Below are 72,089 nucleotides of genomic sequence, written 5' to 3' on the forward strand. Positions count from 1 at the left end.
GGACGAACAGACGGACAGTGATATTTCAGACACGCAGGCAGGCGGGATACATACACAAGGTGAGACTTTAATCAAAACATACGGGCCTACATGATTTTGCACCTGCCAGCGCGGGCGGTCCCCCTCTCCCACTCACCCCAGCCATTTTCCTGTCCTGGAACCTACATGACAGGCGTGCGCTACAACAGCTTGCTCTGAATGTGCACGTAAAACCCTATGACCTGACCTGACCTACACAATTATATCAATGCCAAACCGGCCTCGGTGGTGTCGTGGTTAAGCCATTTTTTAACATAAGCCTGGTAGGTACAGGGTTCGCAGCCCGGTACCGGCTCCCACCCAGAGCGCGTTTTAACGATTTTTTAAGGCCACTACACCCTGTTCTCACTCACTAACAATTAATAACTAACCCAGATAGCTGAGGTGTGTGCCCAGGACAGCGTGCTTGAACCTTAACTGGATATGGAAGGAAATGGTTTATTTAACGACGCACTCAATACATTTTATTTACGGTTATATGGCGTCGGACATATGGTTACGGTCCACACAGATATTGAGGGAGGAATTTATTATACTACAGGCTTTCACGGTAAGGTTCATCTTTTAAATGAAAATGGCAGACTTAAAAAGCATTGGTCATGCTCTTTGCGGGTGCCACTAGTAGAACCGTATGTGCTATGACCTTTCAGGAACACATGCAATCATTTGGACAATGATTCATGAGTGCATACTATCACAAGTGTTTAAATCCCCAATGATCTTTTCTTGTTCAGGTTTAGATTTGTGGAACCAATCTTGGGGTGGAAGTCCTCTTACATGTTTAAGTAGGCAACATATAATATTAGTCTCGGGAAGTGGCAAAACATCTGACAGAGGCCGTACGATCTTGTCAAAACTTCTTATTGACTCTGCCTTGCGCAGATATACGATTTTAAAAGTTGATAATGGTTTTGTCGTTCGTGGAAGTGGCCAAACATCTGACAGAGACCAGTCTGAGTAACGGCCTTGTCAAAACATTGTGCACGTATACGATTTGTAAAACTTGCTGATGGTTTGGTCGTTCATATCTGACACCCCAGTCGTGGATCAATGGTCCGTTATCTCCCGCTCTCTATTTGGCACCGCCGTATGTTTTCATCACTGGCATGTTTCCACAGTGAAACAGCACGTATGGATAAACGCGATTGAGACGTTTATTGAGCTATGTAATAAAAACAATGTCTGTATGGCTGTCTAAGTATCATATCCATCAGCGTGCCAGCTTCTTTCTCCATCGCTATCAGCTGTCGCGCTGAGAATCGCCGTCTATTTATGTCCGATGACTGGGGTGCTCTCGGGAACTGTTAAAACGGAAGAAACGCTTTCCGTTTCTATATAGATAAGACCACAGAAAGCGTCTTGTTTTCGTGTTTATGTTTTGGAGGGAATTTGAGTACTGACGTAAACATGCTTGTAGTGATCACGGTTCCTTTCACTGGCAGAATGAAAAATAATCTTCTTTATCAGTTATTTGTGGTGAGAGTCCATGATAATGGCAGTTCAGAATGTTTTTTAAGCTGTAAAACTATTAAAGACACCACTGCCACCATCCTGTCTTTTGAGGACTCGATCAGAATGCTACTTTAATAAACTCGGGTATTCAGGGCCGTACCCTCCGGGGGGCGGGGGGGGGGGGCAGTTGCTCCTCTGACAATCTCACTTTTTTTTCTTTCTTTGTTTACTCCCAGAAAATAGCCTATGCATCTCGGGGTTTAATTTGTATAGTGTTTCATTTGTTTATAAAAAGTAGTGCCCCCACCCCCACCCCCGGGATTTTGATCAGGGTACGGCCCCCCTGGTATTGCCAATATCAGCAATTCGAAACGGTCATAGAAGACATTTGAAATAACTATCGCCATTTTTTTTTTTTTTTTTTTTTAAATTACATTATCATAATGTCCTTGCGCATCAAAAATTAGGAAAAGGGAATAGTATAACTTACACATACAAAACAAAATTTACATAATCTAGAAAGTGGTTTAAATTAGTTTTGTCGATAAACTAAACCTGTAGTTGTGTTTGCACTGTGCATTAACAATCGATGTTATGCGAGATTGTAGCTTTAATGGAATGCCAAGTCTTATCGCCAAACGTTCACGGACTCTTCCATCTTGGACTGGAACCATACGATTCTGAGATTACAGAGAGGTGAAGATTCGTCAAATTACATTTTAATTTGGATAAAGTGCATAGGCGTAAGGGCTCCGATTTTTGTAGGGAGCAGACTGGCTTTTGCCCGAATTAAACGCAAATACCCGAATTTGGATAACATTTATTCATATTAGCAGCGTCGTTAAATAAAACATTTCTTTCTTTCATATTAGCATTACTGCCAAACAACTAATTTTGAGGATATAATGTTGGAAATACATGGTAAAAAGGTTTCAGGTTAGCACATTTTGCCCGAATATCTCTATAATTTTTGCCCGAATATGTGGTTTTAACACCCACTACCCACCCTCGCCCCCTGTCTCGCACGCTTATTATAAAGTGGTTCCTAAACCGGGGTGTCATGATCCTCTTAGAACCACACCACATCAACCCTGCTTTCCGATCACATATTTCACATCGAATTTACTTCCAAAATGTCAAAAACTAACGCAATTCACCTTGGACTAGTGTTTATACTCTGAGATATCTTAAAGGCATACTGTCACAGATTTAAGGACCTTATTTCTCTAAAAATTAATAATAAATCAAAATTACATTAATTTTTACAGACCAAATCTAGTTATTGCATCACTTTAACTAGACTATGATGAAGTGAAATCCATGTTAAACCTCTCAGCAATGTTAGTTTTTGAATTATGGACCATTGCCATAATTCAGTTATTTTTACAAAATATCATTAATAAGTGGAGTATGGTGGTTACATAGATGGATGAATAAAGTACATTTAGGGACAAATCAAATATATATATATATATATATATATATATATATATATATATATATATATATATATATATATATATATATTTAAGTAATACTTTGTTAGGTCATGTAATAGGTCAGTGGTCTGTGACAATATGCCTTTAAAGACTTATTCAATCATATTCATATATACTTATCTGTGTTTGACACTCGACAGCCGATACATACTTTTGTGCTGATGTGTGAGGCGCATGTGCAGGAATGTTAGGGTTAGGTTTAGTGGCTAGATTCAGACTAGCGATGTTTATAGGGGAGTCCACACTTGCTCCCCCGAAAAATAAATATATTGAGAAAAAATGCTTGAATAGGGGGAGGTTTCAACCCTCACACACACACACACACACACACACACACACACCTCCACCCTTCTGCACTCACGCCTGGTTGTCGTTAAACGTTCACTCTTTCATTCACTCAATCATTTATTCATTCACTCGATCATTTATTCATTCATTCATTTCTTTCTATCCTATTTACACATGAGTGTATGTATAAACAGTCTAGCGCTAGAGGATAATCCTGTCATGGGCAGGACTCTCTGGCGAAGTCAGAGGTAGTGCCCACGACAGGCGTGCTTGATCAGCTCTTTGATGGAAGCATGCCAAAAAATACCCACTCACCCTAGAGAATACTCGAGCGACATAGAATTTTGTCAGTTATAAATTGTTTTATTATTATTTATTTTAAATGTACAGCTAAGCATAGATAGTTTAGCTGTTGACATCAGTAACTGAAAGACGTTATGATCGTTACGTATGGTTGGCAGACGAACTGATAAACCCGCGATAACATAGCGGGGTTAAGAAGGAAGAACATTGTGGAAGAGTTTTCTTTGCAACAAATATTGGGTGTTGATGATGAGAAGTGCAGATATTTCATCTCCCTGACACTTAATGGTGTAACGCTTATTATCACAGAATCTCTATTTTAACTTTCTTTTCTTTTTTCTTTTCTTTTTTCTTTTTCTTTTTCATTTTTCTTTTTCTTTTTCCCCTTTCTTTTTTTTTTCTTTTTTTTATTCCTTTTCACTATCTTTTTCTATCTCCTCGTATGTTTTTATATTTCTTCGTCTCCTAATTAACATATTCTAGGTGCTCGTTCTCTCTCTCTCTCTCTCTCTCTCTCTCTCTCTCTCTCTCTCTCTCTCTCTCTCTCTCTCTCTCTCTCTCTCTCACCAGTTCCCTTTCTCCGTCTCTCTCCGTCTCTCTCTCTCTCTCTCTCTCTCTCTCTCTCTCTCTCTCTCTCTTTCTCTCTCTCTCTCTCTCCCAGAAATCATAACCATGCTAAGCGTCTTAGTTTAAAAATATCCCTCTCGTTAATTTCTTTTGCGTCCTCAGGGTACATATTTTCGTTAGTACCTTGTTAGTAACGGTTACCTGCATTGGTGGTGTAGTGGTTAAGCCAATAGACTGGTAGGTACTGGGTTCGCATTCGGGTACCGGCTCCCAGCCAGAGCGACTTTAACAACTCAAAGGGTAGATGTAAGGCCACTACACCGACCTCTCTCTAACTAACAAATAACAACTAACCATTAACCCACTGGTTTGGAAATATGCCCTAGATAGCCAATGTGTGTACTCACGGAAGCGTACTTGAACCATAATCGCATATAAGCACGTAACTAAATATACCTGGCTAAAATGGAAGACCTAATCGTTACGGCCTGGCGTTCATTTGTTTTTAGTTAATTGATAGTTATCATATTGGCAAGATAAATTCGAGGGAGTAAATAGATTTTTATAAGTCTTATTCTTATATCTTAACATAGCACACAGAGAGTATTTTAAAATTCATTTACCCCTTGTGATACTTTTTTTTTTCTTTTTCTTTTTTTATGGTTGTTTTTTGGGGGGGGGGGGGGTTAGCGGGGTGGGTTGGTTTTTTGGGGTAGGGTTTTGTTGTGTTAATTTGAGCCATTTAAAAAATATACGAGTGCACTGAATATATATTGTGAGCATATTTCGGTGTTTACAGGAGGAATGCATACAGTACACTGGTATGGCGTTTTATGATAAAATAAATAACTGAAACAGGCGTGGATCCAGGAGAGGGTGTTGGGTGCGCACCCCATCTCGTGGAAAAATCTAAAGTGCCCCGAAAAATGTAATATATAAGGAATATATAATCGTTTCGTGGGAGAAATACGGTAATATGTTGGTCGGAATTGTGTTTCAACGGAAGACTGCCATAATAATTAATTTTGGTGTACTTTTGAATGCTATAGGTGCCCTTTCAGTAGCACAGGAAGGTGCTAAAAAGTGTGGGGGGGGGGGCACACTTCTATATTTACACACTTTTACATTATTATAAAGCAAAATATCTAAAAATAGGGGGCACATGCCGCCGCCGCCCCCCCCCCCCCCCCCCCCCCCCGCTTTCTACGCCAGTGCCTTTTAAAGGGACATTCCTGAGTTTGCTACACTTTTTAAGATGTTATCGACTAACAGAGACTTTTTAACGATTGTAATTACATATCAAACATATTTTTCTGCATAAAATATTAGTGTCCCTATATTAAACGTGTTCCTGATCGTTCTAATATTTGTACTAGGTTAAATTTCATTTTATTTCCTAAAATATTGTTTTTCTCGTACGTACGGAATTATTTGAAGACAAAATCCAGTTTGGGCGTCTTACAAATATTAAGACGACCAGAAATACATACAAATAATTTCGAACGTACGAAAAAAAAACTTAATTTAGGAAATAAAATAAAATTTAACCTAGTACAAATATTAGAACGATCAGAAACACGTTTAATATACAGCCACTAGTATGTTATACAGAAAATTATATTTGATATGTAATTACAATCGTTAACAAGTCTCTGCTAGTCGATAACATCTTTAAAATTGCAGCAAACTCGGGAATGTCCCTTTAACACTTTGCACTCACTCCCTGCCCTCCCTAAAAAAATCCTGAAACCGTCCATGACATGTTATTTTCACTAGTAACTCATAACATAAGTATGTCTCACTAATTTTAAAGACATTTTACTAAGATATATAATTATAAATGTACACTCACGTGTCTTGATATTCAAACTTCAAAGTACATCCATTATTGAAATAGTGCTCAGCTAACCGTTGTGACCTCCTCACCATCTTTAATATGTTATTAAATGTATACTAAGTAATTTAATATTTTCTTCTACACGATAAATATGCTCATGAGCGCCAAATAGCGATATCGTTCACATACTTGTGAATTTAAGCTAAATTCACAAGAATGTACGTAGAGCATCTTTGATGTCCATAATCATATTGACGTCATCGTATTGTTGACGTAATCGTTAAATTTCCGACAACGTCCGTAATATACGGAAACTATAGAGTTGCCATTGAAAGTTTTGTTTTTGTTTTATAGTTTCAACAACAAACGAAATTCAGGGCCGTACCCTGACCAAAATCCATGGGGGGGCACTAAATTTTATAAATAATTTTTAACATACTATAAAGATTAAACATTTCTATGCTATTACTGGAGATATATAAAAAAAAAAAAAAAAGGACAAGATTCTCGGGGGGGGGGGGGCAGCTGCCCCCTGCCCCCCCCCCCCGGAGGGTACGGCCCTGAAATTCAAAGGTAAACTGAGGTGCAGACTCGCACGCATTTGCCTACATCTCTTGTTTTACATATTAATTAAGACAGGAATAACCATACGCCTATATTGGCTATAGATTTAGCAACATTTGGTCGATAAGCTATTAAAAATGTAAACAAAATTTCAGGGTAACGATTTTCGATTTTCTCGTTTAAAAGAAATGGTATCTTGCTGCAGCTGTCTTTTTTCTTCTTCTTTTTTTTTTTCTTCTTTTTTTTAAAGTTTTTTTTGAGGGGTGGGGTATTGCATAATATGTTTGTTTTAATTATTTATTTATTTATTATTTACAGGAAAATAAAATTTAAGATGCTTTAATTGGTCCTTATCGGAAAGTTTCTCGCGTATGAACAAATAATAATAGGAAACTATTATAATATCAGAAACGTTTATATTAAACTTGCGTTAAATAAAATAAAGGTAATAATCAAACTTTCAGGCGCGTATACAGGAAATTATGCTAGTGGGGGGTAAACTGGCGATCGATATAGGATCGATCCCCTTCGGTTGGCCAATAGGGCTATTTCTCGCTCCAGCCAGTGTTCCACAACTGATGTAACAAAGGCCATGATATGTACTATCCTGTCTGTGGTATTGTGCATATAAAGCAGGGCCGTAGCTAGCATGGGGGCAAGGGGGGCACTTGCCCCCCCCTCCCCGAAAAAAATTCGGAAAGCATTATAGAAACTTAAAGAAAAGGAGTTTTAAAGGTAATAATCAAACTTTCAGGCGCGTGTACAGGAAATTATGCTAGTGGGGGGTAAACTGGCGATCGATATAGGATCGATCCCCGTCGGTGGGCCAATAGGGCTATTTCTCGCTCCAGCCAGTGTTCCACAACTGATGTAACAAAGGCCATGGTATGTACTATCCTGTCTGTGGGATGGTGCATATCAAGCAGGGCTGTAGCTGGCAAGGGGGGCATTATAGAAACTTAAAGAAAAGGAGTTTTAAAATCAGTTGCCCCCACCACCACACACACCCAAACAAAATCCTAGCTACGGCTCTGTAAAAGATCCCTTGCTGCTAATAAAAAAAAGAGTAGCCCATGAAGTGGCGATAACAGGTTTCCTCTCTCAATATCAGTGTGGTCCTTAACCATATTATGTCCGACGCCATATAATACAATGTGTTGAGTGCGTCGTTGAATAAAACATTTCCTTCCTTCTTTTCCACTGCCGTTGAATTTATGGAATTTATCACAATATGTTTTTTTAGCACGATGTGTTTATTTTAATATGGTAGTCCACAAAACTAAGACCACAAAATATTCTTGCGAAGTGTGGCATCCGATAAGTTCAAAGAAGGCTGACGGCAGTACAAATCAAGAGAGGAGAAGCGGTATTCATACAGTAACAAAAAGAGGGAGAGAGAGAGTATTTTTGTACATGCCTCTGTACCACTAGGGTTTTGGAAATGTTTTATTCAACGACGCACTCAACACATTTTATTTACGGTTATATGGCGTCAGACATTATGGTTAAGGACCACACAGATATTGAGAGAGGAAACCCGCTATCGCCACTTCATGGGCTACTCTGTTCGATTAGCAGCAAGGGATCTTTTATATGCACCATCCCACAGACAGGATAGTACATACCACGGCCTTTGTTACACCAGTTGTGGAGCACTAGCTGTAATGAGAAATAGTCCAATGGGGACTAGGGTTTTAGGCATATCCATGCCGGGTTCGGTCTCTGGATAGTCACTGCTCTGATCCGGGACAGAAATAACGGGTCAATTTTTATTATTAACGCCAAAAAAAGGGAGGGGACTTTTAATTAATGAAATTAATTAATTTTAGAAAGCGCTAATAAAATAGATAAAATTAATATTTTATTTTATTTTAAAATCCTAAAATTATTTTATTTATAATAATTTTTGAGCGGGCAATTTCAAAAAATAAATAAGTTAATTATAATTAAAACTACATTTAAACCCTAAGGACCGGCCTCGGTGGCGTCGTGGTAGGCCATCGGTCTACAGGCTGGTAGGTACTGGGTTCGGATCCCAGTCGAGGCATGGGATTTTTAATCCAGATACCGACTCCAAACCCTGAGTGGGAGTGGGAACTATTTTCTCGTGCCCCTATCCACAGAGGTTCAGGCACGCCCACTACGGATTTAGCCTCTGACTTCGCCAGTGACTAACTCCGGAGCAGGAGGGGGGGGGGGGGGGGGGGGGGGGGTAAAGTTGAAGTGGGCGGAATTTGGAAGAAAGCCATTTAGTACGGTCAGCGCGAGCGCGGACCAAATAGCAGACACTTCATAAAGCTTGAAGTACACCGAGTGGGAGCCGTGCTCTGATTGGCTGAATTTCGATTCCTCGGTGAAGCCTGTTTTTTACCTAAGTCTATGAAGAGTAACTGCATACCAAAACATGTCTGGACTCTAAAATTTAACCCAAAGTAGGTAAGACTGCTCAGCCAAAAGGTTTTAAGGTGATTTTGAGCAATTGAACGGGCGCCAAAGTAAAATGCGTTAGACTGCTTATAAAAAAATAAACATAAGAATTTTGAACTGCTTCCAAAACGTTTAAAGTCTAACTAGCCCCAAAAAAAGTTGGTACTCACGGAGGTGAAGGAGGTTGGCAAAGGGGAGCACGTCACGGTGTTCCGATGAAGTTAACAGCGTCGAAATGCGGGATGACCGACCGATATGGGGATGCTGCTAGCGCCTTGGCTGTTGAGCGGTACTCTTCCCCGGCTGTGATCTTGATCATTCGATGTATGGTCGGGTTGTCCATTTCTGGGAGTAGCAAGTCCTTGGTTGTAGATTCCTTTTCGGCGTACTGTAAAACAGAGACCTCGGCCATCCCGCATTGTGACGTGGTGGAAACAGTAGTCTCCCTCTGTCGGGCTCGTTGGTAACGGTTGAAATGCCTCGTGCTTAGGTTGCGTGAAGAGGAAGTTGACGTCCTCGATGTTGGTTTTGGAGAGCTGAGCGTGGCGTGCTGTTAGTTTGCCGGCCTTCAATGACCAAGGCTCGTCCCCATCCATGTCCGGCTTCGGTGGTTGACTCGGAGGGCCTGGCTTGTCTGGTTGGCCACTCGGGGGAGTGGTTGCCTTCCGCTTCACCATGGCAATCTTTCGGGCCGGCGCCTCAACGGGTGCTGCCTGTATAATCGGCGGCACAACCGGAGGCGCTGAAGTCCTGGCCTGTGGAGTGGGTCTAGTCAGACCTTTGGTTGAAGTCGGGACGTCCGGGGCTGGTGCCTCTTCCGATCCTGTCTTCTTCCGGGGTACGGCGGTTGGCGGCGCAACAGAAGGAGTCGCTGCCGGCGGTTTAGCCGCCGGTTTTGGCTCCCCCTGTGCCTTCCCTGTCGCACGTCTCCTCCTCCTCCATCTGGCCTCAGACCACAATTAATTTCGCTATATGTTTCTATATAGCCTTAGTGGCTATAACATTTTTATTAATATCAGCAGGCCCGTGAAGTTTTGTATGTACCTTTGCCTGCATGGGGGACACATACCCTGAAAAGGACAACCCCTGTTGTCCAGCTCCTTCTCCCAGCATATTGGTTTAAACAGACACACCCTCTAAACCAGGCCGGAGTACACCCATTTTACACAAAAAGCACTACTTTTGCATGGGCCGGAATTACCACAAACAAGTCTTCAATGTCAACAAGTTACACATGTTTACAAACTACATGCTATCCCCTGTCACTTCAGTCAAACAGTTGCCACTTCATAGCTGTCTGCCATGAAATAATCACAGTCAAACAGCAGACTACTTGCGCGGTGAAACTTCCGGATTTTGGACAACCAAATGGGAAGATAACTGTAATCTGAGGCCATCTTCCAGTCTTCGGTGGTACCGGGTCCCCGTACACCAAGGTCACGGAAGCCCGTGACCCGGTATACGTGACCCGGTACTCCAGTAACGCTCCATAGCTGGCTATCAATCCCCCCAGGTGGGGGGGGTAACTCGAGAGAGCAGGCGCACACGTCTTGTCTCATCGTAAGCCGTAGTAGAAGTGCAAGAATCGAATGACTGAAAATGCAAACCCTGAGTGAGTGCTCCGCAAGGCTCAATGGGTAGGTGTAAACCACTTGCACCGACCAGTGATCCATAACTGGTTCAACAAAGGCCATGATTTGTGCTGTCCTGCCTGTGGGAAGCGCAAATAAAAGATCCCTTGCTGCTAATCGGAAGAGTAGCCCATGTAGTGGCGGCAGCGGGTTTCCTCTCAAAATCTGTGTGTTCCTTAACCATATGTCTGACGCCATATAACCGTAAATAAAATGTGTTGAGTGCGTCGTTAAATAAAACATTTCTTTCTTGTGTGCGTGTGCGTCCGTGTGTGTGTGTGTGTGTGTGTGTGGTTGTGTGTGTGTGTGGTTGTGTGTGTTATTTCTTAAGTATCTAATTACGTGCCCTAGTTTAGTTGTGAGGGGGAAAAAGTGCTGCCGGCCCCAGAATATAAGTAATCGGGTATGAAAATGAAAATGAGTGTGAAATGGCTATTAGTTCTGACAGCCGTGGTGCCAACCGTATCTGAAGAAATAGCGACTAATTTAACGGTCTGATACTTGCAGTTGGCATTTAATGGCAGCTAGACGAACTTCAAAGCCGATTGCTCTCGACAATACACAAAACATATAAAATTTGAGAGCAGATGCCGGATGGAAAGAAAGGAATGTTGGTTTCACAACACCTTAGCAAATTGTTTTTATCAGTGGCTGTTAGGTTTCAAACATATGATAATATCGTAATCCTTGTTCTAGAGAACAAACCAGCCAGACTACTCTTACTGATTAGCAACAAGGATTTTCTAATTTATATTTGAGATATGCATCCAGAGGGGTCGGGGGGAGATGGCGTCCACCTTTAGTTTTAAAATTATATACAATGTAGTAACAAATGTAGGTGAATTTATTGAAACTTTACATCTCGACTAATATTTTGGTTCTATATATATTTATATTTGTGCTCTCGAGTCTTTACTTGTAAACCCGAGAGAGAGAGAGAGAGAGAGAGAGAGAGAGAGAGAGAGAGAGAGAGAGAGAGAGAGAGATACTTTCAATATCTACTTGAATATCAGATTTCATTAGTATTCAGAAATTACTGAAATAGTAACGGGGTGGACATGTACCCCAATTACATCTCTCCCCCACCCCACCCCACACACACACACCATCATCCCCTATATTTGCCTGTCACCCTATAACATGACTCATAGATAATGCGGGTGCCCCCCCCCCCCCCAATAATAATAATAATAATAATAAATAATAAATTCTGGCTATGACAATGCAAGATATCTATGGTTCTATGAAAGAGATGGACAGCACCAAGGTCTCTGATATCACATTTTACAGCTTAGATTTGGTATGGCGATACACCTACCACACACATCACCCTTGAGGGGGAGAACACCTTGATACCCAGTCCCACCAATGTGCGTGTTGCCAAGGCCACAGAGAGGCGTTTATAGCACAGAGAAAACGGCAAATTTATAACTTACCTCGATGCGTTGGTATTTTGCCGTTCTCTAGCTCCGGAGCTCGCAATATCTTGTGTACGATAATACACGGTGCAAGGGGGAGTGGGGATGTGCAGGGACTCCGTCCCACCCCTAAAATAGTATAGATTAAAGTCATTGGGATGCCTCTTTCCATTTGGTAAATTTTTATACTAACAATTAAAATTTTTTAAAAATAAATATTAAATGATTTTTATAAGAAGTTTCTTTTGTTTAACGACGCCACTAGAGCACATTGATTTATAATCATCGACTTTTGGATGTCAAACATTTGGTACTTTTGACATTTAGTCTTAAAGAGGAAACCCGCTACATTTTTCCATTAGTAGCAAGATATTTTTATATGCACCATCTCATAGACAGGATAGCACATACCACGGCCTTTTAATATGCCAGTCGTGGTGCACTGGCTGGGATGACAAATAAACCCGATGGGCCCACCGACGGGGATCGATCCCAGACCGACCGAGCATCAAGCGAGCGCTTTTACTACTAGGCTACGTTTCGCCCCCTCCCCCCCTTTAAAACACACACACACACACACACACACACACATATATATATATATATATATATATATATACTACTCAAAAGAATTTAAGGGTCAGACGATATTTTCGACATTATTTTCTGAATGTCAATTATATTAGCTAGACCATAATGTCACGCATGGTATTATTCCATTTTGACGAAAGTGGGTCTAAGCAACCCATAAATGAATTAAAATCCACTGTCATTGACACTGTCGACTAGTTCTAATGGCGAAAACATGCTTACATTTGCACGTAAATTAGGGCGAAAGCGAAAGGTCTGCTAAGTGCCCATAACTTGCTTTTTCACAAAGCGCTTCATTTGCACGCTTTGCACGTGTATTCCATGTTCCCAATGCTGAATTTCCGTATAATTGGAGCTTGCGTTCGTGTACGGTGCACACTCCAAATTCGACAATGGTACGACTTCAACTGACTATCGAAGATCGAGGAAGGGCTATTGCTTGGCTTCAGGATGGCAGTACGCAAAGAAATGTTGCTCTGAGACTTGGTGTCAGTCAGAGTGTCGTTGGCCGACTGTGGCAACGGTACCAAGCAACGAATTGTGTTCGAAATCGTCCACGTTCGGGAAGACCCTGAAGCACTACAAATAGAGAGGACCGCTACATCACCAATATGGCTCTACGTCAACGCACAACCACTGCACGCCGATTACGTGACAATCTGCGGACTGCGACTGGAACTCGAGTGCCTGATCATACCATACGCAATCATCTGAGAGCCAATAATCTACGCTGCCGTCGCCAGGCTGTTCGACCACCACTCCTACCACGTCACAGAACGGCCAGACGTCATTGGTGCACGCTTCATCTGCGGTGGCAACGTGTTCAGTGGGGTCGAGTGATGTTCACTGATGAGTCCAGGTTTAGTCTCCAGTTCAACGACGGTCGGGTTCGTGTCTACAGACGACCTGGGGAGCGCTTCGCCGACGTTAACGTTAGACAATGTCACCGTTTCGGTGGTGGCAGCGTCATGGTGTGGGGCGGCATCTCTATCCACCACAGGACCCCCCTCTATGTGGTGGATGGCAATCTGAATGGAATCCGCTATCTGAATGAGATTATCCGGCCGTTGGTTCTCCCAGCCCTTCAGCAGATTGGCGGCGGGGCAGTTCTGCAGGATGACAATGCCAGACCCCACCGCGCCAGGGTGGTAACGGACTTTCTCAGACAACAAGGTATCGTCAGGATGGATTGGCCAGCATATTCGCCTGACTTGGCCCCAATGGAGTGGGCCTGGGACGAATTAGGCAGGAGAGTTCGGGATAACCATGCCCCTCCGGCCAACCTTCATGATCTGGGTCAACTTCTTATGGCAGAGTGGCAGGCCATTCCCCAAGAGTTCTTCATACGTCTGATCAACAGCATGAGGCAACGATGTGTCGAGTGTATTCGCGCCAGGGGTGGATTCACACACTATTAAACGAATGTTCTAATGTGTAAAATCCATGTTTGACAACCTTCAACTTTGACAGCATGTCATGTGACTTTCTTGTATACAGTGACGTTTATTTGTGGGGTTTTTTGTAAATATGGAACAATAAATAAAAAATTTGGTGTAGTTTACATCATCAATCTAATACACTCTGAAACTTGTTTGGTTATAAATTTTTGACCCTTAAATTCTTTTGAGTAATATATATATATATATATATATATATATATATATATATATATATATATATATATATATATATAGACACACACACACACACACACGCAGGGAGAGAGACAGACAGACAGACAGATCACCAAAGCTACGGTGACTTAGGCTGTATGGCATTTTTGTAACAACACTAGCCGTTTCCGGTAATGGAACTCTTATTTACGAAAGATGTGAAAACAAATTGAAAGTAGTAGAAGTGTTTCTGAGCAAAATGCACCGCATCTGTTGGCATCAGCCAGGACTTACGTGACAACCTAGAAGAAAACCTAGAAGAATATTTCACACCAAACAGATGTAGGACCGGTTGATAGAACTATTATTTATATATTGAGAAATATGGATGTTTGTGAATGTCATTGTTAATTTGGCGTCAGAAAATAAGGGACATAACTGATGTCAATATTTATCCATAAATATTTTTCTTCTTTTTTAAGGGGTGGGACGTAGCCCTCTGGTAAAGCACTGGTTTGATGCTAGGTTGGTGTAGCCACTAGGATCATCCCTGTCAGTGGGACAATCGGTCTATTTCTCATCCCAGCCAGTGCACCACAACTGGTATATCAAAGGCTTTGATATGTGCAATCCTGACTGGGATGGTGTGGAAAGATATCCGCCCCATTCTTTTAAAAAAAAATAATGATTAACATTGTAGAAATGTTTAACAAAATTTTTAGTTTTTTTCAGTAGTGTTATCGCATTAACAATCTATTAAAATGTATCATTGGGGAGTCAGAATGGTGGGTGCCAGAAGGGGTGCACATGTTTCTATTAAATTTTAAATCATTTGTTGTTGTAATATTGGGGTGGCCGTGCTACTCCAGCTCCAACACCTCTGCACTGGTTAGATGCCTACAGTTGGAAAATTTTATTAAGATTAATCTTATAAATCTTTTAAATTTATAAGTTAAGGTTTCCTAACTGTTTCCCGCTGAGTATGACATAATTGTTAAATATGTTACTAATATATTGCTTATCTGTTTGCAGATTTTCCGCAGTGATGATGTTTCTGAAGTAAAGTGAAGCACTGTTTGTCATCCCAGCATTTGAATGTTGTCTCGGGGCTATTCAGTTACGATGGGGCGCATAACATGGCGATTTTCACAGTGCCCATCCAGACTGAACATGTGGATTCAGCAGAAGAAAGAGAACATTGCTCTTTTATATAGAACATTGTTCTACAACGACTTCTCCTCATGGGCCAGTTTCGGGGACGCTTGTTTTGAACCTATGTTTTGGTGTGTGGACCATTTCACCAAATACCTCGGCCCCGTAAGTACATATAGATGTGGTATTGAACTTTAAAGATATTGTTACTTTTACTTTTATGTGGATTTTATTTCCAGTGCAACCAGTATTTTTGGTAGCCTGTTTTTTATGGGTTGGGGGACATGCTATAATAGCTGAGGACCATTTGGTTGGGTGGGTCAAATAACCCCTCTATTGCCAGTTATATTTCTTATTTGCAATTCTTTGTCATAAAAAAAAAATGAAATGTTAACCATAAAATATAGTACTAGTTATAAAAATGAACCCCTTTCAACAGTACGTTTTGTTCAGTATTGCATCACAATTCACCATGTAAGTTTCTGAGATCACTACATAATTCTAAAACATTAAAGAAAAAAGAAAAATGTTTTATTTAACGATGCATTCAACACATTTTATTTACGGTTATATGGCGTCAGACATGGTTAAGGACCATACAGATATTGAGAGAGGAAACCCATTATCGCCACTTAATGGGATACTCTTTTCGATTAGCAGCAAGGGATCTTTTATATGCACCATCCCACAGACAGGGTAGTACATACCACAGTCTTTGATATACCAGTCATCGTGCACTGGCTGGAATGAGAAATAGCACAATGGGGCCACCAACGGGGATTGATCTCACACCGACCGTGCATCAAGCAAGCACTTAACCACTGAGCTACATCTCACCCCCCTAAAACATTAAGTACTAGTTGCTAATCAATTTTTAAACCGCGTCGATCCAGGGGTTTGTGAAAGGACATAGTAAGAGGTGTTTTAACAGACTCTTATTATGTTTTTGACGTCTGCAAAAAAGGCTGTACAAGCCCTTCAGCATTTCTCTCCCCCCCCCCCCCCCCCTGGATTCGCATCTGGAGCATACCTTTCACCAATCAAAATTTTTAAAAAATAAAATATTTTTACACTTTCAAACATTCCTGGCGACGTTGATGCAAGTTAGTGTTTTTCAGATCATGGTCACAGTAGTTGTAATTCTCACGACGTTGGTGGTCGGCATCTTCTACGTGTGTCTACTGCCAAACATCATGTATGAGGGCAACATCGTCTCGACTACGTTCCACATGGTGTTCGGTCACTGGCTTCTCATGATGGTTGTCTTCAACTACGTCATGGCCTGTTTCTCCAGCCCGGGATACCCACCGGAGGTATGGCAAAGCATGAAAAGATATAGGATAATAAACAAGTTACCAGTTATTTTCTTGAAAGTTTAAAGAAATGGGAAGGAATATTTTTATCAACATTTTTGTTGTTGTAAAAGTATACATTGGCATTAACCCCATCTCAGCTTGTGTGACGTTTGTACAAGTTTGTGTAAAAGTTGATAATTGTGATGGTCCCCTGATACAAAGCATTGCATTGATACAGACCTTCCTTTCTTCTGTTGAGCAGGTTGTTCCAGAGAGTGTGTCAATATGTAAGAAGTGCATCTCTCCGAAGCCTCCCCGCACTCACCACTGTACGATCTGCCGCAAGTGTATACTCAAGATGGACCACCACTGTCGTATCCTTGACTCTCACAGTTACACAGCCAGCTGAGCCAAGGGGCTATGGCTCCAGCTTATTTTTAAAATTTATATTTAAAACCTTAAAGGCACTGACCTTGGTTTTAGTCTGTGAAAATGAACAGTAAGTTTAGTTAATCTACGCACCTGCAAAACATTTGGATACAGTTATAACAGAGAAAAGCTGAAGTTTGTGATCTTTAAAGCTGAAAATATTGTCTTAAAATAGACTAGTTTCTGTCTCGGTAACCATTACTTCTCAGACAAACATGCGGTTTTAGAATTATGAAAAATGTATTTTGAGTTATTATAAAATCCTGGATGACCAGAACCACTTTAGGTGTACGAAAATGAACATTCTAAATAATAAAATGTAAGTACTCCTAATTTAAATTATTTAAAAATGGCTTTATTAGTGAAAAATATGTCGTAGGGTTTAAAAACTAGGGTCTGTCCCTTTAAACGTACAATATCATAATTAGACCTGCCATATTTGGTTATTTTTAGGTTAAAATTATTCTAAGTTTCAACTGATTCATTAATAGGCTATTCCTTACCGTATGACATTGGCTTGGCTAACTATTTGTGAAGATTTGTACAGTCACACCATTCAAAATGTGAACTATTACGTTAATTATTTCATTCCTTTTCATTTGGAAATAATATTCTAGGTGAGCTATTGCAAATGACAGTGTGTGAATGGTATAAAGTGTTAGTGTGGAGCCATTCATACAGGAACTGTTTTATTTAACAACACACTCAACACATTTTATTTATGGTTATATGGCTTCGGACATATGGTTAAGGACCACACAGATATGGAGAGAGGAAATCCTCTGTTGCCACTTCATGAGCTACTCCTTTCGATTAGCAGCAAGGCATCTTTTATATGCACCATCCCACAGACAAGATAGCACATACCACGGCCTTTGATATACCAGTCATGGTGCACTGGCTGGAACAAGAAATGGCCCAAATGGACCACGCATCAAGCGAGTGCTTTACCACTGGGCTACGTCCCCCCCATCCCCATTTATACAGAGACGTGTGTAAAGGAATTCTGTGGTTCATACGTTTTATAATTCCAAGTGTATAATTATTTTCTTGGTAAAAAATACTATGAAATAATAATCAGGCTCTTTATTCTGGAAATTAATACATGGCAGAAGGGGAAATGCCCATTCTGTGGTTCAGCATTATTCCATCAGTACCTGAATTATCTCAGTGTGGCTAAACTACTGTATATCTTAGATTTGTGCAATAACAATAACTACTTCCAATTATAAGAATATATGATTTTTCTTTTAACAATGTAGCATAGCAAAGTGATTTTATACTAACACTGTGACTTTTATATATCAGTAAACTTGTCAACTTTTACTTTCTTGTGGCTAGGGGCGGGAGTAGTCCAGTGGTAAAACGCTCGCTTGATGCACAGCCGGTTTAGGATCGATCCCCGTCGGTTGCCCCATTAGGCTATCTCTCGTTCTTGCCAGTGCTTCACAACTGGTATAACAAAGGCCATGGTATGTACTATCCTGTCTGTGGGATGTTGCATATAAAAGATCCCTTGCTGCTAATCTAAAAGAGTAAGAGAAGTGGTAACAGTGGGTTTCCTCTCTATGTCTGTGTGGTCCTTAACCATATGTCTGACACCATATAACCGTAAGTAAAATATGTTGTGTGTCGTTAAATTTATAAACATTTCCTTCCTTCTATGTGGCTAAATAACTGCGTCGTTCGTACGGTCGCCCTCACTTCTCCGTGTGGTTTTTTTAAATATATATTTATGAATGCTTGAATGCAGTCACATTACGTTCCTTACCTCTTCACTTGGCCTCTACTTGGCTAAAGTACATGTACTGTGCATGATAACTAGCAATGTTTCTGTCAGAAAGAATGTTTTGGTATGGCGCTATGGAATTAAATGCAACCAGTCAACAGGGGCTATGGGGGACCTCTCCAAGAAATAAAATTGTTTAGGTGTTTTTTCAGGGTTAAGAAAATCATACAGTAATGGTAAGAGTCATTAATTATGTCAAAAGGTTAACTTTAAAAAAAATAAAATCTGCAAAACAATTTGGGTACAGTGCTGTACCCGTTTTACCCTCTAGCATTACTAAAACATGTTTAACTGTTATGTTACTTCCTCAACCTATGATGCCAGCATGGCTGAACAACTGTGTTGGTCTGCACAATCACCGGTACTTCTTCATGTTTTGTTTCTACATGTGGTGCGGAACCATCTACATCTCCTGTATCGGCTTTGAACTCTTCAAACAGCATTTCCATGGCAGCAAGGTCTGAATAAACTGTATCAGAGACTTAGAGAATACTTAACGAGCTACTCGGCAATGCCGTTTATCTTGCACAAGTGATTTGATGTTGTTCTTCCTGAGCCTTTGGCGAGGGAAGGACAACATCAATTTACTCATGCAAGATAAACGGTATTGCCGAGTAGCAAGTTGGGTATTTTTATTTATTATCCATTTTCAGTATTTATCATTTTATGGAATATTTTCGAACGACACTGTTGTTGAAAATAAATCTGCAAGTTGAGAACAAGAGACAACGTTGCATAATTGCTGTGACGTACGTATTGCTGATGTTGTAAGTTAGTTGTTGACATGACTTCCGCCATGGAAAATATTCTTACACACAATTAATCGCCTATGGTGAAGCACTGTTTATGACGTCAAAACATATCTAGGGTAAGATAACTTTTCTTCCCCCACATCTGTCTGCCCGTATGGGTAATAAATATTTAGCAGGCATAAAAATACGAGGGGAGGGATTCTTTTTGATTTAACAGTGCAGGCACATGTGCATGGGGAGGATTTGGGGCTCAACACTCCTTGTTAAAAGCAAATTTTCTTCTTTTTTAAAATATATTTTCCAGGGGGTGTCTGACCTGAACCACTCTGGAACTTTTGGCTAGCTATGGAAAATGGTCTAAACCCCCTGTGTAATTTTCTGCACATGTGCCTAAATGCTTTTTTATTTAGTTGGAGAAAATGCTATGTTAGTGATACTATGTCCTGATTTTACCGGCCCTCCCCAGTTATTTTAGATTGAGTAGATTGTTTATAGTTATATTTTGGGGGTTTGGCATGATGTAGCATAAAGGTAGAGTGGGCACGTGAGTGCAGTGGTTCTCAGGATCCATCTCTTTGTGGACTTATTGAAGATTTTTTTTTCCATTCCAACTAGTACTCCATAATTGCTTTATCAAAGGCCATGGTAGGCCTATGTGTTTTCTTCTTTGTTGAAAAATATATTTATAAAAAGGCCCTTTTCTCCCATCATGTAGACGAGTTTGGCAATTACCATGTTTCCTTTCCTTGGTTTGACCATATTTGCCTGCGGATTGTTGTAGAATACACTGCTCACATCTACCAAGCCAACTCCACCTCCCTATATTTACAACATCGTGGTTATGACATTGCAGGCGCCAACAAATAAACACAAAATTAAAAGCCAAAATTTATCCTTTTAACCGATCGCATTAATTTTTAATTGGAAAGTCCCTGACCCATGGTGATTTATAAGTTTGAATTCTTCATCGATCTATGTTCTTGAAGCCAGTGGTGTCATCACTATTAGTGGTAGAGTTTTGGCTCAAACTGTAGTGGGTCATCGATTCCATCCCTCTTGGTTGAATCAGTGGGGTTTTTTTGTTTGTCATGCCTAACCTGCTGATAACCTGAATACAATTCTCAATTTATTTCATTGCTGAATTGTTTTATTTGTATTTTATGTTTAAAATATGTGTTTTTAATTATCTTCTTCTTTTTTTCAGCATATTCTTTTCCCTACAGTGTTGTACCCACTTAAGTATATATTTACCAAGCCAGAAAGTATAATTGAGGTAAGTTTTATACACTGTAAAAGGAAATGTTTGACTTATTATATAGTGCTTTTTTTCTCTTTTTTTAATGTAGAATTTTGGTGCTGTTATAATTAAATAAACAAATAGTTTTTAAAAGTGATGAAAATAAATTAGATGGGTTTTGTTTTTATTGGGGGGGGGGGGGGTATTTTTGGGATGCAGATGATTCACCCACAGACGATTCGTCCACTAAACATTTGTCCACTGTTGAACTCGAGATGATTCGTCCACAACCAAAAATTGTTCTAGGACAATTTGTCCACTATAATTTTCTCTTTTTTTTTTTGGTATTAGTTATTTACCGTATATTTCGTCCACAGACTAAATAAATGTACACTCTTTTTATTTTAATGGAATATCGACACAGAGAATTGTCAGAGAAGTGCAGATTGTAACCCAACAGCTTTGCCATGCCTATATCTCTGACATCGCCAGTGGCTTTGCCAGTGGCAGAGGGGGAGTGGGGGGTTACCAAGTATGATGGGGACAATTTGATAGACATAGCCTATTATAGTCGTAATATTGTAATTATAACAGGGAATGGGACAATTAAATTCAATTTATGATTATTGTATTTAAAAATGTATTATGACACTATTTTTGAACGAGCTCTCAAAATTAATAATAATAATAATATATATATATATCAGGGTTGAAAATTAGCAGTCGCCCGTGGCAACCTTTATTGGCAAAGGGTGACTAAGAATTTTACAAAGGTAATCCGTTAGGCGACCATCAATTAGGGCAAGTATGATACTAATTAAAAAAGAAACACACTGTTACTGACTCGAATATGACAAAACACACTACAGATCTGGCACAAGAAGACAGAACATGCTATATATTTTGACAGCGCCAAAATAATGTATTAAGTTTTAAACCCATATCATTTTAAATAACATTTTATTGGGGTAAAAGTGCAGTGTCAATTAAAACTTCTTTTCTTTTTTTACAAATTACCATGAAACTGCATAGTTTAAGGCAATTGATGGAACATCCAAGGTAATCTGAATGACAAAACCGTAATACATGATTATGGCCGTATCTCGACAGGGTCGAATGGGTATGATTCCATGGATCTCTTTCTAGAGCCTCGTCTGTAGGAGAACAGCCACTCCCCAGGGAATCATTTTCTGGGAATTTCACCCCACTTGCATCGACACAAAGTTTATTCCATCCCTCTTGCATCGCCACAAAAAGAATTGCCACTCCCAGACTAGTTGACTAAAGAACGCGCAGTTCTACCTTTAGTCTCTTTGTACTGCATTATATTTTCCTTCAGAGACAATGTATGAAAAATGAGATTGAATATGTATAATGTAATGGTACTTTGTAAAGTAACATTTTTTTATTTATACTGGATTTCATTTTCAGTTTATTTTTATTTGATTTGGTATGGGTTTAAAACTTCATAACATGTTTTTTATATAAATTTTAACTTTATTCTTTATTCATAGGTTTTGATTTTGGCTCTTCAGTTAAATTTCAATGTGATAATTGGAGGGCTAGTTGAATTTGAGAAGGGCCAGTAACATTTTCTTCAACTGGCCCTGCTGGCGACCATGGTTTTCATGTTAATTTTCAACCCTAATATATATATATAGTTTGTGGAGAGTATAACTGAGAGTATGATGATTTTCAGACAAAGAAGCTGAATAGTCTGGAAAGTGAACCGGAATTGACAGTAGTGTTCAGAATTCTGCTGTATTATTCTCTCTGTCTGAAGTCTTTAACTATGACAATGATGATTTTCAGACAAAGAAGCTGGATAGTCTGGATCTCACTGAAAGTGAACCGGATGTGAAAGTGGTGTTCAGTATTATTCTGTAGACTGTAACTATGACAATGATGATTTTCAGACAAAGAAGCTGGACAGTCCGGATCTCACCGAAAGTGGCGCGGATGTGACAGTGGTGTTCAGTATTCCGCTGAAGGACCAGTGGATTCACAACGCCATCGTGTTCCAGTTCCTGCTGTGTACCGGGGTGTCGGTCGCCCTCGGTCTGCTCACTCTGTGGCACTGTCGGCTCATCAGTCGGGCCGAGACCAGCATAGAGGTGCACATCAACAACAGGGAGAGGAAACGATTGAAGAAAAAAGGACTTGTAAAAAGATACATTAGAATCTCATTGGGTTGAACCCTGTCAGTGCTCGAGAAAGTGTTCGACCCATCGGGTAGTTCATCATAACCAATCTGTCAACAACGTGTAACTTGGGACTTTGTTTTTGGTTCGAGCGTTGTGGTATATTCGACCCTTCCGAGTTCAACCCAACGAGAATCTACTGTACATTAAAATTAAAGATAATACTGTTACTCAATCAGGGTTCAGATTGCTCTTAAATAGGCATACTCTCTATGGCTAATGAAAGTGTGTGGTTGGGGAGGGGCTTTAAAATTAATTGAAATAATTAGTTGTAGAAATACTATTACAATAGTTGCATCATGTATTCTTTGTGGTATGTATTATATGTATTTCACAATATGACAAGTTTATTTTATGATGTGTTTCTCAAAGATTTTTCCAAATTGACAATTTTGGCACCATATGAAAACTGTTCCCATTCTTGTTCTTTGATAAAAAGCACAAAGTAATCTGCTACTCATCATGACCGGCCATCGGTGGTGTCATGGTTAGGTCATCGGTCTACAGGCTGGTAGGTACTGGGTTCGGATCCCAGTCGAGGCATGAGATTTTTAATCCAGATACCGACTCCAAACCCTGAGTGAGTGCTCCACAAGGCTCAATGGGTAGGTGTAAACCACTTGCACCAACTAGTGATCCATAACTGGTTCAACAAAGGCCATGATTTGTGCTGTCCTGCCTGTGGGAAGCGCAAATAAAAGATCCCTTGCTACCAATCGGAAAGAGTAGCCCATGTAGTGGCGACAGCGGGTTTCCTCTCAAAATCTGTGTGGTCCTTAACCATACATGTATGCCTGATGCCATATAACCGTAAATAAAATGTGTTGAGTGCGTCGTTAAATAAAACATTTCTTTCTTTCTTTCATTTTCAGTTTATTTTTATTTTGAGTTGGTATGGGTTTAAAACTTAATAACATGTTTTTTATATAAATTTTAACTTTATTCTTTATTCATAGGTTTTGATTTTGTCTCTTCAGTTAAATTTCAATGTGATAATTGGAGGGCTAGTTGAATTTGAGAAGGGCTTTTTTCAACATTTATTGTCCACTGTCATTTTCAAAATAGACCATGAATTTCTCATAATTTCCCCATCGGTGGACCCAATGGACTATTTCTCGCTCCAGCCAGTGCTCCACAACTGGTGTAACAAAGGCCGTGGTATGTTCTATCCTTTCTATGGGATGGTGCATATAAAAGATCCCTTGTTGCTAATCGAAAAAGAGTAGCCCATGAAGTGGCGACAGCAGGTTTCTTCTCTCAGTATCTGTGTGGTCCTTAACCATATGTCTGACGCCATATAACCGTAAATAAAATGTGTTGAGTGCGTTGTTAAATAAAACATTCCCTTCCCTTCTCATAATTTTTCAAATTATGCCCAACAAAACCTACTCAAGCCCCGTGAATTCTGATTCTAGGGGTATTCCCCAAATATCATACACCTATGATTGTATAATGTATTTATTTCCCAATAATTCAACTATGTATTTTGTCCCCCTCTACACCATAGTATATATACATTGTAGTATAGTATTATATGGCTACATGTATGTTTTATTGTATATTCTTTAAATTATTTTCTACCTCAAATATTACTAAACTGTTTTACTGTGATCCTTTCAGATATTTAGAAATCCATATTACTTTGGCATCGTTGAAAACTGGAAGATGTTTTGGGGTATAACCAATTTCAGGTAAGTATATTTATAGTAACAAAACGCTTACTCTAATCTGTACAAGTGGATTCTTCTGCTGAGATTTATTTGGCTTCGTTCTCCTGGGGGGGCGAGACTTAGCCCAGTGGTAAAACCCTAGCTTGATGCCCGGTCGTTTTGGGATCGATCCCTGTCGGTGGGCCTATTGGGCTATTTCTCGTTCCAGCCAGTGCACCGCGACTGGTATATCAAAGGCTGTGGTATGTGCTGTCCTGTCTGGGACTGTGTATAAAAGATCTCTTGCTACTAATTGAAAAATGTAGCGGGTTTCCTCTCAAAAACTCTGTCAAAATTAACAAATGTTTGACATCCAATAGCCAATGATTAATAAATCAGTGTGCTCTAGTGGTGTCATTAACTAATGTAGACCTTTTAATAACTATAATTACCTCTTAAATACTTCTTGCTTTGTTTAGAATTTTGATGTCTGTATATACAAGGTCTTTCTCAGCATTCTTGTGTTTGTAGTTGTCCAAACTGGAGTTTTCTTCCTATAATTACTTACGTACAAAAAATAGATTTATTGCCCCCAGAACATAGGCAGTGAACAGGTTGGGGAGCCATGGTTACTGCCTTACAAAGTACATATTTAAACAATAGTATCTAAACAAAATATGCTATTTAAAGTAAGTAAAATGACATTTTAGCTACTACATATTTGTTAGGATGACCAGAAAAAATACTGGATATACAGACCGTTTCTAAGCAATAAAATGTATTTAACATGTAATATTAGTCATTAAAAATGCTTCACTAGTCAGAAACATCTTATAATACAGTGAAACTCCTCTAAACCATGTATAATGTCCAGTTTTAAGAGATATCTGGTTTAGAGAGGTTCTCTTCTGTACAGATATTTAAAACGGGGCTGCAAAACACCCTGGTTTTGAGGGAATTCTGGTTTACAGATGGTCCAGTTTTGACAGGTTTCACTGTAGTAGCAAACTTGGGAGAGTCTCTTTAATAAAAGATATTACAGGATGGGGAGGTGATATTGCAACTTTAATTTCCAAATGTAAACCACTCACTTGATGTGCGATCAGTTTGAGATTGGACCTATTGGGCTATTTCTTGTTTCAGCCAGTGAACCAAGACTGGTATATCAAAGGCTGTAGTATGTGAAATCCTGTCTGTGGGATTGTGCATATAAAAGATCCCTTGCTACTAATGAAAAAAATGTAGCGGGTTTCCTCTCAAAGACATCAAAATTACCAAATGTTTAACATCCAATAGCCAATGATATATGGATCAATGTGCTCCATTGGTGTAGTTAAACAAAACAAACTTTTAACTTTAATTTTCAAAACATATCTCCTCTGGTCTGTTTCTACTCTGGGACCTCGATCTTCAGAGCTGTCAGCCCTGTTGCCTAATTTTTCTTTTCCGTTTTTCTTTGGTTTCAGGTCATTCTGTAGACGGGTTCTGCTTCCATCAACTCATATATCAGAGGGAAACGGTTTGCGGTGGAAGACTGCGACTTATCGTCTCGATCAAACTAACGGGCTTCAGTTGTTATGACATAAACTTCATGCAGACTGATTCAGTGATATTTATACATGCATCGTAGTAGTTCTCATATACTCAAATACTCAGGAGGCAGATTGTCATAGATCAGGGTTTTAAATCTCACTAATTTGGCCACAACGTTGGATTTTTGTCTTTTCCGAGCACAGGACGGTGGTTTTAGTTCTGTACTGTCATTAACAGCTGCTGTAGGGTTGTCTGTATTCAGATATTAATTTCAACTTATTTTAATGTAATTAAACTTAACATTTCGGTGATTTATATATAGGTGAAATATTTCAAGGTCAGCATGTTTGTACTTAATTTGGGCGTGATTGTTTAGGGCATATGTATTTTGGGTGCAGTGTTTATCACCTCGACTTTGGTGCAATCTAAAGACCTGTAGATGTTTTCATATATTCTGTAAGAACAAAATTATGTGCTTCACATTGTTACTATCATTCTGATATATATCTGAGCCTGTGCTTATAAAACTTAATAGGAGTTCAGACTCAATCTCTAATGACGTCATAAGCATTCAGTTTGTATGGTGTTGCCATGACATTCACGTCTCAGACTCTTATTAGTCTCACCGGCCTCGGTGGCGTTGTGGCAGGCCATCGGTCTACAGGCTGGTAGGTACTGGGTTCAGATCCCAGTCGAGGCATGGCATTTTTAATCCAGATACCAACTCCAAACCCTGAGTGAGTGCTCCGTAAGGCTCAATGGGTAGGTGTAAACCATTTGCACCGACCAGTGATCCATAACTGGTTCATCAAAGGCCATGGTTTGTGCTATCCTGCATGTGGGAAGCGCAAATAAAAGATCCCTTGCTGCCTGTCATAAAAGACTAGCCTATGTGGCAACAGCGGGTTTCCTCTAAAACAATCTGTGTGGTCCTTAACCATATGTCCGACGCCATATAACCGGAAATAAAATGTGTTGAGTGCGTCGTTAAATAAAACATTTCTTTCTTTCTTTCTATTAGAGTCTCGAGTCTGGACTCTAAAAGTTTTATAAGCACCAGACCAGGAGTTATTATTTGGTACATATTGTAGATTCTTGCTTTACTTTAGTGTCATGAAAATATTCACTATAGCTGTGATATTTAAACAAAACCAAGCATGTTGTATTCAAGTACAAGTACAACGGAGGAAAATATTATTTGAATGATCCCCTCGTTTAAAACATAGGTAGTTAACCTATGGTGATGTTGTTTCACTATACATGTATAGTCAAGGATAGCTCTGGCACTCATCAAATTCGCCAGTTGCAAATTTTGAAAGCAGTTAGCGAGTTTTATTTTAATTTGATGAAATAATTTCAGGTAATAATTGATTTTTTTTTTTAAATAATTGTTGATTTCTGCAATTTTTTAAGTTTAATGGAGAATTTTGAAACAAAAAAAATGTATACCCAGAGATAGCCCTAATGGTGTACATTGTAAAAATACATTTTGTACAAGTGTTATATAAGGTTTTTTAAATATGAATGGAAATAAAATTATATATATGTAATAAATATTAAAGTGAATGGAGTGTACAACTTTCAGATTGGCTGATTAATATGTCAGTGTGTACTATTTTTGTTGATTTAGATAATCAGTCTTTAAAGACAAGTGGCCTGTTTGTGACTATCTGTATTATACAATGTGTGCAGTCCGGTTAGAGTACAGGGTTTAGTGCAATCTGTGTATTTAATGGTTTTGTGTTCATTACAAATTTGTTATACAAACCTGAATATAAACATAGACATATACTGTTAGGTCTTTGGTGTCTTACAATAATGTATAAGCAGGAGTGGATTTAGGTGGTGCACACCTTTATATTTGGAGTATTGGGGGGGGGGGGGGGGGAGTTCGGGGCAAGGACTCTTTGTTACTCAACACCACAGAATTGCATTACGCTAATATTGAAGAGCTTTTTGTTTCACAGCAAATGTAGACTTTTAAAAAATGTATTTATATAAATACAGTCAAGTTTATAATTTAAATTTCGATACCTCGAAAACTCTGACCTGATGTGTTTGTCTTGGCCTGTTAGGTAGATTACAGAAATTAGCACATTTTAAACTCAAAAATTAAATTATGAATGAAATAAATTATACTCCCTCCTTCACTCTTTAAAAAAAAAAACTATTTAAAAAAGCAATTTATGACCAACATGATGGGGGTTTTTTCATGTTCAATTGCAACGAGATAGGAGTCTGTGTTCAGTTTATAGTACTGACATTTTCAGATGTTTTGGCACCAGAATGTTTATGATATTAACTGATATTGTTAAGTTTATTTTGTTTAACGACACTACTAGAGCATATTTGGTAATTCTGACTTGTGTCATTAGAGGAAACCTGCTACATTTTTCCTAATGCAGCGAGGAATCTTTTATATGCACTTTCCCACAGACAGGAAAGCACATACCATGGCCTTTGACCAGTTTGTGGTGCATTGGTTGGAATGAGAGAAAAACAATCAGCTGAATGGATCCACCGAGGTGGTTCGATCCTGCAACGCAAGCACCTCAAGCAAGCACTCAACCGACAGATAAATCCTGCCCCTTGATAAGTCGACATCCATTTGAGAAGATGACTGATAAAAACAGAACTTATCTTGCTTGATTTTTCATAGTACATTTTCAGAATCCAAGAAGAAGAAAAATAGTTAATTATTTTGTTTATGTAAAGTAAAAGTTTATTATTATGGTTAGTACATGTATTTCTGGGAGGGGGTTGGTGTTTTTTTGTGTTTATATGTGCATTTAGGTATCAACAGAAAAAGTATTGCATGGAAACAAAATAAATGAACAAACAAAAAATGTGTGCGTGTGTGTTGAAACCACATAGAAATTTGTACATTTATTAAAACACTCCATTTTATGGAGTTAAAACTGTCAGTTTATGACATATGCTATCGTCACTTACGGCAAAATGTAAAAATAGTTGTATAACAATTATTAAAATACTTGAATGACTAATTTCATATATATTGTTTAGTAGTGTAAAACTACTACTTAAAATAAAATGTACAATAGGCATAGGTCAGCCTAAGTATCGAATAAAATATCTTATTTAATTAGTGTTTGGGAAATAAACTCTTTACATGATATCTATACTTTTTTTTAAATTATGGGCGATTTTATACTTTCAGTTTTTTTGCTATGTACACTCAAATGTATAAAATGGTAGAAGTATATACTTGTGTTTTTTTGTTTGTTTGTTTTTGTTTTTTAAGACATTTTGCTATGTTTTGCTCTTTTTTTTTTCCTGATGATGTACTTGTCTTGGCAGTATGATAAATATGATCAAAGAAATAATCTTGATGTGATATATTTGTTTACATATGTATTTTACATTACAGTACATTTGTATAAATGTTCACTTAGATAATTAATTAAAGACTGCTTTTGTATGAACATGTTTTTCATTCCTTTTTCTTTTCATTACATTGGTCATTTAAAAAAGTAATGTAATTCAGAAAATAAATTATATCTCTTACACACCCGTTGGTGAGAACACCGTGCATTATTTTTGGTTACACATGGTTAACAATTTCAAGACATACGACTAGCAGTTCTTAGGCGATTTACGTTTACGTGCAAAACTAGGCGTACGCTGTTTTGTGAAACTGGGCCCAGGATTTTTAATCTGTGTATTCCCCCGACAGACATGACAGTGATTTTTAATCTGTGTATTCCCCTGACAGACATGACGGTATATAACACAGATATTGATATACATGTACCTGTCCTGGACAAAAGAAATAGCACAACAGTTCACCATCAATTCTGCATCAAACTACCATGAGCACTAATCCACCAAGTTCTCGCTCTAACCAGTGCACCACAACTGATATTCCAAAGGTCATGGTATGTGCTATCCTGTCTGTGGGATGGTGCATAAAAAAGATCCCTTGCTAATAATGGAAAAATGTAGCAAGTAAGACTATGTGTCAGAATTACCAAATATTTGACATCCAATAGCCAATGATTAATAAATCAATGTGATCTAGTGGTGTTGTTAAACAAAAACAATTTTTTTTAACTTTTCATCCACTAAGTTACATGTCTGCTTATGTGGCTATTAGTTGTAAAAGATATGGTTTGTTCAGTTTGTTTTATTTAATGACGCCACTAGAGCACATTGATTTTTTATCTTATCATCGGCTATTGGACGTCAAACATATGGTCGTTCTGACAGTTTTTTTAGAGGAAACCCGCTGTAACCACATAGGCTGCTATTTTACAACAGGCAGCAAGGGATCCTTTTATTTGCGCTTCCCACAGGCAGGATAGCAGAAACCATGGCCATTGTTGAACCAGTTATGGATCACTGGTCGGTGCAAGTGGTTTACACCTACCCATTGAGCCTTGCGGAGCACTCACTCAGGGTTTGGAGTCAGTATCTGGATTAAAAATCCCATGCCTCGACTGGGATCCGAACCCAGTACCTACCAGCCTGTAGACTGTCGGCCTAATCACGACACCACCGAGGCTGGTAAAAAAATATGGCAACATGGTATAATCTTGGAGAAGGAACCGGCAATAATCATGAATTACTTCCAATTAAAACCTCAAGGGAGTGTCTAAAAAAACAATCAATGTTTCGGTTAGCCAATTAAAATAAAACGAAATCAAGACTCTTTAATCTCTGTATGTTAATTTATAATGTTATCTAGTCCGTTTGCATCAAAAGGGAACCAATGAACTGGCATATAACGAGAAATATACTGCTTAAGGTTACACACCACCATTAACTACTCCATGCAGTTGAATACAATTTCCATGTCAGAATATATTTTGTGAAAAATGCAATACTGTCGAGAGGGTCATGTGACTACTAATTTTAGGGAGTGCTCTCAACTGACAAGTACCGTGTAAAAAAAATCAACATAGGTCGACCACGAAAGTTTTCAATTAATGGCCCCTATTCCCGACCACCGCCTTGTGTTGCTGATATACAAGTGGCACCATACGACTTGCACAGTTGTTATCAGTTAGTACTACTTATAACAAGTTACTTCAAACCAGTGGGTTATTTAAATACTACAGAGGTCAACCTACATGTAATCAACAAACAGATTTCAAAAACCATATCAGAATTTTGTAAAAAAAAAAACCTGTGAGGAACTATTTTCTAAACGGGACTATATTAAGCAGCTACAGCAAGTAACGACACAACAAATGGTGGTGTGTTGCCGTAACTATACGAAGTTGATATTTTACAGATTAAAACATATTAAGAATGAATTTTAATTATCTTATAACACAATTTGGCTGTTCCATCGGTTGACTTCATCCCTGTATCAAAATGATATAGGAGATTTAACCTATACAATTTGATGGTAAAAAAAAACATTTTTATTTACAGTACTCTGAATTTTTTTTAAATGTTATTGGAGTTGGTATAGGTTTAAAATTTAATAATCTTTTTTTTTTTCTTCTTTTTTTTCACTTTATAATAGAGTTACATGCTAATTCATTGGTTCCTTATAGACATAAAAATGCAATTTATGGTCCAATTTAATATACCGAACAATAAAAGTAACAATAAAAGTAACGTGAACATTACGGTAATTTATTTTTCTTTAATTTATTTAAATTCTTCTGTTTGAATCCCATTACTTTTTGTCTATTAAAGGGACAGACCCTAGTTTTTAAAAACTACAGCATATTTTTCACTATTAGAGCCATTTATGATCACTGAAATTAAATATTACTTATATTTTATTCTTTAGATTATCCATTTCCGTAGAACCGAAGTGTTTCTAATCATCCTGTTGTTTTTAATACCACAAAATGAATTTTTCATATTTTTAAAAAGGCATGTGCGTCTGAGAAGTAATGGTTATTGATTAGAGTTCTGGTCTATTTTTTAAGGATATTTCCCAGTTTTAAGATCACTCTTCTTTCACTCTGTTGCAACTTTATCCAAATGTGTTACAGGTTTGTAGATTAACTAAACTTAGTGTCCAGTTTTACGAGTTGAAACTAGGGTCTGTGCCTTTAAAATGAGTAACATGCTGTGAACATATTAAGTGCAATTTAAGTCTACCAAATTAATTGTATCATGAAAAAATATAAATATTAAAATAGTCATATTTCTTTTATGGTTCAGTATATGTGTTGGCACATTACATACATTGTCATCTCACTTCCAGTGTTCTTGTTGATGTCTTACTGCTTAGGAAAGAAAACAATATTTTATCATAATTTATTTTATTTACTTCAAGAAATGTTTGTTCGATGCCACTAGAGCGCACTGTTTATTAAACATTGATTATTGGACGTCAGTGTTTAGTCAAGATGCTCCCGAGCGTCATCCTTACAAAAAACAAAAATCCAATTGCCACACATGATATCAACAAAAGAAACTCACCAACACTACTATTGCTTAGTTTTTTGTTTTGTTTAACGACAACACTAGAGCACATTGATGTATTAATCATCAGATATTGGATGTCAAACATTTGGTAATTTTGACATATAGTCTTAGAGAGGAAACACGCTAAATTTTTCCATTAGTAGCAAGGGATCTTTTACATGCACCATCCCACAGACAGGATAGCACATACCACGGCCTTTAATATACCAGTCGTGGTGCACTGCCTGGAACGAGAAATAGCCCAATTGGCCCACCGATCGATCCTAGACTGACGACTGACCGTGCATCAAGCAAGCACTTTACCATTGGTTGGGCTACATCTTGCCTCCTACTTCTGATCAGGGTTTTTTTTTTTGGGGGGGGGGGGGGGTCTAGTTCCCTTTGATATATCAGTTGTGAAGCTTACCGAGTTGATCATGATGGATGATCACTGACCATCAAGACGTGTATGGGTATTCACACAAGTATTTTATTTTTCAGCTAGTAAATCTAATATCTGACATGGTTGGAATGGGTAAAATGCAATGGGCCGACTACTGAGCATGGAGAAGACATGTAATGTTATGGTATATAATAATACAGGCAGAATTACTGGTAATTGCTATCTTCCGTCTGACATTCCTTATGTCCAGCAAGTATCCAGAAGACATGTAATGGGATTCAAGCAAACCAAATTTCATTACTTTTTATATTTTTCTGTGATCATTAGCAGCATTAGTTTTTATTATATGGTTTGTGATTTATTCTTGTGCTATTTATTTTAAATGGAAGAAAATTAATTTGATTAAACCTACATCGACGGGCGATAACAAAGTAAAGAACTGACGTTGGTGGCTTTGTATAACACCACCTTCACTAGTGTTAAGTTATTCCCCTTTGACTACACTTATCAATGAATATTAATCTTCCATGACTTTCGATGACCATACTTAGAATTCCATGACTTTCAAGACTTGGAAAATGACATTTTAAATTTCCACGACTTTACATGACTTCCATAACCCGTATGAACCCCATGTAATGTTATGATGTACAGGCCGAATCACTAGTGACTGCTATCTGCGATCTGGCATCCCAATGTTCGACATGGTTTGTTCAAGATATGCGAGAGGTCCTCCCTGTGGATACGATGGAGGCGGCTGTGGAGGTGGCATGAAGTTCTGAGGGACAGGTCCTGCTGGCATGCCGGGTCCTGTCTTCGGCGGTCCTGGATACTGCGACATCTGCTGGGGATGTTGCTGTTGCATCATGGGCTGCATGTTCATCTGGGAGGAAGCCTGGGGTTGTGATGGGGGTGGCTGTTGTGGCAGAGGCTGCCCTGTGGTGTTTCCCTGCATGCTACGTAAAAGGTTCTGCCACGACTGCAGACGGTCATGGTGTTTTTCTATCAACTTCTCTTTGCGGTCCAGTTCAATTTTTAGGTCCTGAATATCCTAGAACAGTGCAGAAAAGAACATTTAAATCAATCAATGCTATTAAATTTAGGGCTGTTCCTAAATCGATCCAATGGAGATTTTTATATATATACTCTTCAAAAAAAGAAACGCAAAAGGGTACAAATGGGTTATAACTCCGATTTTATGTTTCCTACCGGTTCATGCTTTGTGAATATAAGGTCATTGCATGTCCCAAACACATTCCTACGGTTACATTCGATAAAACGCAGCTACTGTACAATAAAGTTCCAAAATGTGAATATTCGCAAAAACGCAGCCACGTGCAAACATTGTCACCACTGCACGTGCGTTGTCTGCACGTGCAACATGAACACCGACAGTATAAAAGTGCAGGGTGTTCGCTTGCCTGGCCTCTGTATCTGGCCGACAGTTGACAATCCAGGACATGCCACGTCTCAGTGAACCGCAGAGAAACAATGCCATCGGCCGACTAGAACGGCCGTTGCCAGGGCATTCCATGTGTCCCCAAGCACCATCTCCAGACTGTGGGACCGTTACCAGCAACATGGATCAACACGTGACCTCCCTAGATCCGGTCGACCACGGGTCACTACCCCCGGGCAGGACCGCTACATCCGGGTACGCCACCTTCGGGAATGATTGACTACTGCCACCTCCACAGCCGCAGCAATACCAGGTTTGCGCAGGATATCCAACCAGACCGTACGGAACCGCCTACGTGAGGTAGGAATTCGTGCCAGACGTCCAGTTCGAAGTGTCATCTTAACACCACAACACCGTCGACTCCGACTGCAGTGGTGCCAGATTCATCGACAATGGCCTCAACTGCAATGGAGACAGGTGTGGTTCAGTGACGAGTCCCGATTTCTGCTCCGACGTCATGATGGAAGATGTCGCATGTATAGGCGTCGTGGTGAACGTTATGCGGCAAACTGCGTGCAGGAAGTGGACAGATTCGGCGGGGGTAGTGTCATGGTGTGGGCAGCCATCTCACACACTAGCAGAACTGACCTGGTCCACGTGCAGGGCAACCTGAATGCACAGGGCTACATTGACCAGATCCTCCGGCCACACATCGTTCCAGTTATGGCCAACGCCAACGCAGTGTTCCAACATGACAACGCCAGGCCTCACACAGCACGTCTCACAACGGCTTTCCTACAGAACAACAACATTAATGTCCTTCCTTGGCCATCGATATCACCGGATTTGAACCCAATTGAGCATCTATGGGACGAGTTGGACCGACGCCTCCGACAGCGACAACCACAGCCCCAGACCCTGCCCGAGCTGGCAGCAGCCTTGCAGGCCGAGTGGGCCACCATCCCCCGGGACGTCATCCGTACTCTGGTTGCTTCAATGGGCAGGCGGTGCCAGGCAGTTGTCAACACACGCGGAGGCCACACCCGGTATTGACTCCAGATGACCTTGACCTTGGTGGTGTGTCCTATCACTTACTCACAATGGACTAGAGTGAATTGTGAACAATCCTGCAACATTTGGTAATTATCGGACTCACCATTCAATAATTAAATCAATTCTCCAAATGTTACGACAATGTGGTTTTGCGTTTCTTCTTTTGAAGAGTATATATATAACACCCACTATCCACAAAATACAATGTTTAAAGAGAGATATGCCGGGTTAGCTCTTTGATTTGGTGAAATAATTTTATGTAATAATTAATATTTTGTTAGAAAATAAATGGCTTTCTTCAATTTATTATGTTTAATAGATAATTTGGAGACATTTTCTGCTGACTCGGAGCTAGCCCTGATATATATATTACAATTATCTCATCTGTTATTTAGCTTGTAATTCAGTCATATTTTAATGCTTTAAAACACATCTCAGAGGTCCTAATTTTTCACACTATCGTCCACTGACTGTGCTATCTTATTTTCAGCAGGCCATTTTTTTTTTTTTTTAATAGGACCTAGTTGTTTTAAATAACAGGCCATATTTTAATTCCTATTTCAAGTCCTGTTATAGCTAAGCTGCTGAAAGATAAATATCTCAGTACCTCTCTAAGCACTTGGTCTGGTTTCTGAGTCGACAAAATCAGTCTCTGACTAAGAAAGTGTGCCTCTGTCTGTCGGGCTAGCTCTAGAAACTTCTGAAGAGAATGCTCAACTCCTGAAAGCAAAAATATATGTGTCAGTACATCTTTCAATCTAAAAAATTTTTTTAACTAAGTAGTTAAATGAAAATAACAGACAAGAAGTTTGTTTTATTTAACGACACCACTAGAGCACATTGATTTATTAATCATCGGCTATTGGATGTCAAACATTTGGTCATTTTTACACAGTCATCGAGAGGAAACCCATTACATTTTTACATTAGTAGCAAGGGATCTTTTATATGCACCATCCCACAGACAGGATAACACATACCACAGTCTTTGACATACCCATCATGGTGCACTGGCTGGAACGAGAAATAGCCCAATGAGCCCACCAATGGGGAATGATCCCACACGGACCACGCCTCAAGCAAACGCCTTACCACTGGGCTACGTCCCGCCCCTGAATCCTAGTAAATCATTAATGTGGAGTGGTGTTACACAAGTAGGTGTAAAATCTGTAAGTTTGTTACCAAAATGTACCTGTCTTTGTTTCTTCTGAATCAGTAACATTGAAATATTCTTGGCTGGTGAGTTGGGTAATACAGTTCTGAAAAATAATAATAATAATAAAACATTTCAAAATACATAAATAAGAAATGAAAATTAACACACAAATAAAATAGTTTCTTGTACATAATGCATCTTAAGAAAATGACCTTAAATGTAATTTATAAAGCAGGCCATGGAAAGAGCACGGTAATCAGATGACGAAAGAGGCCTGGTTTATTTCAGAATGTCTGCTCAGCTATGCCAGGTTAATTCATAGGAAATTGGAGCTAATTATTCAACTATTTTGCTTACAAGTTTATGCTTCCCTCAAGTGGTAAGTTTTTGTTGTATTTTTTTTTTTTTTTTTTTTTTTTTTTTTTTTTTTTTTTTTTAAAGAGTTTAAAAGGCACAATCTGACCATGTCAGGCAGGGTTTCTGCCAGAGGGTAAAACAGGTATGGTGCCATAGTACCCAATTTCTTTTGCAGATTTTATTTGTTTAAGATGACCATTTGCCAAAATTAATGACTCTTATCAGTATTTTATCCTAAGCCCATTTTCTTTCTGGGGAAGGCTCTTGTCGACTGCAGTTGCATTCATCACACACATTGTAAATATTCAATTCGATAGAGCCATACCAAAACATTTCTTTCGAGCAGAAACCTTGTCAATGAATGTTTTTTAAAACATTTCATATAAACTCATGTCGGATGTCCAGGATAAACGCGAGCTAACATATAAATCATACTAATATTCATAAATTTGTTGTTATTTTGACAACAAAATGGGTACATTTTGGTTGGGTATGTTTCCGTTTTGGTACGGTTTGACTTGTACCATCGTCATCTCAAACTGCATTCAGCTATCAACAAAAACATGAATACGATACTTTTGTTAAGAATATTCTACATTTTTCAGTTACGGTATATGAAATAAAATATTTTCCAATCAGTAATGTAAAACGTCAACAAGTGGACATAAAACAAATCCATTCTAGTAAACAAAAGTGTAACATCATCCAGTAAACAGTCAAGTGCATTAGGTTTCTAACTGCGTTCAGGTACATGTGTTTGCAAAATAAAAATTAAAAAATTTCATGCATGCACGATTTGTCATTTTCAATTTTTATGGCCACTACACAAAAAATATGTTTTTTAAATATGCACATAACTATTGGTACTGCTTAACAACATGTATCATCAACGTCCCTAACTGCGTTATGCTTGCAACTCCGTTCAGTTTGTTTTCTAATGAATGGTTCACGCAATCAACATCCGATTTGTTGTCGTCTGCTAGTCGTTCATTTGTGATGTTTTTCTTCACAGTTCAGGAATATTTTCATTACCAATAAAGTTCAGACAAGTAAGTATTTAAATACAAAACTTTACAAACCCCTAAAATTATTAATTTTACTAAGTCGTTTTCGTTTATTCCTTAAAATTACTGATATCAGGTCCACATGACAAGTAGAAATTGACTTAAAGTGGAGGAGGATGAATTACCATTCTGTGTGTGTCACATGACCTCATACATGCCAGATCAACAAGGCCAAATCATTTAATTTTTATGATTTTAAGCCCCCTGTTGTTAGAATTTGTTTTCAATTATTATATTCGATCTGCAAAATGTATGCTACATTTTTGTGCCTCTACTGTAGTGAATAATATGCATAATCCATTCATAACAATTGTAAATAATTTTGAGTGTATAAATTGTGTTAATTAAGAATCAATTAATTAAAATAATTATATTTTACAAACTATTCACTGGTATGAACGTAATGCCTATCTGTATTGACATCAAGTGTTAGTGATGTGTGTTGGTAAAACGTGGACAGGACCAGAACATGTGACAAACTGAATATTTCCTTTTTAAAAAATATTAAACGTGTTCGTCAATTGTGCATATTTAACAAACATGTATTTTTTATGTAGTGGCCTTAAAAATGGAAAATGACGAATCGCACATGCGTGGTACAATACTTTTTGCAAACGCATGTGCCTGAACACAGTTAGAAACGTTGCACTCTTTCCTGTTTACTGGAGGGTGCTTAATATTTTTTTACTAGAATGGATTTGTTTTATGTCCACATTGTTGATTTTTCACATTAACCGATTGCAATTTATTTTGTTTCACATATTGTAGCTGGAAAATGTAAAATAGTATTTCCGTAAATATCGTATTCATGTTTTTGTCATTAGGTGAACACAGTTTGGGATGTCGATGGTAACTTTAATGTTTTGGTTCAAATGAAAGCATCAGATTTAAGGTATACTGTTCATTTTAAATATGGCAGATGGCGATCATTTTGATTTAATACATAACGTTACCTCTAGCCCTTCCTGACAACATATAAACAGGGCAGGGGTAGAGCACCATTATCCAATCACCCCCACCCCCACCCCCGGGGCTGCTGATGCTCCCTTGCACCTGCCAGTGCAGGCGGTCCCGGAAAAATATCCGCCCGGTCCCCCCCCCCCCCTCCCCTAACCCTAACCCCAACCCTAACCCTAATTAAAAATAATGGAGGGGACCGGGCGGATATTATACCGCGGTCCCTCCTCCTTCCCACCCCAACCTTTCCTGTCCTGGACGGAGGAACCGACCAAGGCCGGCTCTTGTGCCCAGGACAGGCGTGCGCTACAATACCTTGCTCTGAATGTGCACGTAAAGCCCTGTGACTTGACCTGACTAGAGAACACACGAGCTATTTGAAGCCTAGCGCAGTTGTGTTTTTGAAACCTATACCCTACTACTAAAACACTGCGGTAAATTTTCCTTGATTAAACCTGAAACGCCGTTTCGAATTCGTCTATTAAATGTGTAGGATGATCCTCTTCACCAAAGCCAGCCATCGTTGTTTTGTATTTGGCTCGGGAATTTTCGTTATAGTTCGATAATGTACGCTAAAAGAAAATTTGTGGTATGGGCTAAAACGTGGATGTAACATTTAAATACCATACAAGTAAAACTTTTTTTTAGCTTCCTTTATTTGTTGTTGTTATTATTATTATTATTATTATAAACTGTTAAGAATTAAATTAATGATACTTGGTTTTATTATTTATATTTTAGTATTTAAAATGCTGCTAATTAATAATTAAGAATACCCTGTGTAGTGACATTCTAATATTATGGGGATTTTTCTCGTTCCAACCAGTGCACTACAACTGGTCAAAGGCCATGGTATGTGCTTTACTGTCTGTAGGGAAAGTGCTTATAAAAAAAATCCCTTTCTGCGTTAGGGAAACTGTAGCGGATTTCCTCTGATGACTATGAGTCGGAATTTTCAAATGTTTGACATCCAATAGCCGATGATTAATTAATCAATGTGCTCTAGTGGTGTCGTTAAACAAAACAAACTTTAACTCTAATATTATGAATACAATACAAGACAAGACAAGACAAGACAAGACAAGACAATTTATTCAGTATAAAGGTCATAGGTCCATAATACAGCCAGAAACTGTCATACATTTTTGCGCATGTAATTGTAGGCCAGTATTTGCACAGTGTGCTATAGGTATATATTTAAATATGTAAGTAATTCAAAAAAATTGCACATTATAAAGATAAAGACATACATTAATTAATACATCCAAATTTTCTGATGTCATAATATTTATAAAGGTTTGCGATGAATACTTTTTTTTATAAATTTAGAAATATGGTGATCTCTTAGCAGGGCCTACATTATAACGCTTACATACAAACATAACATGGAGTTCATCCTCGATATATCGTAATCCATGATCCAGGCAATATGGACAGAGTCTTTAAGTGTAGGCTATGTTATTATATCTTCATTTGTCAACAGAAAGTCTTAAGTTACTACATCTAAATCTCGTATATATTACTTTATAATACACAGAGATTTCATAAGTGAGATAACGTTCTACATTTAACAATGACTTATAATTATATGACTTATATTATCGATACAAGTCAAAATGTACCTAAGAACGACAGTCTTCCTATTAAAATGATTTTTGTAAATAATTTCAGTTTTGTTTGAAGCAAGAAAAAAAGTAAAAGTGTTTTAAAAAAAAAACTCTTTTTGTGTGCAATTTAGAAAACAATCGGCTCAGAAATAAATAACTTATAGTAAATTCCATAGTATGAAAACAGCGTTTCCTGTGAGTAAAAGCAAAATCAAATAAAATCAGTTTATTCATAAATACATGAACAGTATAAATGAGTTGTGCCACGTATTGTGGTCTATTAATACACGAACAAACTAAATAATATGATAATGATAGCAATCGAAATTTGTTCAACATAGGAAAGAAAGAAAGAAATGTTTTATTTAACGACGCACTCAACGCTTATATGGCGTCAGACATATGGTTAAGGACCACACAGATTTTGAGAGGAAACCCGCTGTCGCCACTACACGGGCTATTCTTCCGATTAGCACCAAGGGATCTTTTATTTGCGCTTCCCACAGGCAGGATAGCACAAAGCATGGTCTTTGTTGAACCAGTTATGGACCACTGGTCGGTGCAAGTGGTTTACACCTACCCATTGAGCCTTGCGGAGTACTCACTCAGGGTTTGGAGTCGGTATCTGGATTAAAAATCCCATGCCTCGACTGGGATCCGAACCCAGTACCTACCAGCCTGTAGACCGATGGCCTAACCACGACGCCACCGAGGCCGGTCTTGTTCAACATAGGATTATATACTATTCAACAACAATCAAAGGAGCACACATGTATTAATTATATGTAGATAAATTCTGATATCAATCACGACTATATCAAGAAATAGTTTGTTAGCTAAAACACTTATTAAATGATATATCAGAAGCGGATTTAGGGGAACCCCAGGCCCCCTGCCCCACTTAAATTTTGCAATATTTTTTTTTTTTTTACGATCCCCCTTCAACCTCCTCCAAGTTCCCTTGGTATTCCACTTCATGTCACAGGGGCCCCCTAAATGGATTTTCTGGATCCGCCACTGTATATACATACATGTGACACGTTGTTATTGCACTTATAAGTTCTATCAATTGTATTATTTTGTTTAATGTATATATTTAGTCGTTCATTATTCTTAGCATTAGCTTTATTATTGCTGGGTCACCAGACTGTGTTTGTATGTATAATTATATGTATACATCATATGTAAGCACGACAATAAAGCAGTTTGTATTGTATTGTATTGTATAGTTAATTTGTGTTTCATAAAAGGACATTTTATTAGTCCATGAGGAATATAATATACATATTAAAAGTAAGTTTTAATCAGTGATAAACAGTTATGCAAATTATATATAGAACATATAATGAAATGTCAGTGCTACCCAAACCGTTTCAGATCAGCATATATATCATATCATGTTAATTAGCAGGTTTGTATGGGTTGATGTTAAGTATTTTATCCCGCTCATCAAACATTTCTGTGCAAAACTTAACAACTATAGGAGATAGGCCTGCAGGACAGTCAATAATGAAAAATAGGGGGTTTTAATGAGTTTTTTGTTGTGGTTTTTTGTTGTTGTTGTTGTTGTTGGGGTTTTTGTGGGGAGGTATTATTGAAATAAATGAATGATGCATATTGTGAATAAATTTGTATTGTACTTATTTCCCATATGCACGACAGCCGCGTTTTCGGTGATCCTTTCTGACGGTTTTTAACGATCATTGTCGAATTCTAACATCTGTCATTCAAGGGAGATAACACACAAAACAAAAGAATAATAATTTAAGGCTGCTAATCAGTTTTGTTCTGTATCATGAACCATATATTTTGCTAATATACAGAATATTTTGGAAGATGTCTACGTAGCAAAGTAAGACATTAATATATTTGTATTATTTCGCTATTAGTTCAGATATAACTTCATGGAATATTTTGTTATGTTACTTAATAAGTAACTTCCTGGTTATACCAATGTCCATTTTGTTTTTGTTGTCAATCTGGCAATCATAAACAAGCACGGTGACCGTGTAACTATATACTTTTTTTTATATTATTATTAACCTTTAGATTTTTTTTGGATTGTTTTTAGTAATCCTCCTTGATTATTTGGGATTGTATATAACTTGTTATAAAAATGTTTGTAATTTTTGGTGAATTTATTGATGTATCATGAGACATGATGAGTGAAACAGTTTCCGTGAGCATAAGCATTTGGTTTTAAATCATATCAATATTTATAAACAGACAATGGTTATTAAAATACCTACCTTTTTATTAGTATTTCTACGCTTGACCTGAGCACTAAACTGGTCGTTATGTAGCTACATTTACCACACATGCTTCAAAAATTGTAGTATTTATCAGCAGTAAATATTGTTAACTATGTAAGTTGTAACCTGGTTTCGGTGAGCGATACATTTAGTGGTATAATTTACAGCAAAAACTTTCTAACAAAATTTTTCAGTGTTTTATCAAAACATGTATGTTGTTCCAACAAAACATGCCCTTATTATAATTTATAAAAAATATTTAAAATACTTTAAGGCAAATTACAAAATAGAATCCTCCAGAACCAATGTTAACAGACAACATTTTAGGAAAACAAATATAACAATTATGATGTCTTGCAGTCTTGTTATAAGTTGAGCAAATGAATGGTTATAATGGTAAATTTGTTTGGTTAAAAAATATAAACTGCATTCTGAGTTTTAATAAATACCATATATAAACAAATATCCAGAAAGATATTTATGTTAAAACATATAAGGACCATATATTTTTGGCAAGTATCTGAAAAGAGAGTTTTACCAGCAGACACCATGACAATTATATGACTTCAATAACCAGATACCAGTACAGCTGAGAACAAAAGAAATAGTTTTTAAAATTAAGTTTTCTTTCAAATTACAGTCTTTGAAAATTATAGAAAATGTGCTGTGTTTATGAGTGGGTAAAGTTCAATCTTGCTTTCTTTGCTCGTTTTAACTTTATTTTTACAAACATTGCACACAGACGATGTAACCAATGAAACAGGAAGCTCACCAAAACAGGGCAACAGATTATATAACAAGTCACAAATTGTGTAAAATTGTGTAGCAAAGCGATGTTATACTGAATTTGTGACTGTTATACATCGATAAATTCACCATAAAAAATCTAATAATTTGTTACAATTACAAACAACACTTTTATTTAGTTAAAAATACACCAAAAAATCAGATTCTAAAGTTCTTTTTATGACCTGTTTCGGGGAGGGATTTAGCTCAGTCTGTTGAGTACTCGCTTGAGGTGCTTGCGTCGCAGGATAAAACCACCTCAGTGGATCCATTCATCTTATTTGTTTTTTCTTGTTCCAACCAGTGCACCACAACTGGTCAAAGGCTGTGGTATGTGTGAAAGTGCATACCGGTATAAAAGATCCCTTGCAGCATTACAAAAAATGTAGAGTGTTTCCTCTGATGACCACATATCAGAATTACCAAATGTTTGACATCAAATATCCGATGATTAATTAATCAATGTGCTCTGGTGGTGTCGTCAAACAAAAACAAACAAACATGACCTGTTTCACATAATGATGTCCCGTTTGATGTAATGACATCATCTAAGGTTTATTGAATGAATGAATGTTTAACGACATCCCAGCACAAAAAATACATCGGCTAAGGTTTATTGAAAGATAACATCAAGTTTTTAAGTGATGTCATCCAATCAGAATAGAGTAAATCGTATAATGGCGAGAAGTTTGTAATTATATGTATATTATATATTTTAATTTAAAATGTTATATTTGTTTTATTTAAAGTCCAAACCACAGTCAAATTATCAACTACAATAAATTACTCTCATACCTTTAATTAGTTAGATTGCCTCCATATTTTTTCCAAACAGAAATTGTGAAGAAGACATGACACTATTCACAGTGACACAGATTTTTACATACTAGAATGTAACCATGTCACCTACATGTATATCGACTTCTCTCAGATCTCCTTACAAAACATGTAATTTTTCGTTATCAACCATTTTTCTTTTTTTATGGAATACTCTTCAAGAGCAGTGTAAGCCTCTGAAGTATGTGACATAATTATTAGGATGCCATGATGATTGCTTTTTACTATCTATTATCTAACGCATATGATGATATGATTATGTCATACCCTTCTTGGAGAGTATTCCATAAAAAAAAGCAAATTGGCAACCGGCAAAAAATTACATGTATTTTGTTCTAGGAGATCTCGGCCAACAAATAAATATCGACCAATACATTTTTTTTTTCATAATTTAAAAAATATCATTAACTAAGAATTATTTTATTTTAACAACTTTTTTATAAAGATAAACATTTTTCTTTTTCTATTTGTTGTTAAAATATTATCTTATTTGATATTTGTTTCTAAATCATTTCAATATTTTTCAAATTTCAGATAGATTTGATCAATAAGTTGAAAATCTTACACTATGCCAAGTAGTACTAGCAATCCGAGAAGCAGTTCCCGGGGAAATGGACGGAGTTCCCGGAGAAGTAGGTCAGGACATCGGTCTCGCAGTCGACACAGAGATCGAGAAAGCCGAAGTCACAGTCGCTACCGGAATCGATTTCGATTTAAGCACAAGGAAAGAAATTTTGCAGCTGCCGTCTGTAGCATGATATCCATTGTCATAATGTGCGTTGCCCTGGCTGAACCTAAATGGATTTCTCTTAAAGGCGGAAAATGTGGACTTGAATATCGCACTCCTGGCGGGCTGCACTTCCTCGGGGTCTTCCAGTTTTTCTACACGGGACATTTTATAACACCAATGAAGTATAAATACGGACCTGCAAACACTGATAGTAAGAATGTTTTTTATGCCATTGAATTATCAAAAGTTTGACATTATTAGCTGACGATTGATTAATTGGTCAGCTCTAGTGGTGGTGTTAAAAAGAATGACCATCAGTTTGTTTTAGTGCATCCTTAGAAAAAGTGCATTATAGCCTGACCTACCACTTAACACAGTCCAGGTACATGTATCAGGGCGGGTTTTTTAGGGGAGGGAAGGAGGGATCTGTCAGGTCATAGCAAACAGTAACAAGCCCCTGCAGACCTATACACCCTTAAAAATAAACAGTGTCCTTTTTAAAGGGATATAGGAATGATATGCAAAGTGGTGGGGTGGGCACATTAAAAATAATTTATGGACTAATTATTATATAGCGTCACAAATAGTATAACAAGAACCAAAGAAGATATTTTGGCTCTCAAGTGTTGGGGACATACGTGTCACTGGTTCCCATGCTTTGTCTAGCAAGAGATGTTCAGGGCTATAACTGCCTATAACCTTTTACTGCCCCACTCCATCCCCAGTTATTTTAGGCTAGACCTGTACGGCCCAAGATAAAATTAGTTGACTTTTGTTTCCTTTCAAGTTTGTCTGTAAATATTAGTTTATTAGTATTACCTACATGTATGCTTGAAACTATATATAAAAAGAATTTGTCAATTATTTTTTGAAAGCACAGTACAATTATGGCACGACTGGCTAGGGGTTCTGCATTGCATGTTTAGCACATTATGGCATATACAGGAATCTTGGAATGGTACTTTTAATTCTAATACACTGGATATCATTAATTAGTGTGGGTTTTTTAATTCTTTTAAATGTCACATCAAATATTATGGTATGTGCTGCCCTGTCAAGAGGGATGTTCATATAAAAGATCCCACAGTGCTGTTTGACTGTAGTGGCGGCAGAAATTTCCTCTCTTAACCTAATGTTTAAATAATCATGTTACACAAATAGTCCAAGTTTAAATTGTGCTGAAATTTATTAATTCACTTGTATTCCCAAATATGATTAATGTGAAAACAAGAAAAAATGTAAGGTAGTGATTCAGGGCTTCCTAACTCTAAATAAATAATTTAGGGTGTGTGTCATTAATTAGGTATCATTAATTAAGCAAATATGCCATTCCTATCCAAACACCGATTCAAATTTTTCTTTCCACAAATTCGGAAATGAAAATTTCACAAACAAATTATTTCACACCAGTGGATGGATAGACAGATGGATGAATGGTAAATCAAGGTGTACTAAATCATGTAAATGATGATCTAAATCATGTTGGGGGTTTTTAAAAGATGGCTAACCTGTCAGCATGTGACATTGTTTGTATGTTATTTGTTGTGAAGTGTGGTAATTAAGTGCATGTGTTTACTACATGTAGTACTACATACTTTAAATTCTAAGATTTCATTTCACCTGTACGTGTACACATGTGCCTCCTGCAGTTATCTCACAGTGACATGGAGTGTGACACAGCAGGCGTGTGGTATCAGTTAGTACATCACCACCATTGCCATGCTCTTTAGTTTTTCTTGTGTAAAATTACATTGTACTTCCTTTATGTTAGGCCATTTTCATACGCCCATCTATGGGTTGTATTATGGTATGGCGTTGTCCGTCCATCCATCCGTCTGTTAAGTTTTTCTTGTCCAGACAATATCTTGCTTACAGATGCATACAGGACCATCAAATCTCACATATAGGAACAACTTGGGATGACGGTGTGTCGTGTACTATTACTAGGTCACTGTGACCTACTTTTCACGATCTACTGCACATAACAGTAAATCCTTGTCCGGACCATATCTTGCATACAGATGTATACAGGACTATCAAACCTCACATGTAGGAACAACTTGGGATGGTGGTTGGTACAAAACAAACTGTTCATCCATCCCATTGCAAAAATTTCACATAATTAGAATCGAATCATACGGGTAACACATTCATTAATATAGATATGGTTTTTCATCAAACTCCTGATGGGCATATCATGTACCTCACCGGTATACTCTTGTTAAAATTTGATTTTCATGAGTTGGTCCACCTGTTTGGTTTAACGTCGCCTGAACCAACTACCATATTTATGAATTTAGTGACTATAATTTGACAACATATTTTCAGTTGGTTTTTAATAACTTTGGTAATTAATGAGGTTTGGATTTAATTAGTAAATAGAAGGTACATGTAGGGTTATAATAAGCAGGGGGAGGGACATAGCCCAGTGGTAGAGCGCTCACTTGATGCATGGTCGGTTTGGGATCGATCCCATTTGGTGGGCCCATTGGGCTATTTCTCGTTCCAGCCAGTGCACCACGACTGGTATATCAAATGCCATGATATGTGCTATCCTGTCTGTGGGATAGTGTATATAAAAGATCCCTTGCTACTAATAATATTTTTTTAGCAGGTTTCTTCTTTAAAACTATATGTCAAAATTACCAAATGTTTGACATCCAATAGCCGATGATTAATAAATCAATGTGCTCTAGTGGTGTCGTCAAACAAAACAAACTTCATAATAAGCAAACGTCATAATAAGCAGGACATGATGTTGAGAAGTCATTAAAATAATATATTAACTGTCTTGTGGGAAATAGGTCAGTGTGTCTGTCAGTTATTTGGTTGCAGCTAAAAGGTTTATATTTGGCTCAGCCGTCATCGTGTTACTTGGTTAGTGGGCACTTGTGTTAGTAGTGTTAGATTGTAGAGGGGTTTTTCTTTCTTTTCTTTTTTTCTTTCTTTTTTAGGGGAAGATGGGGGGGGTGGGGGGGAGTTTTCTAAATATACCGGTACATGAAGAGAAATCTGTTTGAACAGTAATTTCTTCAACTTCTCCAAAACTACATATATACTTGAACAATACCAGCCAAATTTAGTGGGAAGTTTCTTTGGCACATATATGTGGAAATAAATATATGAATTTGGTCGTTCTAACACACACACACACACACACACACACACACACGTCCGTCTCTCTTTTACCATTTAAAACTAGTTGTAAATCTGTTGGCTGAAATCTTTGCAATGAATTCCAAATTCTTTGCAAATTATACCCACAACTTCACGAGGAATCGGTGCTAAGACCAACTCGATATAAGTCTGCTTTTAAATAACTACACCTGTGTCTTAACTTGGTATGTAATACATTTTCTCTTCTATTACCAAATGAATAATATGGCGCAATGCTCTCTCACACTATCTAGGGGCCTGTTTACTATAGTCTTTCCCACAGGGAATGCCTTTTTTCTTACTATAGAATTTACTCCAACTTATTTATTTCTGAGCCGATTGTTTTCTAAATTGCACACAAAAAATAGTTGTTGGGTTTGTGGGGGGGGGGGGTTTGGGGGGGATTTAAAAAAACATTAAAAAAATGTTCTTGTATCAAACCAAACTGAAATTAATTCACACAAAAAATACTTTTTGTAGGAGGATGGGATGGACTATAAACTGTAATTCTTTTACAACTGCTAGTCTTAAGAAGACCATATGGTGGAAAGCTTCTATGACCCATTGAGAAACAAACTCATTAAATTAATCATTCTAATCCCTCGGGCAAGTGGATGTTGTGTATTCCATGAGTGTGGTAGATGGGGTCAGCAATTTACTCAAGTGATAATTTATGCACAGAAATGTTTTGTTTATTGTGTTGACAACAGAATACTAAGTTTGGGTACAAGATGTTTTGGGGAGTCATTTATATACATGTCTGGAAAAAAGAAAAAAGAAGAGAATACTGTTTCAAATTTAATAAAATAAAGGAGTTTTAAAATACCCATACATATGCATGATGTATATCCACTCGGTTTTAATAATTTAATATTACTGATTCTGATGAGTAACGTTTTAAAGTTGCTATCTCACAGGAGCATAATATATAATGGGGGTGTGCTGCAAAAATTATTTATTAACTTTTGCTTTGAAATGTAAACATTACATGTATACCTTCAAATAAATACCCAATAAATATAATAACAAATAATTTACTAGAAAAAAGTGTGTTGGAAAATATATATTACAGAATTCCATGCTTAGCAAATCCTAGATTTTCAGTTGGTAGTCATGTACATGATATTGAATCACAATTACTTTTATATAATCATTTTTATAATCCTAGTGGTATCCTAAAAACATTTTCCCAAATCCAATGCACACACACATAGGTGTAGTTTCCATTTTTATTACATCAATCCCCGTCAGTGGCCCCATTGGACTATTTCTCGTTCCAGCCAGTGCTCCACGACTGGTGTAACAAAGGTCGTGATATGTACTATCCTGTCTGTGGGATGGTGCATATAAAAGATCCCTTGCTGCTAATCGAAAAGAATAGTTGATGAAGTGGCGACAGCAGGTTTACTCTCTATATATCTGTGAGGTCCTTAACCATATGTCCGATGCCATATAACAGTAAAAAAAAAAAAAATGTGTTGAGTGCGTTGTAAAATAAAACATTTCCATCCTTCCATTTTTATTACTATCACAATATTTTAATAAATATCACATCATGATTTAACTTATGATATCCATATGGTATGTATTACTCTGTAATATTCCCAAACTTTTCTATTTCAGTTATGAGTAACTGTGTTACGTATAAGGCAGTTGTCCTCTTCAAAGGTATGATTGCCTTGACATTCTGTGGCATTCTGTTCGGTCTTGGTGCGTTTCTCCTCGATTTAATTGGCTGCATCCAGCAGGGCTTGAAACTGCTTCACAGGAATGCTATTTTGAGTATTATTACATGTAAGTATTGATGGAATGCTATTTTGAGTATTGTTACATGTAAGTATTGATGGAATGCTATTTTGAGTATTGTTACATGTAAGTATTGATGGAATGCTATTTTGAGTATTGTTACATGTAAGTATTGATGGAATGCTATTTTGAGTATTGTTACATGTAAGTATTGATGGAATGCTATTTTGAGTATTGTTACATGTAAAAGTAAAGTTTGTTTTATTTAACGACGCCACTAAAGCACATTGATTTTTTATCTTATCATCGGCTATTGGACGTCGAACATATGGTCATTCTGACACTGTTTTTTAGAGGAAACCCGCTGTCGCCACATAGGCTACTCTTTTTACGACAGGCAGCAAGGGATCTTTTATTTGCACTTCCCACAGGCAGAATAGCACAAACCATGGCCTTTGTTGAACCAGTTATGGATCACTGGTCGGTGCAAGTGGTTTACACCTACCTATTGAGCCTTGCGTAGCACTCACTCAGGGTTTGGAGTCAGTATCTGGATTAAAAATCCCATGCCTCGACTGGGATATCCGAACCCAGTACCTACCAGCCTGTAGACCGATGGCTAACCACGACGCCACCGAGGCCGGTTGTGTTACATGTAAGTATTGATGAAATGCAATTCTCAGTATTGTTATATGTTAGAAGTTATGTAAAGTAATTCTAAATATTGAAACAAGTAAATATTGATGAAATGCATTTGTTAGTATTGTATTATTACATGATGTTTTCAGTTGGATCTTTTAGGGGTGATGGGGTTGTTGGGGTTTGTTGTTGTTTTAGTCACCATTCCCTGTTTCTGAAACCTATACTATGTCCAGGAGTTACATCTCTCTCTCTCTCTCTCTCTCTCTCTCTCTCTCTCTCTCTCTCTCTCTCTCTCCCACTCTCTGTCTCTCTCCCACTCTCTCTCTGCCAACCCTCCCTCTCCCTTCCTGTCTCCATTCATCTCTCTCTCTCTCTCTCTCTCTCTCTCTCTCTCCCTCTCTCTCTCTCTCTCTCTCCTCTCTCTCTCTCTTCTCTCTCCCTCTCTCTCTCTCTCCTCTCTCCTCCCCTCTCTCCTCTCCATTCATCTTCCTCTCTCTCTCTCTCTCCCTCTCTCTCATCTCTTTCTCCTCCTCTCTCTCTCTCTCTCTCTCTCTCTCTCTCTCTCTCTCTCTCTCTCTCTCTCTCTCTCTCTCTCTCTCTTTCTGTCAAACATATACACACATATATAAAATATACTTGAATTGTACATTCTTTTTGTTTTCCTTCAGCCGTGTTATGTGTGTCTGTGAACATGTTCTGTTACTGGGTATCGACGGAGGTGGAGAAAGTTCAGAAGAGCACCAAGCTGCATTACGGCAGCAAAGTCGAGGTCACATTCGATGTCAGCTTCTACCTCATCACAGCGGCGGGCAGCATGTCCGTGTTCGCAGTGGCATGCAACTGCCTGCGCCGCTACCCCACATATGAGGATTCTACCCCACTAACCGACGACTACGACGACCTAGAGGCACTGATAGCACGCAATCCCGATGCCTCTCAGATGCTCCACATGCCACCACCCCCAGCATACACACCCACAGCTACTACAGCACCATGTACAACAACAACAGCTACAACAACAAGTTCAACCTCTACAGCAACCACAACAGCCAGCGTGGCATGATTACACATTTTAAAATACATGTACATATATATATTATATATATATATATATATATATTTAATGTGGTTTTACATGTGCTTCATGTTCAAATACATGTAGTTACTATGCAGAGATGAGTTTTAAGATATTTGTTTTTAAGAACTGGTGTGTGGTAAATTGTTACCGTAAATCCTCGAATATTGGCTGGATATGAAAAGAGAGAAAGGTTTTCATATAGAGGCCATGGTACAGCAATCTCACTTCTTGCTTTAATAGTTTTTACCAGTACCAATTCAAATAGAACTAGAGTTCAAAATAAACTTGTGTGGGTTTTTTCGCCTTCAAATGTCCATGTAATTCAAAATATTTGGCATGTTTTAACACTAATCAGCTAACAAATTGTTTTATTAATTTTGTAACTGTATTAGACATATATAATATTATGTGTTGATGAACAGAAGTATTTTCACATCCAGTGAAATAAGTTGCAGAAGACAAGTTTAAAACATATTTACAACTTTTTTGTTTGTAATAAGTCATACAATTTATAGCACTGGTGTAGGAGGGGGGGGGGGGCATGTGCCCCCCACTTTTCAGATATTTTGCTTTATATTTCCTTTATAATAGTGTAAAAGTGCCCCGCCCCCCCCCCCCCCCCTCCCCCCCCAGTTTTGGCACTTTCCTATGCCACTGTATAATAGTAAATACCAGTATGTACAGTCTCCAGAGTTACTTTTGAAATGGTGTCTAAGATAATAGACGCATTACCATAGTTTGACACCCAATAGCCGATTTATTTTTCGTGCTGGGGTGTCGTTAAACATTCATTCATTAATTCATTCAAAATAATACACTGTTACTCTTGTTACAGACTGGAATTTCTCTTAGTGGAGTTCTGTTCAACGATTTGCGGTTTTCATAACTACTTAACTGGTTTCAGAACTATCTGAGATTGGGTAGCTATTTATCTGGTTTTATGTCCTGTCTGGTACTGAAACAACACCAGATTCCTATGTGTGTGGTGGTTACAAGACTCCTTGATGTCTGGTGGTACCAGACTCCTAGATGTCTGTCAAAAATTTAGGTGGTTTTTTTCCAGCACGATTGTGTTGCACATGAATGAGATTCAACATGATGGCTGCCCTAACTTTGAGTATAATTAAAAGCATCGTTCTTATTTATGTCATACATATGTGGAATTCAGACATTAAGACAAATCAGAAGTTCTTTATATTTTTATTAGGTGGTTTTTAATCTCTTCATATTTTACAGTATTAATTCTTTAAACTTAATAAGAGTTATTTCCCTTGACCTGATAACTTCATTTTGTTAAGTCTTTTTAGTGCCTGGACCTCTTTTTGAATGTAGGCACGTTAATAAAGTTAAAAGTAAAAAGGTAAGTCTTTGATGTGAAACAATTAAAAAATATATACCAGCTTCAGTGTTGTAATGGTTACCATCAGACATAAGGCATCCCGGTACTGGCTTACAGCCAGAGTGAGTTTAACGACTCTTTGAGTAGGACCGGCCTCGGTGGCGTCGTGGTTAGGCCATCAGTCTACAGGCTGGTAGGTACTGGGTTCGGATCCCAGTCGAGGCATGGGATTTTAAAATCCAGATACCGACTCCAAACCCTGAGTGAGTGCTCCGCAAGGCTCAATGGGTAGGTGTAAACCACTTGCAACGACCAGTGATCCATAACTGGTTCAACAAAGGCCACGGTTTGTGCTATCCTGCCTGTGGGAAGTGCAAATAAAAGATCCTTTCCTGCTAATCGGAAGAGTAGCCCATGTAGTGGCAACAGCGGGTTTCCTCTCAAAATCTGTGTGGTCCTTGACCATATGTCTCACGCCATATAACCGTAAATAAAATGTGTTGAGTGCATCGTTAAATAAAACATTTCTTTCTTTTTCTGTGAGTAGGTGTGAGACTCTTACACTGACTTCTCTCTAACTAACCACTAGCCCACTGTCTACACAGACAGCCCAGATAGCTGAGGCGTGTGTCCAAGACACTTTTAATCGTAATTGGATATAAGTACAAAAATAAGTAGAAATGAAATGAAAATAAAGAACTAAGCATTTAAATTTGTATCATGTTAATAAAGGTAGTGATGTTCCTTTTTTCTTGGTGTGTGTTTGGTAAGTGTAAACTTAACGAGGTTTTTGTGAAATGGGCCTCAGTTATTGAATACATTTACTTGTGGTATGCATGGTTATTGCACATTTTTTATATTTGCTGTCACACTCGGAACAATCAAAAGTGAGACGTAGCCATACATACCACTCGTATGTTTAAACAGTAATTGATTGTACTAAATAAACAATTCTTTGTACCAATTAACCTGGGTAAACATGTCTTTGAAAGGTTGCCAAAGTTTTTAAAAATAGAATAGTGCTTGACAGCTTATAAACAGTGTATGAACTGCAGGTCACTTCTAGGTAGGGACTGGTCTTGAATTGATCACGGGGGGTGGGGTTGGGAGGTGGGAGAAACTGTGGGTGATTATTTTACGATTGATCATGGGGGGCATTGTGGTTGATTATTTTATGATTGATCATGGGGGGCATTGTGGTTGATTATTTTATGATTGATCATGGGGGGCATTGTGGTTGATTATTTTATGCCTGGTGCATATTTTGCTTCAGTTTGTTTAAACAAAACTTTTGACGGTAATGGCTTTACAAAACAAATTGTCTTCCTCTCCCCTCTATATGATCAGCTATGAAATTGTCCTAAATCAAATTATGGGACAGGATTTAGCTCAAGTCGGTAGAGCACTTTCCTCAGATACTTGGGTTATCGGATCAGACCTCCTCTATGGACCCATACTAGTGTGTTTCGACTGATGTATCAAAAGCCAAGGTATCTGCTGTCCTGTTTGTGTTTTATAAAAGATCCCTTGTTGCTGATGGGGAAAAAAAGGTAACAGGTTTCCCTCGTATGTCCCAGTGGTAAAGCGTTCGCTTGATGCGCAGTCTGTCTGGGATCAATCCCCGTCGGTGGACCCATTGGGCTATTTCTGGTTCCAGCCAATGCTCCACAACTGGTGTAGCAAAGGCTGTGGAATGGTGCATATAAAAGATCCCTTGCTGCTAATCAAAACAAGTAGCCCATGAAGTGGCGACAATGGGTTTCCTCTCTCAATATCTGTGTGATCCTCAACCATATGTCTGACACCATATAACCGTAAATAAAATGTGTTGAGTGCGTCGTTAAATAAAACATTTCCTTCCTTCCCCATATGTATGCTAGTATATACACTCAACATGAATCAAGGAGCATCACCAGTTACCATCTGCTATAGATCTGTGTGTCAACAGTGAAGGTCGTATGTTGGTGCAGTAAAGTTGAGATACATTGAATTTTAATGTGATAGCATGTAAGTAATCGGAAGTGTTTTAAAATATTTATTTTTTCATGATTCGTCCCACCTAATCTTAATAGTTGATTAATTAGTATTTATCTTCCTTTTGTGTGTATCTTGGTGAAATTCAGATCTGTTTGAGCGAAAGTATCACAGAGAAGGGATTTTTGTAGAATAGAAAATGTGTTTTGTTTATTGTTTGTGTTTTGTAATATGCATGAGTTGTCTTATCGAATGCTATACAGTATTTCTGGGTGACCAGGGACTATTCTGCATTTGTAGCCATTTTAACTTGTTTGCAGCAATAATTATTGTAGCCGTTTTCAGTTATAAAATTGCATTAAACACAATTTTTCTTCCTAAGAAAATTAATATTCACAGGTATCAGAAAGTTTCAACTGATGAGGTTCAAGTATTATCTTCAGAGTCACTGGCATAGGAAACGGGGGGGGGGGGGGGGGGGGCAAGGGGGGCCATGTGTCCCCCACCTTGTAGCAGCAGTGATGGTTTATATATATTTAGACATGTATTTATGTATGTGTGTGTGTGTGTGTGTGCGCGCACACATCTCTCTCTCTCTCTCTCTGCCCCCACACACACACACACTTTTTAGCACCTTCCTACATTCGTGAGAGTTGAACTCGTATAGGGATGGATGTAAAAATAAATAGTAAATTAATTAATTGATAAAATGGCAACCTACTCTAGAAAACATTTCTGATATTTTTCCGGAAATACAATGTTTGGGTGAGGTTTTTGTTTAGTCTAGGTTTCACATGTAAGTAGACTAATGTACTATTTTAATGGCTACAAAGTCAGCATAATCCCGGTAAATAACAAATGTACTTACAGCTTCGTCTTGGAATAGTAATTCTGCACATATTATGATGTTTGTAGTAGCTCAGAAACGTATATCATACTGCTTTAATAGCATGCACTATTTTTATGACCTTTGACCTTTTCACATATATACTTGTATCAATAATTAAGATTCTGCTCTATATCCATTCCCCTCATTATATTACCAGTGTGTATTACAGTAATTCTCATTTTTCATGATACAGATGATTTTCAGCACTAATGTAATTTCTGTACATAATGAATTAGGTTCATTTATATGAAATATAAAAAATATGCTTGAATCTACTTGTGTGAAAAATTAAATATAGGATATTGAATGCTTGAGTTTATTTACGTGAAATATACAATAATATGTTTGAAATTCACTAAATTGAAATGTACAAGAAATTTCTCCTTATAAAATAATTAGGTAACATGGTGAAATCCTGATCTGTTTGGGCAAACGTACTGCAAAGAATGGTTGAATTTCTTATGTAAAATAAAGTATTTATGTGTTTCAGTTACTTTATGTAAAATATACACGTAAGACAATCTGATTAAATTTTCCTTCATGTAATCTGTCAGAATGTGCTTGAATTTCATTGTGTGAAATATTAGGATTCTGTTTAGATTTCCTGAGTGATACATATACACTGACAATATTGTTGAATTCTTATACTAGTATGTGAAAATAGAGACATATGTGCTTGAATTTTCTTGCATGTAATGTATGAAAATAGGCCTTGCATTTCATGATGTGAAATACAAATATATAAAACAATGTGCTGGAATTGCTTTATGGGAATAACCTTACATTAAATTATAGGAAATTATGCTTGCACTTTTCTTAGTAAACATTTTCTGATACATTTTATCATTTTATGTTAAACCATCGTTTAAATTAATTGTTTTATTTTTTGTAACTTAACTCACCATTTTAGTAGTTGGGTTGTCAGTATTTTATGTTATTTTATTTTTTAAATATTTTGTTGAAAAAAGCACAAATTGATTAAAATAAAATCATGGTTTAAAAAAAGTAATGTTAATTTTTACGAATCCAATGGTTAGGTTACAGCAAAAATAAATAATTATGATTGGTCCTAATTGGACAAAATATTTAGTTTGTAATTTTTTTATTTTATTATTATTACATATAATTTAGTACTTAAAAATGCTTACAAAGAAGTACATTTAATGCAGATAATAAAAGGTTAACTTTGCTAATACATTATAATTTTCTTGTTTAATTCTAAAAAGATTTACTTGTGTATATGTTTAAACACTGCCAAACTATGTGTACTTACTGATAGATTTCTTTCTTAATATCAAGGCTTATAGAAGTAAAGGGTTTATCCATACTTGCATTCAGATCAGGGCCCGTGCTTATAAAATTTTTAGAGTCTGGACTCAATCTCAAAAGACGTCACACGCATGCAATTTGTATGGCGTTGCCGTGACGATAAAGTCTCAGACTCTTATTAAGAGTCTTTGAGTCTAGACTCTAAACGTTTTACAAGCACCAGGCGTGGACCTGTGCATGTAAACCTTTATGGTCAGTATTCAAGATATACTGATGGAAAGAAATAAGGGAACACATGGAATTGTAGACCAAATGTAATTCACAACTAGCATAGTAATGTCTGCATTTCATATCAAGTTGTAATGTGGAATTGAATGTCTGTAGTGTTGAATGAGCTGCCTATATGTTCCCAGTCAACCTATGACAATATGAATTGATTTTTGATGCAGTCATTATTTCTTGTTGCTATTTGTGTGATCCTTTATTTCTTTTCATCAGTATATTAAACAGCAAAGTCCTCCAGACATCAGCTACGTGGTGTTTCTATTGGCAAGTCTTTGTTACAACCATGAGACTAGACTGTAAAGCTTTTGTAAGCACAGGGGAAGGTCAAACATTCAAAGGGTTCTAGAAATTATCATTACCATCCAACTACTTGCTCCACCCTTTCTCCACCATCTTAACGGAAAATTAAAACCTCTTTCTGGTGTATATGTAGCTGCACTATGCATTAAATTAAAATAATATAAAAACCGAAGATATACATGTATCATAAATGTAGTGGTAATTTTTATTTTTATTCATTCTCATTATTTAAAAAAAAAAATATTACTTTTTCATTATAATTTTCTCTTATTATGTCATTTTTTCTCGTTTCAATTTTTATGAGAAAGTAAAACGAAAGGAATATTTAATTTAAACTATAGCTACAGCCTTATGGAAGATCAACCTGTATTTTTTATGCCGAGAGTGTTTCGTATCAATAAACAATTTTTTGTAATTATAATCAGTTTTAGCTGATCCCCACCCTTATACCATCATCGTCAATAAAACAACTCAAGCCCTTATAATAATGTCTGGAAGTCTGGAATAGCCTTGATGTTAGTTGAACATTCAGTGAAGTTTTAATTAAAGTATTTTAAACATATTGGTTTCAAGCCGAGCCCAGAACTGTTGGGATTTTCATTACTTGTGTACTAAATCTTATAACTACATGTATTTTCTTTTTATCCATATCTATGTTGTGTATTCTTCCATCATGTTTCATCTTAAAATGTTTACAGTGTATCCCAGTGCTCGTTGTTAACCAGAGGGGTTTTGTTTGTGCTTAAAAGGCGATAGTATGACTGACATGCTTGATTCTTTTGTTGAAATAAATTTGTTTTTATAATATATAGAGCAGTGGAGTATTGTGTTACCTAAGTAGTGACGACAGCATGCTTGAACCTTAATTGGATATAAGCAACGAAAATAAGTTGAAATGATTAAGTTTTCTTCAGACATCAACTTTATCAACTGATAACTGGTAGATAATGAGAAATTCTGCCAGCAGGTTTCTTCTTTTGAAATAACCATATATGAGACACCAAATAGCCATAGTTTGGGTGGGGGGGGGGGGGGGGGTGTCAAGATGTTGTTAAAAAAAATATTCTTTTCCTTTTTAATTTGTTGGGATTTTGTGGAAATTTCTTTTTTTGCTAAATAGTGCATGACTTCCTGGATATTTCAGACCTGCTGTGTAGTGGAAACATAACCTCCATGTGAGTGAGCACTATTACACAAAACTGAATTGCTTCCTAGATGGTTTTGAGCTCTGTAAGAGATTAGTTCAGCAAAAAATAAATTGGTCAATTTGTTAACCATAGGCATAGGAAGTGGGGGGCAAGGGGCCACTTTGTAGCAGCAGCGATGTTTTTTTCATATATTTATACAGGTATTTATATATATGTGTGTGTGCCCCATCACACACACACTCTTTAGCACGTTCCTACGCATAAACTACATTATTGGTTTCTGAAACGAGCAGCTTGACCCCCAATTTTTTCTGATTCACTTTAAGGGTGAGGGGTGGTAGTATTTATATCTGTGATGTATATGTTGATTGATACGCTACAGGTAGGAGTTTTAGCCACATGTGTTACTATTGCCATCTGTTGGATTTGATTTGGTGGTATACACCATGTAACAGATAAATTCAGCAAAACACTGCATAAACTACAATATTGGTTACAACTGGAGGTAAAGTTATACTTGGCCATCCTTTAAGTTTCCTTTTGCATCAAATGAGTTCCCATTGCTGATAATGTTAACTTTGTTTTTTTTCTTCTTTTAAAAAAAAATCAATATCTGTATGCATGTCTTCTTCATTTAATACAATATAAATAAATTTTAAAATAAATAAATAAATAATAAAACTGATATTAGCAGTGTATCATCCCACCCAAGCAAAAAAGGTGTGGCACCTTACAATGAATCTGACTTTTAGAGAATGGGGTGTCGTGTGGCATTTATGAGATTTAGAAAATGTTTTTAAGCAAGGAGATGGGAGGTGGGAGGTGGGAGGTAGCTCAGTCAGTAGAGAGCACTTGGAAGTGCTTGGGTCATAGGATCAAACCACCTCGGCGGACCCATTCTCAGATTGTTTTTTCCCCACCATCCCAACCAGTGCCTCATGACTGGTATATCAAAGTCTGTGGTATGTAATTTCCTGTCTTCGAAAAAATACATATTAAAAAATTACTTTCTGCTTAGCATAAAATGTCATGTAGCATTTTCCTCTTGAGGTTACGTGACATGATTACTAAATGTTTGACATCCAATAACTGATGATTAATTAATAATGGTGCACTAGTGGTGTCGTTATCAAAGGTCATGGTATGTGCTATCCTGTTTGGGATGGTGCATATAAAAGATCTCTTGTTACTAATGGAATAATGTAGCAGTTTCTTCTTTAAAACTATCTGTCAAATTTACCAAATGTATAACATCCAGTTGTCTGTGATTAATAATCAATGTGCTCTAATGGTGTTGTTAACTAATATATAAAAAAATGTAAGAAACTTTAGTGGTGTCATTAAACAAAGCAAACTTTATTGATGTATCTGAGAAGGTGCATATTAAAAGTGCCTTTCTTTCTGTCAGGCTGGTAGGTACTGGGTTCGGATCCCAGTCGAGGCATGGGATTTTTAATCCAGATACCGACTCCAAACACTGAGTGAGTGCTCCGCAAGGCTCAGTGGGTAGGTGTAAACCACTTCCACCGACCAGTGATCCATAACTGGTTCAACAAAGGCCATGGTTTGTGCTATCCTGCCTGTGGGAAGCGCAAATAAAAGATCCCTTGCTGTTAATCGGAAGAGTAGCCCATGTAGTGGTGACAGCGGGTTTATTGATGTATTTGAGAAGGTGCATATTAAAAGTGCCTTTCTTTCTGTCAGTCAGTAGGACTAGCCAATTGTCGGCAGCATGTGTTGTCTTTCATTTTGTACCGGCTTCGGTGGCGTCATGGTAGGCCATCAGTCTACAGGCTGGTAGGTACTGGGTTCGGATCCCAGTCGAGGCATTCGATTTTTAATCCAGATACCAACTCCAAACCCTGAGTGAGTGCTCCGCAAGGCTCAGTGGGTAGGTGTAAACCACTTGCACCGACCAGTGATCCATAACTGGTTCAACAAAGGCCATGGTTTGTGCTATCCTGCCTGTGGGAGGCGCAAATAAAAGATCCCTTGCTGCTAATCGGAAGAGTAGCCCATGTAGTGGCGACAGCGGATTTCCTCTCAAAATCTGTGTGGTCCTTAACCATATGTCTGACGCCATATAACCGTAAATAAAATGTGTTGAGTGCGTCGTTAAATAAAACATTTCTTTCTTTCTTTCATCTTGTGGACCAAGTGTCACAATATCTGTACATTAGAGGGGCGGGATGTAGCCCAGTGGTACAGCGCTCGCTCGATGCGCGGTCGGTGTGGGATCGATCCCCGTCGGTGCCCATTGGGCTATTTCTCATTCCAGCCAGTGCACCACGACCGGTATATCAAAGGCTGTGGTATGTACTACCCTGTCTGTGGGATGGTGCATTTAAAAGATCCCTTGCTGCTAATCGAAAAGAGTAGCCCATGAAGTGGCGACAGTGGGTTTCCTCTCTCAATATTTGTGTGGTCCTTAACCACATGTCTGACACCATATAACCGCAAATAAAATGTGTTCGGTGCGTCGTTCAATAATACACTTCTTTCTTTGTACATTAGACATCAAATAGCCACAGTGTTAAAACATTAATGTACTGAGGTGTTGTTAAAGAAATATTCCTTTCCTTGTTAACTTGTCATTAATCATTCATTAAGAGTTAATTATTTAAACAATTAGGCATCTGAAGACAATGTGTACTTAACTGAACCACATCAATAACTTGTAGACATGTAATTTATTTATTTATTTCCACTTATTTTCGTGCTTATATCCAATTAATTTTCGAGCACGCTGTCCTGGGTATACACCTCAGCTATTTGGGCTGTCTGTCCAGGACAATGGGTTAGTTGTTAGTGGTTAGTGAGAACAGGGTGTACACCTATCCACTGAATAGTTAAAACTTGTTCTGAGTGGGAGCCGGTACCGGGCTGCGAACCCTGTACCTACCAGCCTTATGTTGGATGGTTTAACCACGACACCACCGAGGCCAGTAAATATGTAATGACATTATACTCTATCATTTAATACAATATAAACAAATTTTAATATGAGTTATGTCCCTTGGTCCATTGGTAAAGCTTGCAACATAGCTATGAAATATTCCATAATGCTATTTTTGTCCAAATTAAGACACACTACTTACACCCATAATGCATCATACCATTAATCTATACACACCCAAAAATTACATAATGCTAGGAGACCCCCACCCACATTCACAAAAAAGTCATGTAATATAATTTTAACATACTATTTTGCCATTTGGGAAAGTGCATTTCAACTCTATTTATAATCCTTATTGTGTGTATATGTCCAGCTAGATCTACATACATTAAACATTGTCACATTGTGACAGAGCATTTATGAAAAGAGACACAGACAGGCAGACAGACAGACAGAGAGGGAGAGAGACAGAGACAGAGAGAGAGAGGGAGAGAGGATTTTAGTAATAAAAAATAAAAAGTGTGTTACATAATGCTGTTAAATACACACACACACACACACACACACACACACACACACCTTGTAATTCTACATAACCTTTGGACATATACCCAACCACCCCCTGAAGCATTACATAGTATTTGAATGGCCCCTAAGCCATAGGAAATGAAACTTGACAGGGTCAAGGCTCACTAGAGCAGAGGTTCCTTAGGTTTAGGAATTGAGAGTACATTACACAAATATATTCCCTACTTAAGCACTGGTAAATATTGAAATACAGTATATTATATCGACACCAAATTACAAGACAAAAGAATTGCTCACCAGGTGGGATATGAAGGGGATTATTGTGAGTTCCACGTGACCACGATAGAGCAACTTTGGGAATCTTAATTGGGGAAACTGGTGGGTCGTAATTGGGAAAAAGTTTGGTATTGCATTGGGAATTTACATTAGGGGAATGGGGCCGAACACCGGCCCCAAAATATATGCTAGATTATACCCTGATAGTACAGCTTAGATCTGATAATGTGTGTTTAGACAAGTGTCCATTACTTTCAGACAAATGGGGCAGGGTTTTTTTCAGTGCTAGAGTGCTCATCTGATGGGGTTGAAGGATTAAATTCTTTTAATGTTTTTGTTTTTTTGGGGGGTGGGGGGTGGGGGTTTAGATTTTTTGACCCCATCCATATCAGCCTGTCCCATGACTTGTATATTAAAGATAATAATTCATACAATGCACTTTTCATAAATTACAACATTTACCTGTTCAGAAGACTGTGTTACCTTTGTTTGACACCCAGTACCTGCGTAGCCCAGTGGTAAAACACTCGCTTGATGCGTGGTCAGTCTGGGATCGATCCCTGTCAGTTGGGCTATTTCTTGCTCCAGCCAGTGCACCATGACTGGTATATCAAAGGCCGTGGTATGTGCTATTCTGTCTGTGGGATGGTGCATATAAAAGATCCCTTGCTGCTAATCAAAAAAAGTAGCCCATGAAGTGGCGACAGCGGGTTTCCTCTCTTGATATCTGTGTGGTCCTTAATCATATGTCTGATGCCATATAACCGTAAATAAAATGTGTTGAGTGCATCGTTAAATAAAACATTTCTTTCTTTTTCTGTGAGTAGGTGTGAGACTCTTACACTGACTTCTCTCTAACTAACCACTAGCCCACTGTCTACACAGACAGCCCAGATAGCTGAGGCGTGTGTCCAAGACACTTTTAATCGTAATTGGATATAAGTACAAAAATAAGTAGAAATGAAATGAAAATAAAGAACTAAGCATTTAAATTTGTATCATGTTAATAAAGGTAGTGATGTTCCTTTTTTCTTGGTGTGTGTTTGGTAAGTGTAAACTTAACGAGGTTTTTGTGAAATGGGCCTCAGTTATTGAATACATTTACTTGTGGTATGCATGGTTATTGCACATTTTTTATATTTGCTGTCACACTCGGAACAATCAAAAGTGAGACGTAGCCATACATACCACTCGTATGTTTAAACAGTAATTGATTGTACTAAATAAACAATTCTTTGTACCAATTAACCTGGGTAAACATGTCTTTGAAAGGTTGCCAAAGTTTTTAAAAATAGAATAGTGCTTGACAGCTTATAAACAGTGTATGAACTGCAGGTCACTTCTAGGTAGGGACTGGTCTTGAATTGATCACGGGGGGGGGGGGGGGGGTTGGGAAGTGGGAGGCACTGTGGTTGATTATTTTATGATTGATCATGGGGGGCATTGTGGTTGATTATTTTATGCCTGGTGCATATTTTGCTTCAGTTTGTTTAAACAAAACTTTTGACGGTAATGGCTTTACAAAACAAATTGTCTTTCTCTCCCCTCTATATGATCAGCTATGAAACTGTCCTAAATCAAATTATGGGACAGGATTTAGCTCAAGTCGGTAGAGCACTTTCCTCAGATACTTGAGTTATCGGATCAGACCTCCTCTATGGACCCATACTAGTGTGTTTCGACTGATGTATCAAAAGCCAAGGTATCTGCTGTCCTGTTTGTGTTTTATAAAAGATCCCTTGTTGCTGACGGGGAAAAAAAGGTAACAGGTTTCCCTCGTATGTCCCAGTGGTAAAGCGTTCGCTTGATGCGCAGTCTGTCTGGGATCAATCCCCGTCGGTGGACCCATTGGGCTATTTCTGGTTCCAGCCAATGCTCCACAACTGGTGTAGCAAAGGCTGTGGAATGGTGCATATAAAAGATCCCTTGCTGCTAATCAAAACAAGTAGCCCATGAAGTGGCGACAATGGGTTTCCTCTCTCAATATCTGTGTGATCCTCAACCATATGTCTGACACCATATAACCGTAAATAAAATGTGTTGAGTGCGTCGTTAAATAAAACATTTCCTTCCTTCCCCCATATGTATGCTAGTATATACACTCAACATGAATAAAGGAGCATCACCGGTTACCATCTGCTATAGATCTGTGTGTCAACAGTGAAGGTCGTATGTTGGTGCAGTAAAGTTGAGATACATTGAATTTTAATGTGATAGCATGTAAGTAATCGGAAGTGTTTTAAAATATTTATTTTTTCATGATTCGTCCCACCTAATCTTAATAGTTGATTAATTAGTATTTATCTTCCTTTTGTGTGTATCTTGGTGAAATTCAGATCTGTTTGAGCGAAAGTATCACAGAGAAGGGATTTTTGTAGAATAGAAAATGTGTTTTGTTTATTGTTTGTGTTTTGTAATATGCATGAGTTGTCTTATCGAATGCTATACAGTATTTCTGGGTGACCAGGGACTATTCTGCATTTGTAGCCATTTTAACTTGTTTGCAGCAATAATTATTGTAGCCGTTTTCAGTTATAAAATTGCATTAAACACAATTTTTCTTCCTAAGAAAATTAATATTCACAGGTATCAGAAAGTTTCAACTGATGAGGTTCAAGTATTATCTTCAGAGTCACTGGCATAGGAAACGGGGGGAAGGGGGGGGGGGCAAGGGGGGCCATGTGTCCCCCACCTTGTAGCAGCAGTGATGGTTTATATATATTTAGACATGTATTTATGTATGTGTGTGTGTGTGTGTGTGTGCGCGCGCGTCTCTCTCTCTCTGCCCCCCGCACACACACACACACTTTTTAGCACCTTCCTACATTCGTGAGAGTTGAACTCATATAGGGATGGATGTAAAAATAAATAGTAAATTAATTAATTGATAAAATGGCAACCTACTCTAGAAAACATTTCTGATATTTTTCCGGAAATACAATGTTTGGGTGGGGTTTTTGTTTAGTCTAGGTTTCACATGTAAGTAGACTAATGTACTATTTTAATGGCTACAAAGTCAGCATAATCCCGGTAAATAACAAATGTACTTACAGCTTCGTCTTGGAATAGTAATTCTGCACATGTTATGTTTGTAGTAGCTCAGAAACGTATATCATACTGCTTTAATAGCATGCACTATTTTTATGACCTTTGACCTTTTCACATATATACTTGTATCAATAATTAAGATTCTGCTCTATATCCATTCCCCTCATTATATTACCAGTGTGTATTACAGTAATTCTCATTTTTCATGATACAGATGATTTTCAGCACTAATGTAATTTCTGTACATAATGAATTAGGTTCATTTATATGAAATATAAAAAATATGCTTGAATCTACTTGTGTGAAAAATTAAATATAGGATATTGAATGCTTGAGTTTATTTACGTGAAATATACAATAATATGTTTGAAATTCACTAAATTGAAATGTACAAGAAATTTCTCCTTATAAAATAATTAGGTAACATGGTGAAATCCTGATCTGTTTGGGCAAACGTACTGCAAAGAATGGTTGAATTTCTTATGTAAAATAAAGTATTTATGTGTTTCAGTTACTTTATGTAAAATATACACGTAAGACAATCTGATTAAATTTTCCTTCATGTAATCTGTCAGAATGTGCTTGAATTTCATTGTGTGAAATATTAGGATTCTGTTTAGATTTCCTGAGTGATACATATACACTGACAATATTGTTGAATTCTTATACTAGTATGTGAAAATAGAGACATATGTGCTTGAATTTTCTTGCATGTAATGTATGAAAATAGGCCTTGCATTTCATGATGTGAAATACAAATATGTAAAACAATATGCTTGAAGTGCTTTATGGGAATAACCTTACATTAAATTATAGGAAATTATGCTTGCACTTTTCTTAGTAAACATTTTCTGATACATTTTATCATTTTATGTTAAACCATCGTTTAAATTAATTGTTTTATTTTTTGTAACTTAACTCACCATTTTAGTAGTTGGGTTGTCAGTATTTTATGTTATTTTATTTTTTAAATATTTTGTTGAAAAAAGCACAAATTGATTAAAATAAAATCATGGTTTAAAAAAAGTAATGTTAATTTTTACGAATCCAATGGTTAGGTTACAGCAAAAATAAATAATTATGATTGGTCCTAATTGGACAAAATATTTAGTTTGTAATTTTTTTATTTTATTATTATTACATATAATTTAGTACTTAAAAATGCTTACAAAGAAGTACATTTAATGCAGATAATAAAAGGTTAACTTTGCTAATACATTATAATTTTCTTGTTTAATTCTAAAAAGATTTACTTGTGTATATGTTTAAACACTGCCAAACTATGTGTACTTACTGATAGATTTCTTTCTTAATATCAAGGCTTATAGAAGTAAAGGGTTTATCCATACTTGCATTCAGATCAGGGCCCGTGCTTATAAAATTTTTAGAGTCTGGACTCAATCTCAAAAGACGTCACACGCATGCAATTTGTATGGCGTTGCCGTGACGATAAAGTCTCATACTCTTATTAAGAGTCTTTGAGTCTAGACTCTAAACGTTTTACAAGCACCAGGCGTGGACCTGAGCATGTAAACCTTTATGGTCAGTATTCAAGATATACTGATGGAAAGAAATAAGGGAACACATGGAATTGTAGACCAAATGTAATTCACAACTAGCATAGTAATGTCTGCATTTCATATCAAGTTGTAATGTGGAATTGAATGTCTGTAGTGTTGAATGAGCTGCCTATATGTTCCCAGTCAACCTATGACAATATGAATTGATTTTTGATGCAGTCATTATTTCTTGTTGCTATTTGTGTGATCCTTTATTTCTTTTCATCAGTATATTAAACAGCAAAGTCCTCCAGACATCAGCTACGTGGTGTTTCTATTGGCAAGTCTTTGTTACAACCATGAGACTAGACTGTAAAGCTTTTGTAAGCACAGGGGAAGGTCAAACATTCAAAGGGTTCTAGAAATTATCATTACCATCCAACTACTTGCTCCACCCTTTCTCCACCATCTTAACGGAAAATTAAAACCTCTTTCTGGTGTATATGTAGCTGCACTATGCATTAAATTAAAATAATATAAAAACCGAAGATATACATGTATCATAAATGTAGTGGTAATTTTTATTTTTATTCATTCTCATTATTTAAACAAATAAAATATTACTTTTTCATTATAATTTTCTCTTATTATGTCATTTTTTCTCATTTCAATTTTTATGAGAAAGTAAAACGAAAGGAATATTTAATTTAAACTATAGCTACAGCCTTATGGAAGATCAACCTGTATTTTTTATGCCGAGAGTGTTTCGTATCAATAAACAATTTTTTGTAATTATAATCAGTTTTAGCTGATCCCCACCCTTATACCATCATCGTCAATAAAACAACTCAAGCCCTTATAATAATGTCTGGAAGTCTGGAATAGCCTTGATGTTAGTTGAACATTCAGTGAAGTTTTAATTAAAGTATTTTAAACATATTGGTTTCAAGCCGAGCCCAGAACTGTTGGGATTTTCATTACTTGTGTACTAAATCTTATAACTACATGTATTTTCTTTTTATCCATATCTATGTTGTGTATTCTTCCATCATGTTTCATCTTAAAATGTTTACAGTGTATCCCAGTGCTCGTTGTTAACCAGAGGGGTTTTGTTTGTGCTTAAAAGGCGATAGTATGACTGACATGCTTGATTCTTTTGTTGAAATAAATTTGTTTTTATAATATATAGAGCAGTGGAGTATTGTGTTACCTAAGTAGTGACGACAGCATGCTTGAACCTTAATTGGATATAAGCAACGAAAATAAGTTGAAATGATTAAGTTTTCTTCAGACATCAACTTTATCAACTGATAACTGGTAGATAATGAGAAATTCTGCCAGCAGGTTTCTTCTTTTGAAATAACCATATATGAGACACCAAATAGCCATAGTTTGGGTGGGGGGGGGGGGGGGGGGGTGTCAAGATGTTGTTAAAAAAATATTCTTTTCCTTTTTAATTTGTTGGGATTTTGTGGAATTTTTTTTTTTTGCTAAATAGTGCATGACTTCCTGGATATTTCAGACCTGCTGTGTAGTGGAAACATAACCTCCATGTGAGTGAGCACTATTACACAAAACTGAATTGCTTCCTAGATGGTTTTGAGCTCTGTAAGAGATTAGTTCAGCAAAAAATAAATTGGTCAATTTGTTAACCATAGGCATAGGAAGTGGGGGGCAAGGGGCCACTTTGTAGCAGCAGCGATGTTTTTTTCATATATTTATACAGGTATTTATATATATGTGTGTGTGCCCCATCACACACACACTCTTTAGCACGTTCCTACGCATAAACTACATTATTGGTTTCTGAAACGAGCAGCTTGACCCCCAATTTTTTCTGATTCACTTTAAGGGTGAGGGGTGGTAGTATTTATATCTGTGATGTATATGTTGATTGATACGCTACAGGTAGGAGTTTTAGCCACATGTGTTACTATTGCCATCTGTTGGATTTGATTTGGTGGTATACACCATGTAACAGATAAATTCAGCAAAACACTGCATAAACTACAATATTGGTTACAACTGGAGGTAAAGTTATACTTGGCCATCCTTTAAGTTTCCTTTTGCATCAAATGAGTTCCCATTGCTGATAATGTTAACTTTGTTTTTTTTCTTCTTTTAAAAAAAAATCAATATCTGTATGCATGTCTTCTTCATTTAATACAATATAAATAAATTTTAAAATAAATAAATAAATAATAAAACTGATATTAGCAGTGTATCATCCCACCCAAGCAAAAAAGGTGTGGCACCTTACAATGAATCTGACTTTTAGAGAATGGGGTGTCGTGTGGCATTTATGAGATTTAGAAAATGTTTTTAAGCAAGGAGATGGGAGGTGGGAGGTGGGAGGTAGCTCAGTCAGTAGAGAGCACTTGGAAGTGCTTGGGTCATAGGATCAAACCACCTCGGCGGACCCATTCTCAGATTGTTTTTTCCCCACCATCCCAACCAGTGCCTCATGACTGGTATATCAAAGTCTGTGGTATGTAATTTCCTGTCTTTGAAAAAATACATATTAAAAAATTACTTTCTGCTTAGCATAAAATGTCATGTAGCATTTTCCTCTTGAGGTTATGTGACATGATTACTAAATGTTTGACATCCAATAACTGATGATTAATTAATAATGGTGCACTAGTGGTGTCGTTATCAAAGGTCATGGTATGTGCTATCCTGTTTGGGATGGTGCATATAAAAGATCTCTTGTTACTAATGGAATAATGTAGCAGTTTCTTCTTTAAAACTATCTGTCAAATTTACCAAATGTATAACATCCAGTTGTCTGTGATTAATAATCAATGTGCTCTAATGGTGTTGTTAACTAATAATTAAAAAAAATGTAAGAAACTTTAGTGGTGTCATTAAACAAAACAAACTTTATTGATGTATCTGAGAAGGTGCAAATTAAAAGTGCCTGGTTCGGATCCCAGTCGAGGCATGGGATTTTTAATCCAGATACCGACTCCAAACACTGAGTGAGTGCTCCGCAAGGCTCAGTGGGTAGGTGTTCTGTCAGGCCATGGTTTGTGCCTGTAGGATCCCTTGCTGTTAACTAGTGGTGACAGCGGTTTATTGATGTATTTGAGAAGGTGCATATTAAAAGTCTTTCTTTCTGTCAGTCAGTAGGACTAGCCAATTGTCGGGCATGTGTTGTCTTTCATTTTGTTCGGTGGCGTCATGGTAGGCCATCAGTCTACAGGCTGGTAGGTACTGGGTTCGGATCCCAGTCGAGGCATTGGATTTTTAATCCAGATACCGACTCCAAACCCTGAGTGAGTGCTCCGCAAGGCTCAGTGGGTAGGTGTAAACCACTTGCACCGACCAGTGATCCATAACTGGTTCAACAAAGGCCATGGTTTGTGCTATCCTGCCTGTGGGAGGCGCAAATAAAAGATCCCTTGCTGCTAATCGGAAGAGTAGCCCATGTAGTGGCGACAGTGGGTTTCCTCTCAAAATCTGTGTGGTCCTTAACCATATGTCTGACGCCATATAACCGTAAATAAAATGTGTTGAGTGCGTCATTAAATAAAACATTTCTTTCTTTCTTTCATCTTGTGGACCAAGTGTCACAATATCTGTACATTAGAGGGGCGGGATGTAGCCCAGTGGTACAGCGCTCGCTCGATGCGCGGTCGGTGTGGGATCGATCCCCGTCGGTGCCCATTGGGCTATTTCTCATTCCAGCCAGTGCACCACGACCGGTATATCAAAGGCTGTGGTATGTACTACCCTGTCTGTGGGATGGTGCATTTAAAAGATCCCTTGCTGCTAATCGGAAGAGTAGCCCATGAAGTGGCGACAGTGGGTTTCCTCTCTCAATATTTGTGTGGTCCTTAACCACATGTCTGACACCATATAACCGCAAATAAAATGTGTTCAGTGCGTCGTTCAATAATACACTTCTTTCTTTGTACATTAGACATCAAATAGCCACAGTGTTAAAACATTAATGTACCGAGGTGTTGTTAAAGAAATATTCCTTTCCTTGTTAACTTGTCATTAATCATTCATTAAGAGTTCATTATTTAAACAATTAGGCATCTGAAGACAATGTGTACTTAACTGAACCACATCAATAACTTGTAGACATGTAATTTATTTATTTATTTCCACTTATTTTCGTGCTTATATCCAATTAATTTTCGAGCACGCTGTCCTGGGTATACACCTCAGCTATTTGGGCTGTCTGTCCAGGACAATGGGTTAGTTGTTAGTGGTTAGTGAGAACAGAGTGTAGTGGTCTTACACCTATCCACTGAATAGTTAAAAATTGTTCTGAGTGGGAGCCGGTACCGGGCTGCGAACCCTGTACCTACCAGCCTTATGTTGGATGGTTTAACCACGACACCACCGAGGCCAGTAAATATGTAATGACATTATACTCTATCATTTAATACAATATAAACAAATTTTAATATGAGTTATGTCCCTTGGTCCATTGGTAAAGCTTGCAACATAGCTATGAAATATTCCATAATGCTATTTTTGTCCAAATTAAGACACACTACTTACACCCATAATGCATCATACCATTAATCTATACACACCCAAAAATTACATAATGCTAGGAGACCCCCACCCACATTCACAAAAAAGTCATGTAATATAATTTTAACATACTATTTTGCCATTTGGGAAAGTGCATTTCAACTCTATTTATAATCCTTATTGTGTGTATATGTCCAGCTAGATCTACATACATTAAACATTGTCACATTGTGACAGAGCATTTATGAAAAGAGACACAGAC

The 72,089-nt window shown here is 37.5% G+C and overlaps 3 protein-coding genes across 3 annotated transcripts; 2 read left to right on the top strand and 1 right to left on the bottom strand.

Moving 5' to 3' along the window:
- The first annotated feature begins 14,452 nt into the window (after positions 1-14,452).
- Positions 14,453-26,901, top strand: LOC121384614 (palmitoyltransferase ZDHHC16-like). Its single transcript, XM_041515073.1, has 9 exons — positions 14,453-14,571; positions 15,262-15,546; positions 16,500-16,694; positions 16,939-17,050; positions 19,219-19,352; positions 20,851-20,919; positions 22,800-23,045; positions 24,705-24,775; positions 26,200-26,901. Exons 2-9 carry the CDS (start codon positions 15,325-15,327, stop codon positions 26,312-26,314), a joined length of 1,164 nt encoding a protein of 387 aa, XP_041371007.1. The 5' UTR covers positions 14,453-14,571; positions 15,262-15,324; the 3' UTR covers positions 26,315-26,901.
- Positions 26,902-33,130: 6,229 nt separating this feature from the next.
- On the bottom strand, positions 33,131-39,583 carry LOC121383221 (mediator of RNA polymerase II transcription subunit 28-like). Its single transcript, XM_041513106.1, has 4 exons — positions 39,501-39,583; positions 36,704-36,770; positions 36,119-36,231; positions 33,131-34,110 (listed from the first exon to the last, which is right to left on the bottom strand). Exons 1-4 carry the CDS (start codon positions 39,564-39,566, stop codon positions 33,733-33,735), a joined length of 624 nt encoding a protein of 207 aa, XP_041369040.1. The 5' UTR covers positions 39,567-39,583; the 3' UTR covers positions 33,131-33,732.
- A 2,805-nt stretch (positions 39,584-42,388) lies between these two features.
- LOC121383282 (transmembrane protein 127-like) lies at positions 42,389-53,421 on the top strand. Its single transcript, XM_041513200.1, has 4 exons — positions 42,389-42,504; positions 45,062-45,468; positions 50,037-50,207; positions 51,470-53,421. Exons 2-4 carry the CDS (start codon positions 45,096-45,098, stop codon positions 51,862-51,864), a joined length of 939 nt encoding a protein of 312 aa, XP_041369134.1. The 5' UTR covers positions 42,389-42,504; positions 45,062-45,095; the 3' UTR covers positions 51,865-53,421.
- Positions 53,422-72,089: the final 18,668 nt, after the last annotated feature.

Source organism: Gigantopelta aegis, chromosome 10 (assembly GCF_016097555.1).
Source record: "Gigantopelta aegis isolate Gae_Host chromosome 10, Gae_host_genome, whole genome shotgun sequence".
In the NCBI taxonomy this organism is placed as follows: domain Eukaryota; kingdom Metazoa; phylum Mollusca; class Gastropoda; order Neomphalida; family Peltospiridae; genus Gigantopelta; species Gigantopelta aegis.

What these genes read in the sequence shown, in the direction of transcription:
- LOC121383282 (XM_041513200.1), top strand. Translation starts at nt 45,096, where the DNA reads ATGCCAAGTAGTACTAGCAATCCGAGAAGCAGTTCCCGGGGAAATGGA. An exon ending in CGGACCTGCAAACACTGATA is followed by an intron (nt 45,469 to 50,036) that starts GTAAGAATGTTT and finishes TTTCTATTTCAG; the next exon opens with TTATGAGTAACTGTGTTACG. An exon ending in TATTTTGAGTATTATTACAT is followed by an intron (nt 50,208 to 51,469) that starts GTAAGTATTGAT and finishes GTTTTCCTTCAG; the next exon opens with CCGTGTTATGTGTGTCTGTG.
- LOC121383221 (XM_041513106.1), bottom strand. Translation starts at nt 39,566, where the DNA reads ATGGCTGGCTTTGGTGAAGAGGATCATCCTACACATTTAATAGACGAA. An exon ending in TTCAGAAGAAACAAAGACAG is followed by an intron (nt 36,232 to 36,703) that starts GTACATTTTGGT and finishes TTTTGCTTTCAG; the next exon opens with GAGTTGAGCATTCTCTTCAG. An exon ending in CAGACCAAGTGCTTAGAGAG is followed by an intron (nt 34,111 to 36,118) that starts GTACTGAGATAT and finishes GCACTGTTCTAG; the next exon opens with GATATTCAGGACCTAAAAAT.
- LOC121384614 (XM_041515073.1), top strand. Translation starts at nt 15,325, where the DNA reads ATGTTGTCTCGGGGCTATTCAGTTACGATGGGGCGCATAACATGGCGA. An exon ending in AGCATTTCCATGGCAGCAAG is followed by an intron (nt 19,353 to 20,850) that starts GTCTGAATAAAC and finishes TCTTTTTTTCAG; the next exon opens with CATATTCTTTTCCCTACAGT. An exon ending in TGGGGTATAACCAATTTCAG is followed by an intron (nt 24,776 to 26,199) that starts GTAAGTATATTT and finishes CTTTGGTTTCAG; the next exon opens with GTCATTCTGTAGACGGGTTC.